The sequence below is a fragment of the Trifolium pratense genome, linkage group LG5 (genome assembly GCF_020283565.1).
Source record: "Trifolium pratense cultivar HEN17-A07 linkage group LG5, ARS_RC_1.1, whole genome shotgun sequence".
In the NCBI taxonomy this organism is placed as follows: Eukaryota; Viridiplantae; Streptophyta; class Magnoliopsida; order Fabales; family Fabaceae; genus Trifolium; species Trifolium pratense.
The window spans coordinates 39,573,415-39,645,503 of record NC_060063.1 but is presented as its reverse complement, the minus strand read 5'-3'; the positions used below and the strand labels follow the sequence as shown (position 1 = coordinate 39,645,503).

The 72,089-nt window shown below is 33.1% G+C and overlaps 3 protein-coding genes across 3 annotated transcripts; all 3 read left to right on the top strand.

The window, feature by feature from the left end:
* Positions 1-29,346: 29,346 nt before the first annotated feature.
* Positions 29,347-31,326, top strand: LOC123885609 (probable transcription factor At4g00390). The gene has a single exon (XM_045934900.1). It carries the CDS (start codon positions 29,977-29,979, stop codon positions 31,141-31,143), a length of 1,167 nt encoding a protein of 388 aa, XP_045790856.1. The 5' UTR covers positions 29,347-29,976; the 3' UTR covers positions 31,144-31,326.
* Positions 31,327-39,353: 8,027 nt separating this feature from the next.
* On the top strand, positions 39,354-49,924 carry LOC123883178 (peroxisomal fatty acid beta-oxidation multifunctional protein MFP2-like). Its single transcript, XM_045931915.1, has 18 exons — positions 39,354-39,700; positions 41,027-41,098; positions 42,722-42,787; positions 42,873-42,926; positions 43,012-43,079; positions 43,161-43,242; positions 44,759-44,814; positions 44,933-45,235; positions 45,320-45,406; positions 46,119-46,293; positions 46,394-46,515; positions 46,614-46,777; positions 47,374-47,628; positions 47,716-47,837; positions 48,020-48,141; positions 48,695-48,843; positions 48,924-49,062; positions 49,593-49,924. The coding sequence occupies exons 1-18, from the start codon at positions 39,598-39,600 to the stop codon at positions 49,626-49,628; spliced, it is 2,175 nt and encodes a 724-aa protein (XP_045787871.1). The 5' UTR covers positions 39,354-39,597; the 3' UTR covers positions 49,629-49,924.
* A 12,081-nt stretch (positions 49,925-62,005) lies between these two features.
* On the top strand, positions 62,006-67,953 carry LOC123887085 (bidirectional sugar transporter SWEET17-like). The gene is made up of 6 exons (XM_045936367.1): positions 62,006-62,183; positions 62,325-62,361; positions 62,459-62,669; positions 63,017-63,178; positions 66,830-66,949; positions 67,582-67,953. Exons 1-6 carry the CDS (start codon positions 62,150-62,152, stop codon positions 67,717-67,719), a joined length of 702 nt encoding a protein of 233 aa, XP_045792323.1. The 5' UTR covers positions 62,006-62,149; the 3' UTR covers positions 67,720-67,953.
* The last annotated feature ends 4,136 nt before the right edge of the window (positions 67,954-72,089 follow it).

Below are 72,089 nucleotides of genomic sequence, written 5' to 3'. Positions count from 1 at the left end.
CATAGTCTAAAATTAAACCCTAAGGCCTGTCTCAGTCTATTATGAGTATTGACAAAGGTCTACTCATTAATTAGATTGGGTGGATATATCTATCCAGGGTACGGCCAGACTCAAAGAAACACGTGGTTTCCCAGGTAGCAAAGATGAAGAAGAAGCAAAATTATGATCGTAAACAACATACTAACGGGATGCGCTTTGTATTCCAATTCCTATTCCAATTCCTATTCCTATTCCTATTCCTATTCCGGGTTGAGCAGTTTAACTATGTATTCTGGGTCGATAATAAGGTATTATGCTAAGAGTAGTGATAATGAGAAAAAGAAAAGTGAGACACCAGCTAAAATTAAGACATCAAAGAATAAATATCGTAAGAATGCTATTACATCTAATAATAATGCTCTTACTATTTATGAGAATCAGAATGCTATTACAGATACTAATACTGAAAAAGATAAGATAACAAGTAGTGATAGTAGTACTGAGAATCTAACAAGTAGTACAGAAAATTCAAAGATAACAAGTAGTGATACTAGTTCCTCTTTAAAAAAAAAAAAAAAAAAGTAGTGAAAGACCTATTAGTACCTCAAGTGATAATAAAAAAAAAAGTAGTGAAAGACCTATTAGTACTTCAAGTGATAAAAAATATAATAAATGTAGTGATACACCACCCATACGTAGCTCCACTGATAATGATAATCAAAATGGTAGTGATACACCTATTTGTACTGATAATGATAATAGTAATAATAACAATAACAATCGTCAGATAATTACTAGTAAGATAGAGCCTGATTTCACCTTTACTAAAAGTCAATTTTATTCAATTTATTTGATACGGAACCTTACTCTTTTTATTATTTATTTATTTTTATTTAAAAATGACATCTGTCCCTACTGCGGTATATGAGATGTCTCAGAGAGTCCCCGTCTTTCGTGTTTAAGATGCCTTAAGTGAACAATAAAGTAAAAGCACCTTGTTTCCCCTATCACAGAGCCGTATCCCAGATAGAAAGATTCAAACGTCGAATGGTCCAGGGTATGATCCTTCTGAATGTTCCCATAGTCTAGTTTGAGCTCCTTTAGCTCATCTCCCCCACCCATTGAAAGCAGGCTGAACCTCTGGCCATCATATACCCCTTTGTCCTTTTAATAAGTTTTCCTAATGAGCCTGGCTTTCACAAAGGATACTTACCAGACAAACATATATAGCAGGACTCCAGTAGATGGTTCAGTATTAACTGATCAGCCAATATTGATGACACCCCAAGGGCAGGAAACCCCCTACTCATTTATCTTAATTCACCAGCCCAACTCTACAAATTGGAAGAGTGGGAAGAGGATTCTTCATAATCTCATAAATAGTAAGAGCATTATTATTAGATGTAATAGCATTCTTACGATATTTATTCTTTGATGTCTTAATTTTAGCTGGTGTCTCACTCTTCTTTTTCTCATTATCACTACTCTTAGCATAATACCTTATTATCGACCCAGAATACATAGTTAAACTGCTCAACCCGGAATAGGAATAGGAATAGGAATTGGAATAGGAATTGGAATACAAAGCGCATCCCGTTAGTATGTTGTTTACGATCATAATTTTGCTTCTTCTTCATCTTTGCTACCTGGGAAACCACGTGTTTCTTTGAGTCTGGCCGTACCCTGGATAGATATATCCACCCAATCTAATTAATGAGTAGACTTTTGTCAATACTCATAATAGACTGAGACAGGCCTTAGGGTTTAATTTTAGACTATGTTCAAAGAAATCGCTTCTTTACCCTACAGTATGTACCTTTTGGGGGGGTTATTTTTAGTAGATCGTTTAACGAATTGTGCGCATTTTATTGCTATTAAGAAAGGTACCTTGGTGCCTAAGTTGGCCGAGATTTATGTGGAGCAAATTGTGAAGTTGCATGGTATTCCGTCGAGTATCGTTTCGGATCGAGATCCGAGGTTTACTTCGAGATTTTGGGAAAGTTTGCAAGAGGCTTTAGGGACTAAGTTGAGGTTGAGTTCGGCTTATCATCCTCAGACGGATGGCCAATCAGAAAGGACAATACAATCTTTGGAAAATTTGTTGAGAGCTTGTGTTTTGGAGCAAGGAGTAAGTTGGGATTCATGTTTACCGTTGATCGAGTTCACGTACAACAATAGTTTTCATTCGAGTATTGGAATGACACCTTTTGAGGCTTTGTATGGAAGGAGGTGTAGAACACCGCTTTGTTGGTTTGAATCCGGAGAGAGTGTGATTCTTGGTCCGGAGATTGTGCAAGAGACTACGGAAAAGATTAGAATGATTCGAGAGAAGATGAAAGTGTCTCAAAGTCGTCAAAAGAGTTATCATGACAAGAGGAGGAAGGACATTGAATTTCAAGAAGGAGATCATGTTTTCTTAAGAGTTACATCGACTACCGGAATTGGACGTGCTTTGAAGTCGAGGAAGTTGACGTCGAAGTTTATTGGTCCTTATCAGATTTTGAAAAGAGTGGGGAAAGTGGCGTATAAGATTGCTTTACCGCCATCATTGGCGAATTTGCACGATGTGTTTCACGTGTCACAATTGAGGAAGTATGTTAGAGACCTGTCACATGTGATTGAGTCAGATGATGTTCAAGTGAGGGATGATTTAACGGTCGAGACTGTGCCTTTGAGAATTGAAGGAAGAGAAGTGAAGAGGTTGAGAAACAAAGATATCGCCTCGGTGAAGGTGGTATGGGGAGGACCCGCTGGTGAGAATGCGACTTGGGAATTGGAGAGCAAAATGATGAGTTCGTATCCAGAGTTATTTCCAGGTAATTTTCGAGGGCGAAAATTCTTTAAGGAGGGTAGAGTTGTAACGACCCAATTTTCAAATTATTAATTTTTATGTGTTAAAATATTTTATTAACGTAGAATTTTAATTAAGTTAATAACTTGAGTTAATTATCGAGTACTTTAGTTATTAAGCGAGTAGAGTGAGTTAACGTGTTATTGGGCCAAGCCAATTGGGCTTGAGGCCCAATGGGCCTTGTGTGAGGTGTGTGGGGCGCCATATGGCCATGAGGGAAGAGAGAATTCATTATTCTCTTTTGTTCTTGTGTTCTTGAGAGAAGAGAGGAGAGCTTGAGGAGCTAGGGCAAGAAGAAAAGCTAGAGATTCGAGATCTTCGTCGTGTTTTCTTCGAATCCAGGTATGAGAGTAGGTTCCTTAATCGTGGGTGACCCGAGGAAGGGGAGAATGTCGATTTCTCCTCACCCGAACTTCCTCCACCCCATTTTCGTTTTAGCTTAGATCAGATTTTCTTGATGGAAATCGTTCCTAAGGTTCTTAATATGTTTAACATGCTTTTAACATGATTAATGAACGAAAATAATGGTATTCTTACATGATTGTTGATGCATGTGTTGGAACAAAATTGATTTAAAAATGTTTGCCCCTAATCTATAAAGGTTTTGATGATAACAAAGTATTAATAAACAATTGGAAGGACTAAAAATTTATTTCAAGTGCGCAGATATAAGCATCATATAAGCTCTGAGTGAAGTTCAGAGGATGTGAATTCAGAAGTTCACAAGCGCTCAGAAGATGTTGGACTTCAGAGGTTACAATGTTCAGAGGATGAAGACTTCAGTACTTCTTGTCTGTCTACGAGCTTCATCAAACTCTGAAGATCTCTTTGTAAGCTGTGAAGATTCTCTTTACTAGTCAACTCTTCTTCCAATGAAGAAAAGGACCTTTCAAGTCTGATCAGCTCAGCTACCTCTGTTTTGTCTGTCCTATCTTGAGAACGTGGGTCTTCAGTTTTGTTAGCTGAATAAGGAAAGTCCACTCTGCAGTAGTCAAAGTAACTGAAACTCTTTCTTAGTTTTGGATACAACCAAACTGCATCAAGACAGACTGCTTGAAGACAAAAGGTTATCAACTCCAACGGCTCCTTTGCAACGACTCTTTTCTAGTGGTATATATACTTGAAGGATCAGCTGCAACAATATAACAATTATCAAGAATTGAACGTGCGCTGAACAAACTCTGAACTCTGTGATATACAAGCTCTGAACCTTTCTCAAGTGTTTTTGCACTTTAGCCAAATACTCTGTACTATTTGTATTTGCTCACTTTAGGTTCATCTAAGAGCATTTGTATATTTTTATATACTTTACCATTACTTGAGGAATCTTAAGCTTGTGTGCTTAAGTGTGTAACTTAAACTTGTGTGTTTAAGTGTGAAGTCTTAAGCTTGTGTGCTTGAGCATAGTTGTGAAGTCTCTTGCTTGTGTGCTTGAGCAGGTGTAATCTTGTGTGATTATAGTGAACTCCCTTGGAAGTGCAAGGGGACTGGACTACTCTCGTTTTGTGAGAGGAACCAGTATAAATTGCTTGTGTGATCTCTCTCTCTATCTCCTTAACTTGTTATTTATTGTGTTACTTTTCCGCTGCTAACGTAGTTGAGTTAAGAACTTGAAAAAGTTTTAACTTAGCTAAAACACAATTCAACCCCCCCCTTCTTGTGTTTTCACACCTTCAATTGGCATCAGAGCACCTGGTCTGTTACTTTCACTTAACAGTGAGACAGTAAAGATCTTGTGAGAACACTATGTCTGGAGGAGATGATAGTAGTACTAGAACTACTGGTGAAGGTGAGGCCAGTGGAGCTGGTGGTGGTCCTAGAAATGCTTTTGGTTATGACTACTTAAGTAATGAATCACATGAACATAGTGGCAATAGAAAAGCCCCTATATTCAATGGTGATGCTTCATTATTTGAGTGGTGGAAAGAGAGACTGTATAGCAATATTACTGCTATTGATCATGAGTTGTGGGATTTGGTTGAGTTGGGAGTAACTTTTGAAAACTTGAATGAACATGGTAGGTTGTCCATGGAGAATAGAAAGTTACTCACACCAGCTAACCTAAAAATCTACACAAAACATCATAGAGTAAAGGACATTGTTGTTGGTGCTATTAGACATGAGGACTATGTCAGAATAGAGAACAAGTCTACTGCTAAATCTATCTTTGATTCTATGTGTGCTACCTATGATGGTAATGAAAAGGTTCAAGAGGCTAAAGCTAGTCTTTTGATAAGACAATATGAACTTTTCACTATGCAACAAGATGAAAACATTGAGACTATGTTTACAAGGTTTCAAATCCTTGTATCTGGTCTTAAAGCTCTTAAGAGAAGTTATTCTACCTATGACCATGTTCAGAAGATTCTGAGAAGTCTTCCTATTGCTTGGAGACCCAAGGTCACTGCAATAGAGGAAGCTCAAAATCTCAAGACTCTGAGTCTTGAAGCTCTGATAAGCAATCTCAGAAGCCATGAGATGGTTCTGGATGCTGACTCAGAAACTAAGAAGAAGTCTAAGTCAGTGGCTTTACAGTCAACTAAGACTACTTCTAAGGCTCTTAAGACTCAGCTTCTTGATATTGAAGAAGAATCTTCTGCTGATGGTCAAGAGGATGAGATGAATGAGGATGAGTTTGCGTTATTCACCAAGTTTCAGCAATGGAACAGATTTAACAAAAGAAATTTCAGAGGAAACAGCTCCAGAAATTTTGTCAGCAAAAAGGATGATCAGAAGAACTGCTTCAACTGTAAGAAGCCAGGACACTTTATTGCTGATTGTCCAGAAATGTCTGCTAAAGACAAAAGCAAAAGATACAGCTCAAAGAAGCAACAATTCAAGAGTAAATTGAGAAAGAGTCTGATGGCTACTTTTGAAGAGCTATCATCTGAGGAAGAAGTTGAGGAAGAAGAAGAAGCAAATCTAGCCCTGATGGCTTCAACTGACTCAGATGTAGACTCAGACGATGAATCAGAATCAGATTCAGAAGTAACTGATGAGGTATTTTCTGACTGTTCTAAATCTCAACTTATAACTGCACTTAACAAGGTCATTGAGAAACATCTCAGAGTGTTAAGTAAACAAAAAGTTTTACAAGAAAACCTTAACACTCTGACTGAACAAGCAGAACATTTTCAAGGTCTATATCAAGAAACTCTGAATAGAGTAAATGATCTTGAAAAGGGTTGTGCTGTGTGTCACAAACCTACTGATGAGCAAGAAATGGCTCTTCAACAGTTTGTGCATCTCAACCTTGGTAAGAGCAAAGCTGCTAATCTTGTTTATAATGTCATGAGACATAGAGGAGAGGGACTTGGCTATGAATATGGTAGAACATATTCAAAGCTAAAGACCTATCCCAAAAAGGTTGGAAAATCTTGGGTTTACTATGTTGTACCTCAGAGTGAAGAAGGAAAGAAATTTGGTACTCTGGAAGATGAGGATAATAATCTGAGAGATTTGGGAAATGACAACTCAGAGGAACCAAGTTCCTCAGGATCTGGGAAGAAAAGCTCAGAAGATAAAAGCTATTCAGAACTTGACAGTATCAGTTCAGATGTTCTGAAAGTTTCAAAATCTGAGGCTTCAACTTCTGGAACCAGAGGAACTCCAGTTCATGAGAAAAGTCAACCTAAAGGCTCAGAAGTTTTTAAAAGAAAGTCAAACCTCAAACCTCAGAGGCAACATAGGACTAAGGTTATTTATGATTCTAGAGTCAGTAAGTATAACCAGTCAAATCAATGGACTGGTGATAAATACAAACTCTGGGAGCATAAACAATCCAAGTCCTGGAATAATAACAGAACTCAAACTAAGAAATATTTTCAAAAGAGTTATTATTCCAAACCAAAATCTTTCTCTCACACTCAACAACACAGTAATCATTTGTGGACTAACAAGCGTGGACCCAGAAGATGGGTACCAAAAGCTGAAATTATGTATCATTCAGATTTACCAACTAGGAAAGGATATGTCCTACCTAGAGTTTGGAAACAAGTTCTATGCAAAGGAAGAAGGGCTTATGTCCTTGACCAATGGCTGACAAGTTCTCAAGTGAACAATCAGAACTTGATCAATGAAGAGGAAGAATATTGGGATGACTTTATCATTAACTGTGATAAAGAGTTCCATTGTAGTGATTAAAGTTGTTTCTCATACAGCCTATCACTCAAAGAAGTATCATGAATCATTCATGGTATCTGGATAGTGGGTGTTCAAGGCACATGACTGGTGACAAACAACTGTTTTCCAAGCTAACCATGAAAGAAGGAGGTTCTGTTGGCTTTGGAGGTAATCAGAAAGGAAAGATAATAGGTACAGGTACAGTAGGTAATTCCTCCCTATCTATTAATGATGTTTGGTTAGTTGATGGACTTAAGCATAATCTATTGAGCATAAGTCAATTTTGCGACAATGGTTATGTAGTTGTCTTTAATAAGGAATCATGTACTGTGTCTAAACAATCTGATAACACCATGATTTTCAAAGGTCTGAGAAAGAACAATGTTTATAAAATTAATCTTTCTGATTTGAATGAACAAAAAGTGATGTGTCTTTTGACCTTGAGTGAAGAAAAATGGATCTGGCATAAGAGGTTAGGCCATGCTAACTGGAGGTTAATCTCTAAGCTTAGTAAGCTTGACCTTGTCAGAGGTTTACCTAAAATTAAATATCACTCAAACACACTTTGTGGTTCATGTCAAAAAGGAAAGATTACAAAGTCATCTTTTAAACCTAAGAACATTGTCTCTACCTCAAGACCATTGGAACTTCTTCACATTGATCTTTTTGGACCAGTTAACACTGCTTCAATCAATGGAAAGAAGTATGGATTAGTGATTGTTGATGATTACAGTAGATGGACTTGGGTAAAATTCCTAAGAACAAAAGATGAAGCTTATGATGAGTTTAGCATCTTCTGCAAACAAATTCAAAATGAAAAAGGCTACACTATTTTAAAAGTTAGAAGTGATCATGGTGGAGAATTTGAAAATGAACCTTTTGAAAACTTTTGTGAAAAATTTGGCATTCTGCATGAATTCTCTTCTCCTAGAACTCCTCAACAAAATGGGGTTGTAGAAAGGAAGAATAGAACTCTGCAAGAAATGGCCAGAACCATGATGCATGAAACAAATGTAGCAAAGTTTTTATGGGCAGAAGCTGTAAACACAGCATGTTATGTTCAAAATAGAATCTATATCAGATCTAAGTTGAACAAAACTGCTTATGAATTGTTCAAAGGAAGAAAACCTGATATTTCTTATTTTCATCAGTTTGGATGTACGTGTTACATCTTAAATAACAAAGTCCATCTAAAGAAATTTGATGCTAGAGGTTATAAGGGTATCTTTATAGGATATTCTGAACGCTCAAAAGCATACAGACTATATATTTCTGAAACACACACTGTGGAAGAAAGTATGCATGTCAAATTTGATGACAAAGAGCCTGACCAAGTGTCAGAGCTTGTGGAAGGTTTATCTAGATTTCAGGTATCAGAGGATCAATATTCAGATATTCCAAACTACTCAGAACATCCATTCTCTGAAGTACCTCTGAACACAATAGTTCCTACAGACTCTGAACAACCAAGAACAGAAGCATCTGCTGAACCTGATGTTGATGAGTCTGAAGATGATGAGCCCCCAAGAAATACTTTCAAATACAAGTCATCACATCCAGAGGAACTGATCTTAGGCAACAAGGATAGTCCAAGAAAGACAAGATCTCAACTGAGAAATGAGGAATCATTAGTTGGTCTTATCTCAATGATGGAACCTTCAAAGATTGATGAAGCTCTGAAGGATGATGCTTGGATTGTAGCAATGCAAGAAGAGCTGAATCAATTCCAAAGGAATGATGTATGGACTCTAGTGCCTAAACCTTCACACAAGAACATTATTGGAACAAAATGGGTATTCAGAAACAAGCTGAATGAACAAGGTGAAGTGGTAAGGAACAAGGCTAGATTGGTTGCACAAGGTTATAGTCAACAAGAGGGGATTGACTATACTGAAACCTTTGCACCAGTTGCTAGACTTGAAGCTATCAGGTTACTTCTATCTTATGCTGTTAATCATGGAATAACCTTATATCAAATGGATGTTAAAAGTGCCTTCTTAAATGGTTTTATTTCTGAAGAAGTGTATGTTAAGCAACCTCCTGGTTTTGAAGATGTCTCAAACCCTGAACATGTTTTTAAACTGAAGAAATCACTGTATGGTCTGAAACAAGCTCCAAGAGCTTGGTATGACAGACTCAGTAATTTCCTTCTTGAAAAAGGTTTTGAGAAAGGAAAGGTTGACTGCACACTCTTTAGAAAGACAACCAAAGAAGACATTTTAATTATTCAAATTTATGTTGATGATATTATTTTTGGTTCAACTAATGCTGCTTTGTGCAAGAATTTTTCTAAGATAATGCAGGATGAATTTGAAATGAGCATGATGGGAGAGTTGAAGTTCTTTCTTGGAATTCAAATCAATCAGAAGAAGGAAGGAACTTATGTTCATCAATCAAAATACACTAAAGAACTTCTGAAGAAATTCAATTTAGATGACTGCAAGATAATGAATACTCCTATGCATCCAACTACCAACATGGGCAAGTCAGATGATGAAGGAAAGGTAGATCAAAAGATCTACAGAGGTATGATTGGTTCTTTACTCTATCTGACAGCCTCTAGACCAGATATTTTATTCAGTGTTTGCTTATGTGCAAGATTCCAGTCAGATCCTAGAGAATCTCATCTTACAGCTGTAAAGAGAATCTTTAGGTATCTGAAAGGAACAACTAATCTTGGACTTCTCTATAAGAAATCCAATGATTATGTGCTAAATGGATTCTGTGATGCTGACTATGCTGGAGATAAAATTGAAAGAAAATCCACAAGTGGCAATTGTCAATTTGTTGGTGAAAACCTTATCTCCTGGGCTAGTAAGAGACAAACTACTATAGCTTTGTCTACAGCAGAAGCAGAATACATTTCAGCAGCTAAGTGTTGCACACAACTACTCTGGCTAAAATACCAGTTAGAAGATTATCAGGTAAGCAGTAACAATATTCCTTTATATTGTGATAATACTGCAGCCATTCATTTATCTAAAAATCCTATCCTACACTCTAGAGCCAAACATATTGAAATTAAACACCATTTTATCAGAGATTATGTTCAGAGAGGCATTATAGATATTCAGTTTGTTGATACTGAAAATCAATGGGCTGATATATTTACTAAAGCCTTATCTGTTGAAAGATTTGATTTTATAAAGAAACATCTGAACATGTTTTCAATCTCTGAATGAAAATTTTTTTTTGGCAATTAAAGTGTAAGAAGTTATGTATATCAGAACTTATGATTCAGAACATCTGAAACACAAGCTCTGAAGTACTTGACTCTGATAGAGAATTTTAAATAACTCAGAGGCTCTGAATTATTTTAGTGGGAAACGTTCAGTATTCACTGCTGAACAGTTGTCCATTAAAATAGCAGTTACCGAATAAATTTTCTGCACGTGGTCTACGTGTGTCAGGTAGTGGGTGGTTAATGATGATTTTTGGTATTCAACTTTTTGTCAATTAGCGTAACTTCCCAAATTTGCTATTTTCGTGTTAACTGTACTCATTTAAATAAACTTACACAATACACTTGCACACTATTCACTCTCACAACCTACACTTTCATATTCTCTCTAAACCTCCAACACAATTTCTTTCTCTCTCGTTAGTCTTCCAAACCTTACCCTAATCTCCAACAATGGCTGGTGCTTCGTCTTCTTCTTCAAAAAGGATTCCACCGTTCATATTCAAGAATCTTCAGATTGTTGGGAATGAGATGGAATTCCCAGAATCTGAACTTACTTTTCTTTCAGAGAAGATGGTTGATTTCGATGGTCTACAAGCGAATGGGTTTGATGTTAAAAAGTACTTTATCGCTCAGGGATGGGATAAGTACTTCGACATGCTTAATGGTCCCATTTATCCAGATTTGTTGAAGAAATTCTGGATGAAAGCAAAGGTGTTTGATAAGCATGAAGCTAAGAAGGAAGAGCTTGCTGCAATAGAAAGAGATCCTAGTCTGAAAGGTAAAACTAGGAAGGAAATGGGTTTGCTGGATTATACAGGTGTACAGATTAGGTCAAATATCTGTGGGATGAACATGGCAATCTCGCCTATTCATTTCAATGCTCTTCTTGGTCTACCTAACTCTGGGATAGAGTTAGATGTGTTTGAAAAGGATACAAGATACAGGGATGATCTTCTGCATCTCATTTGCACAGATTTCTCTTTAAAAGGGAAAGTAAAGGGTCTGACTGATGAATGTAGAGTTCTTTTCAAGATCATCCTAGCAGCTATCAGTCCAAGGGTTGGTGGGACTGATACTATCTCCTGGACTCATCGTCATCTGCTGTATTTTCTTCTGACTGAAAAGAAGGTTAATCTTGGAGATTACTTTTTTGAACGTATTTGTGAAGCCATTTTTGCAAGTAAATCTCAGAGGAAAACTACTATAGTTTATCCTAGGCTGTTGTCTGACCTTCTGCATCAAGGTCATGTTGTTCAGAACTTGAGGAAATTCCACCCTGAATTGGTTGAGAAGAGGTTCTATCCAGAAATTCTGAACGCTAACTTTCTGTCCAAGATGCGTTTGATTGCATCTAAGCCTGTTGCTCCCCCACAAGAGTTCACTGTTAGGCTTGAGGATCGTCTGTATGTCGCAGGCTATCCACTTATATCTGAAGCTGATGCTGAGCACATTATTCAGGACTATTTGGAGGTGCTCAGACAAGAAGGATTTGTTGTTGATAGAAGTATGGTTCCTCCTGCTCCTGTAAGTCAGTATAATCCTAAGAGGAAACCAAAAAGAAAGGCTGAAGCTCAAGATGATCTACCAAAGCCAGATCTTCTGGCTCAGAAGAAAGTTAAAGTTGAGCAATCTATGGCTGAGCAAAGAACTAAGAGGAAGCATGAAGAAACTACAAACAAGGCTGCTGAAGGAGCTTCCAAAAAGCCTATTGTTGTTGAGGATGACAGTTCATCTGAAGGATCTACGTCAGAAGATGAGACTGAATCTGATGAAGAGACTCTGGCTGCACGTTTGAGGAAAAGACCTGCTCCTATTTCAAAAGATAAAGGTAAGTCTACTAAGTATGTCTTTAATGAAAATGAGATTGGGATAGGTTACACCAAACCTCTCAGAACTATTTTACCAACCTCTGATATTCCAACCTCTGATAACCCCCTATCTGAACTAGAAAAACATCTTAGCCCTGACCCTCTAAATAACCAAACCTTCACCCAGAAACCTTCATCTCCACCTAAACCTAAATCACCTCAACCTCCACCACAAAAAGAATCACCTATCACATCACCATCTGAACCTCAACCAGATATTCCTGTCACTAAACCAACCTCTCCCACAAAACAACCTTCTCCACAAAAATCCCCTAACCCAACTCCTGAACAAATTGCTCCTGAACCAACACCTGACCATAAATCTCCTGAACCATCTCCTGAGCATATTTACCCTGAATCCACTTCTGACATCTCATCATCTGAACCAACCCCTGAACCCCATCCTAACCCAAGTGCTGAACATGCTTCTCCTGAGCGTATTCACACTTGTGCTCCCAAGCCTTCAGAGGTAGAAGTTGTGATTATTGACAACCCTACTCCTGAAATACCTACTCTCTCTACCATTCCCAATCCTTCACCATCATCATCCAACACTTTTAGAAATCTATCCACTCAATTTCATGAAGACTTGCTTAGATTATCTACAATAAAGGACAGGTTCTTAGTTTGTCCTTCTGATGTGGACCTCGAAGTATCAAGCATTAAGGCAAGGATTTGCAATGCTTTGGATGTTGCTGCTGCAAAGGTTAAGGCTGTTATTGGTAAGCGGGATCTGGAAGGTATAAGCTTCATGAGGGACAGTCTGGCTAGGGCTGAGTTGAAAAGGTTAACGCCATTCAATCATGAAGAGCATGAGCGTGCTAAGCTTGTTGCTATAGCTGCTGCTGTGAGGCGTATGTCTGAATTCAAAGATTGCTGGGTTGATTCTACTCTTCTGCAACGTCTTGAGGATCAAAGGATTGAGACTGCACGTCTGGAAGAAGCTGCTGCTAGAGTTGCTGAGTTAGCAAATGAGCTACATAATGAAGATACCACAGAAGAGGATGTACTGGATGTGCTTGCCTCTCAGGATCAAGAGGATGTGCTGATGATAGACTATCCAGAGGAAGGTGAACCCTCTGATAACGGCAAGGCACCTTTGATTGAAGAACCAGAACCTGTGATTGAAGATCAAGCTCCTGCTATGGCAGATCAGTTGCAGATGTTTCAAGAAGCCCTGAGGGAACAGCAAGAAGGTCTAGAACGTCAAAGAGCTGCTCAAGAGACATTGGAAACCAAGGTGGATGGTTTAGTTTCCAATGTGGGATCTTTGAATGATAAATTTGACCAACTCTTAGCCTTTCTTAAGAAACCCTAGGATTCTATGCACATTTTCTTCATATTTTTATGTTTTGCTTGCTTATTTTGTCATGTTTATTTCCTTGTTTACCTTCTGAACACTTTTTCTGGTTTATCTATTTCAAGATTTTGTTTATGTTTTGATTGATTACTTATTTTAAGTCCACTTGATATCTATATTTTCTTGATAAATAAGAACACAAGAACACAAGATGTTTTTAAAAACGAAAATTTTTATTAATGATCTGATAATGTAGAGTACATTGGTAAAAAGAAAAAGAAAAAGACAACCTAATCCTAATCAGATGGATAAAACTCAGAAGAAATCTCTGATTTCTCCTCAGCATCCTCTGATGATATTTCAATGGGATCTGGGTTTTGCTCTTGTTCTTCTTCTTCTTGTTCCTCTTCTGGAACATAGCTAGCCAAGAACTCCACATAGTCAGCATCATCTTCATTCTCTTCAGCTTCAGAGTCTGATGAGATGATTATTATCTCAGCATCTTGTGGTTTCTTGTTATCTTTTTTCTTCTTCTCATCGTCTTCGCGTTTTTCGTCTTCTTTCCTTCTCTTAAAATCTGCGATGCGTAAACTGAATCTTTTCATTATTCCAACCTTCTCTTGCTTCACTTGTTTCTTCTTGTTTTTACGTGAAGCAGGCATGTTAACTTGTTCCTTTTTATAAACCCTTGAGCGCGTTGGTTTTTGTTTTTGAAATTAATTCACCTTTGTAACAACCACTCTTTCTTCTTTGACTGTCTTGGTTTTATAACTTTGTTTTACTTTTTGATAATGACAAAAGGGGGAGTAGTTACGCATTAATTGATATGTTCCAAAACTGAAACCACGCCTTTTATCTCGCTTTTATCTGTTAAATTAAAAGTTGTTTCTTTTAAGTTATCTTACGTATTTCAATGCGGAGACTAAGTTAGTTGAAACTGAAATAAATTTCATAAGTAAGGATAAGTTAAGAGTGCAATTTTAACTTAGCCTTATGAGACTTAGGGGGAGAGCTTGCAAACCTCTCACTCTGAAGAAAGATATGAAATTTGTTTTATTTCAAAACATCTTAATCTTATACTAAATTAAAATATCATGGATAAAACATAAAGTTCAGACTTTATGGAGTATCAATCTTAGGGGGAGCTTGCAAACCTCATAAACCTAAGAGAAACATGATAAGTTAATTTAACAACAATTGTCAATTAATACTTATGTTTGTCATCATCAAAAAGGGGGAGATTGTTGGAACAAAATTGATTTAAAAATGTTTGCCCCTAATCTATAAAGGTTTTGATGATAACAAAGTATTAATAAACAATTGGAAGGACTAAAAATTTATTTCAAGTGCGCAGATATAAGCATCATATAAGCTCTGAGTGAAGTTCAGAGGATGTGAATTCAGAAGTTCACAAGCGCTCAGAAGATGTTGGACTTCAGAGGTTACAATGTTCAGAGGATGAAGACTTCAGTACTTCTTGTCTGTCTACGAGCTTCATCAAACTCTGAAGATCTCTTTGTAAGCTGTGAAGATTCTCTTTACTAGTCAACTCTTCTTCCAATGAAGAAAAGGACCTTTCAAGTCTGATCAGCTCAGCTACCTCTGTTTTGTCTGTCCTATCTTGAGAACGTGGGTCTTCAGTTTTGTTAGCTGAATAAGGAAAGTCCACTCTGCAGTAGTCAAAGTAACTGAAACTCTTTCTTAGTTTTGGATACAACCAAACTGCATCAAGACAGACTGCTTGAAGACAAAAGGTTATCAACTCCAACGGCTCCTTTGCAACGACTCTTTTCTAGTGGTATATATACTTGAAGGATCAGCTGCAACAATATAACAATTATCAAGAATTGAACGTGCGCTGAACAAACTCTGAACTCTGTGATATACAAGCTCTGAACCTTTCTCAAGTGTTTTTGCACTTTAGCCAAATACTCTGTACTATTTGTATTTGCTCACTTTAGGTTCATCTAAGAGCATTTGTATATTTTTATATACTTTACCATTACTTGAGGAATCTTAAGCTTGTGTGCTTAAGTGTGTAACTTAAACTTGTGTGTTTAAGTGTGAAGTCTTAAGCTTGTGTGCTTGAGCATAGTTGTGAAGTCTCTTGCTTGTGTGCTTGAGCAGGTGTAATCTTGTGTGATTATAGTGAACTCCCTTGGAAGTGCAAGGGGACTGGACTACTCTCGTTTTGTGAGAGGAACCAGTATAAATTGCTTGTGTGATCTCTCTCTCTATCTCCTTAACTTGTTATTTATTGTGTTACTTTTCCGCTGCTAACGTAGTTGAGTTAAGAACTTGAAAAAGTTTTAACTTAGCTAAAACACAATTCAACCCCCCCCTTCTTGTGTTTTCACACCTTCAGCATGTTGATGCTTATAATGCTCATTGCTAATCGTTAATTGATTGTTAATCATGTATGAAGTATAAACGAAGAATATTAAGGTTTTGTTAACTCTTAATGATGAAGTATGTTGGATAGTGTTCCACATAGTAAATGAAGAGCTTTATGATATATAATTGTGAGTGAATTCATGAAAAACATATACATGCATCCATGAATTAAATAGGATATTGGATATTCCAATTAAGAAGTATATCGGATTATATTTATCCGATAAAGAAGAATATTAGAGGTGAGATACTCTAATAAAGAAGATGGTACCACATGCATTAGAAATGTCTAGGGTGACATTCATGAAGTTGAAGCATTAGAGTCGCATTAGGCTATGTGTGCATTTTATGATAAATGATATGTGACACATGTTTGGCTAATTGTGGTATTTGATAATTGATAATTGATTGTGTGAGTATTCGATTATATGTGTTTATGTACTTATAATGGAATGATAGATGTTGATGAACATGTATAGATGTATGATATATGCATGAATATTGAGAAGTGTTTAAGTACCGTTTTACTTACACTTATATTTTGATTTTGTGATCTAACTCTCATGCTTTGTGTTATGTGCTGGACCGTTGGGGGTTCAGATTCTCAGGTTGAGGATCCCGATCAGAGTTAAAGGGCTGCTCGTGCTCGTGGTAGTGCGCTTTTTGGTGAGGAGTTTAGCTTAGACTACTCCTTAGATATATTTTGTATATCTTTTGATGGGTTGTATAGAATTGCTCTGATTAGGTTTTACCGTGTCGGGTTATTCGAATTGAATTGTATTAAGCCCGTGATGGCATATTTAACTTTGCTAATCCTATCTTTTGTTGTAAACATAATATCCTTTGTTGATATGGCCTAGAGCCTAGGGATATTGTGTGAACAATTATGGTTATTGTATGACATGCACTATGTTAATTATTTGTTTTTAATTTCCGCTGTGCTAGCATGATTTTAATTATGCCGTGATTTTGTATTATAACATGTGACGCCTGAATTTTCTTAAGTGTTTTATTTATTTATATTTAATAAATTCGGGTTAAGGGGTTCGGGTGTTACAGGTTTCGTTTCAATGTGGTCATGTTCACTCTCTACCTTTGTTATATTTTGAAAAGAAAAATGAGATAATAAGGGGAATTCCATTTTATTAACAAATGTACAATACCATATATAATACTAATATTGTAGCTAATATTGGCTTAAATATGAAAAAGGTCCTTGTAATTACGGCTTGTTTTGATTTTAGCCCCTGCCAAATAAAAAGTTTGATTTTAGTCTCTGTAAAATACCAAAACTTTTAAAAAGATCATTGAGGTGAATTTTTGGCTCACATACCAAGTAATTGATGATTTGACAAATGCTGATTAAGATTTTTGACAACGTGGAATTAACATGTTATTTTCATTTAAAAATAGAAAAACATAAAATAACATGTCAGATTTTTAAAAAATAAATAAAATAGAAATAGAAACTTAATATACTTACAGAAAAAAAATATAATATATTAGATTTTAAAAAAAAAATTATCAAACAGAAGAAAGAAATCATGCAGAGAAGAAAAACGCAAAGAAGAAAGGGGCAAAAATTAGGGTTCCTGAATCAAAGTTGCAATTGAAGACCAGAGTAAATCGCACGAACTCAAGAAACAATCTCAGCCGTCCATTCCTACACGAAACTGTACGCGAAGAACAGATTCAATCGCAGTCGTTGATTCCTACACGAAACAGCAAACGAAATTACGATAACGAAATTGAGATGAACATAAACAAACCGTACGAAGAACTCACGATGAAGAACTCCGCGATTTCAAGAAGATGAACAAGTTTTTCTTCTTTGCGTGTTTTTTGTTTCTTTCTATAATATTTGATAATTTTTTTTATATCTAATATATTTTTAAATCTAATATATTAATTTTTTTTTGTAAGTATATTAACTATTAAGTTTCTATTTCTATTTTTCATTTTTTTTTAAATATGACATGTTTTTTTTTAACTATTAAGTATATTAAATATGACATTTTTTTTTTTTCAATTTTTATATCAATTTTTTTTTTAAGTACAATAGCGTCTTAATAATTTCCCAGTTTGATGAAATGTATTAGCTCGCAGAAATAATACATTTAAGAAAAAGAAAAAATAAACACAAAGCAGCTAGACTGGGCTGCATGTATTAAGAAAAAGAAAAAATAAACACACAATTAGTAAACAAATTAAAATAAACATAGTAACAAAAAATGAATATAGAATTAATTTATATATATATTCATACTAGTGTAAAACATATTTACAAGTGCATCTAATTAAATCACATTATAATGTCACTTTTATATCTTAACTAGTATAACTTACCAGTGCATTCGCACGGGTTAATGCTCAATGAAAAATATAAGATCATTTTTTTGACGCATTAAAAATATGAATTATTAAAATTTTAATATTTTTTGATTTTTTTAATTATTTGTACAATTAATTTTATATTTAATGTAATAATTTATTTAAATATGATAAATGATACAAATTTTGAATATTTAAGAGAGGAATGATGGAATAGAGAGTGATAGTGATACTCGACTCTCCGTTCCCAACTCACATGTTATAACATCATAAAAAAAATTAAATAATTAAATTCTATATTATTTTGTAGATGAAGGTCAACATACTTTCTTTTTTTGTTAATATATTATTGTACATTTTATGTTTTATGTAAATCAAGATGTATTTATTATTTTGATAAATTCAATTTCTTTTGGCACATTTTACACTTATTTTGCTATACGAAAAATATAATGAACAAATATACAGATAAACACGATGAAATGTTCGAATATACAGAAAAAGATATTTTTTGCTTAATACTTCCATGTAGGTTATTTTTTTTATCAATAACCCCCACATAATAATATTTTATTTGGTACAAATCACCATGTATATTTGAATTTGAGTTATTTCCTTTTTAATTTATTTTTAATAGGTGTATTAAATACGATTTATAAATAATTGAGAAATGATTGAATTTTCAAATTAGCCAAAGGTCAAGTAAAATGTAGGAAATAAATATTGATTTGGGAAATAATAATTACAATAGATTAAGAGGATAAGATCAAAATCAACCAAAATTATGAACATCTTCTCAAATCAACATTTACTTCCTATATTTTACTTGACCATAAAATTTAACAACTCAGTCCCTGTTAATTTTATACTACAATTTCTCAAAATTTAACATTTTCCTACATTTTACTTGACCATAATAACTGAGTTGTTAATTTTATGGATAGGTGTCCCTGTGAAACTCAGTCCGATATAATTCATGGTTTGGATTTAAGGAATAAAATAATTGAAATACTCTAATACTCTCTGTGATTGAATTTTAAGGAACAAATCCATGCTTTTCCCTAATTGACGGCAAAATCCTATTTTTTTTCTCGTTGAAATAAATTAGAGAGCTTTTTTTTTATAGAATTAATGAATAAGAGAATTACTCTTGCCTCTACGTGTCCTCAATATATTATTAAATTGTACTCAAAATAGTGAATATTATCTTTAGGTTCAGTTTATATTAGGATTTTCCTCAATATATTATCTTTCGCTTAAAAATAGCGAATACTTATGCAGAACTAATGATCTAGTGAACTTCTTAATAGATAGCATAATAAGGAATATTATGAACCTTTTACATGATTCTGAAACCAACAAATTAAATGACTAACTCACTACAATAACAATTAAAAATAATATGAAGCAAATTACAAATTATAACGAAACTGTTCTTAATATTGATAACTTTGCAACAACTTTAGAAACGCACTATCAACAAAATGGCAACGACCCAAAGAGAAAAAAAAATAGAATTTAAAGAAAACTTTTGAAAAACTCAACCGTGATTCAAAATTAGTGTGAGATGTGTGAGAATCAAGAACACTATTTATAGCTAAAAATATAAGAGATCAAAATAATTACCCCCAAAATAATTACCCCCTTATTTTATGCATGTTGTAAACCTAAAAAAGTAATTGTGGATTAATACTCATCAATTTAAACAATTGAATTTGAAATTAGAAACAAAATCATACAAATTGAAAGCCACAAATGAACAATAATGTACCATTCAATCACATTAATTATTTTCGTTTTTTCTTATCTCCAAAGGATTATGCCTTATTAATACTAATGGCCAAACGGGCACGTTCCGTGCCAACGTGCCCGTTTGTGTGATACACATTTCTATTATTTTCATTTATGTCGAAGATTATTCTAAATTTTCATACATCTATATTTTTAATTTTTTTTATGAATGGTTGGCTTTTGGAAAATAAAATATTAAATCACATAAAAATCTTGAATTAAATGTAAAAGATTATTCACAATTTTTCATATACATCAATTTTACAAAATAAATCAATTGTCAAAATTCATAAATGCAGAACATCAATCCAATTATCTGTTCATTAGGATGAATAGTTGTAATACATGTATAAATTTTATTCATCTTCTAACCAATTTCAAATGAACACAAAAAAAGATGAAAAAACAAAATAGTGAAGATTATACTAAAAGTTAACAATGACAAAATAGTGAACATCATATTAAAATGTGTTCTTTCACATAAAATGTGTGAATATGTGATATCTATTCAATTAATTTGAAGAGTCTGCAACGCATTCCTAATTGCACTTTTAAGGGTACCTGATCACCAAAATTTAGATGCATTTATGTAACGACCCGATTTTTAGTAAATCGATATTTTATATATGTGCTTATATTTTGGGTTAGTGTTAAATATTTATTTACGCGACCTATAATTATTTATCGCGAACATAAGTTTGTGAGCGAAACCTTTGTCGTGTTAGTGGGCTTGGGCGTGTGATAGAGCTTAATGGGCTTAGGCTATTGGGCTTGGTTCATGACCATTGGAGAGTAGTATAAGTACCAAGTCAAACCAATGAATAGTCTCACAATTCATTTTGTTCATGAGAAGTTAGAATTTGTGAGCTTAGAAGCAAGAGCAAGAACAAGCTAAGCTAGGGTTTGGCTAGAAGAACACGAGCAAGGAGAAGAGATTTAGAGGCCAAGAATCATCATTCAATCTAAGGTGAGAGTGGTTAAGCATAAGCTTGGGTGATCCAAGAGAGGGGAGGTGTCTAGCCTCCATTCCTAAACTCTCTCATCCAATTTCTTTGGGGTTTGGGTGAAGTTTCTTTATCATAAACATGTCTTTTCATCTTAGTATGCTTAATGAACATCTAGGAGGGAATATGTATATGTTTGATGATGGTTTTGCATGTTTATGCAACTTTGCTTATTTTGCAAGAAATTGACATGATTTTGTATGTGTGATGTGTTTTGGTGTTTTTGAATGTTAATACATGTATATATGTATGGTATATACATGATTGATCACTTGTTATGCATTTATAACATGTTATAATGTATTTTGGATGGATTTGAATGTTAAACCGCCTTAGAAACTCAAGAACAGATATTTTCTGGTGTGGTTCGCTACCTGTTCGCTCAGCGAATAGTTCGCTACGAGTTCGCTACCTGTTCGCTATGTACCTGTCACCCTCTGATGTTGTTCGCTACGGGTTCGCTACGGCTTCGCTCAGCGAACAGCTCTGTGACAGCAATTTTTGTTAATGTTTGTGAAGTGTGTGTATCCGTGTATTTGGTTTCGTTTTGGTTTGGAATTATTATATGTTTAATAATTGTGTTGTGTGATGGCATTTATATAAAATGTCAAAGAAGTATATGTATGTTTGTATATCGGGTCGTCCGATAAAGAAGAATATCAGTTTGTCTGATAAAGAAGTTTAATGGATTATGTTATCCATGTAGTGAGCAGTAGCTTCGTGCTAAGTGATTATCATATGTTTGGTAAATGCATGGCATTCATAAATTCATGCATTATTTAGGGATATCAGACTTGTCTGATAAAGAAGGATATTGGACTTGTCCAATAAAGAAGGATATCAATGGTAAGTTCCTTGATAAAGAAGATGGTACCACATGCATTAGTCGTGTCTAGGTTGGCATGACATTGAATGTTTGGCATTAGTCGCATTTGAGTAAATGTGCAATTATGTGTTATGTGTTATGTGAGTTCTTGTGTTGTCCGAAACGACGTGAAACTATCTGGTTGTGTATTTGTGAGTATGTGTTATCTGGTGTATTGCTTATTGAGGCATGTGTGTGAGTTAGTAATACGTGATAGGTTGAATATAGGTGCGTTTCTATATTCGTATGTATGTGATTATGTTTACTAACTCTCTACCTATTTGTTATGTGCTGGACCTTTGGGGGTTCAGGTATTCAGGTCGAGGTTTCGATCGAGCTTTAGCTGTAGATCGTTTTGGTGTGGAGCACTTTTGGTGAGGAGCTAGTGTAGGCTACCTTTGTATAGCTTTGTTAAGTTTAGTTTGGTTGTGATGTATATTAGTGCTCTGGTATGTTGTAACATCGAGTCGGGGATCGTTTGTATTCCGTCGTATATCGATGTGAACATCTTAACTTATGTTTTATGTTAATGAATTATCTTTTGAACTATTATGTTCATTGTTTTGAAAATCCTTTATGTTATGTTTTCCGCTGCGACGTTTCGTGTCATGTGCACGATCGTTTTTAAAAATGTTTTTTTTCCGTAGCGCTCCGGCTACTTATCTTTAAAAAGTTTTTAAGATCACGTTTTTAAGGGTAGCTAGCTGAGGGTGTTACAATAGTGGTATCAGAGCAGGTCGGTTCATGTGAGCCATTAGGATTTTCTTTCTCTTGTATGAAGCATGTGTTGGGTACACTGTTAATACATTCTAACGTCGAGTTGTGATTCGTTCAGGAATCATGGCTGCTGCTAGGACCAACGCTCAGATTGCACAAGCTTTGACTGCTTTGACTACATTGGTGGTAAGGGATAATGACCCGGGAAGGGATAGTGAGAAAAGATTGGAAAGGTTTATGTCGCATAAACCGACTCTGTTTATCGGGGGCTATAACCCGGAGGGGGCTATCAAGTGGTTAGATGAGGTGGAGATCATCTTTGAAGCAATGTGTTGTTCTGAGGAGAACAAGACTACTTTGGGAACTTATGCCCTTAGAGAGGAGGCAATCGTTTGGTGGAGGAATGTGAGACTCAGGATAGGAGTGGACGGTGTTGCTATCGTTTGGGAAACTTTCAAAAGGGAATTTTTAAGGAAGTACTTTCCGGCTGATGTGAAGAATAAGAAAGTGATCGAGTTCATGGAGCTCAAGCAAGGAAATTTATCAGTCGCCGAGTATTCGGCTAAGTTTGAAGCTTTGTGTGTGTTTAGTCCACACTACAACACGGTGGAAGCCGAAGAGGATAAGTGTGTCAAGTTCGAGAGTGGACTTCGTCCGGATATCAAGCTTTTGATTGGATTTTCTGAAATCAGGGATTTTCCGACCCTTATGACCAAGGCAAGGATTTGTGATGAAGATAGCAAAGCTAAGACCAACTACTATAAGGTTCTGAATGATAGGAAAGGAAAAGGTTTGGATCGTGGTAAGCTGTATGAGAACAAGGGCAATGGAAGTGGAAAGAAGAAGCAAGGAAGTGGAAGTTGTTACAAATGTGGAGAGCGGGGTCATATGTCATATGATTGCCCGAGGAAAAGCGACAAGTGTTTCAATTGTGGGCAGTTTGGGCACAAGGCCGATGCTTGTCGGGTGAAAGTGTTTTGTTTCAATTGTGGCGAGGAAGGTCACAAAAGTCCGGTATGCAAGAAACCGAAGATGCCGCGTTGAGGGTTCGTTCTCTGTTTTATCTCTTAGGTAATTTCGAGGGCGAAATTCTTTTAAGGGGGGTAGAGTTGTAACGACCCGATTTTTAGTAAATCGATATTTTATATATGTGCTTATATTTTGGGTTAGTGTTAAATATTTATTTACGCGACCTATAATTATTTATCGCGAACATAAGTTTGTGAGCGAAACCTTTGTCGTGTTAGTGGGCTTGGGCGTGTGATAGAGCTTAATGGGCTTAGGCTATTGGGCTTGGTTCATGACCATTGGAGAGTAGTATAAGTACCAAGTCAAACCAATGAATAGTCTCACAATTCATTTTGTTCATGAGAAGTTAGAATTTGTGAGCTTAGAAGCAAGAGCAAGAACAAGCTAAGCTAGGGTTTGGCTAGAAGAACACGAGCAAGGAGAAGAGATTTAGAGGCCAAGAATCATCATTCAATCTAAGGTGAGAGTGGTTAAGCATAAGCTTGGGTGATCCAAGAGAGGGGAGGTGTCTAGCCTCCATTCCTAAACTCTCTCATCCAATTTCTTTGGGGTTTGGGTGAAGTTTCTTTATCATAAACATGTCTTTTCATCTTAGTATGCTTAATGAACATCTAGGAGGGAATATGTATATGTTTGATGATGGTTTTGCATGTTTATGCAACTTTGCTTATTTTGCAAGAAATTGACATGATTTTGTATGTGTGATGTGTTTTGGTGTTTTTGAATGTTAATACATGTATATATGTATGGTATATACATGATTGATCACTTGTTATGCATTTATAACATGTTATAATGTATTTTGGATGGATTTGAATGTTAAACCGCCTTAGAAACTCAAGAACAGATATTTTCTGGTGTGGTTCGCTACCTGTTCGCTCAGCGAATAGTTCGCTACGAGTTCGCTACCTGTTCGCTATGTACCTGTCACCCTCTGATGTTGTTCGCTACGGGTTCGCTACGGCTTCGCTCAGCGAACAGCTCTGTGACAGCAATTTTTGTTAATGTTTGTGAAGTGTGTGTATCCGTGTATTTGGTTTCGTTTTGGTTTGGAATTATTATATGTTTAATAATTGTGTTGTGTGATGGCATTTATATAAAATGTCAAAGAAGTATATGTATGTTTGTATATCGGGTCGTCCGATAAAGAAGAATATCAGTTTGTCTGATAAAGAAGTTTAATGGATTATGTTATCCATGTAGTGAGCAGTAGCTTCGTGCTAAGTGATTATCATATGTTTGGTAAATGCATGGCATTCATAAATTCATGCATTATTTAGGGATATCAGACTTGTCTGATAAAGAAGGATATTGGACTTGTCCAATAAAGAAGGATATCAATGGTAAGTTCCTTGATAAAGAAGATGGTACCACATGCATTAGTCGTGTCTAGGTTGGCATGACATTGAATGTTTGGCATTAGTCGCATTTGAGTAAATGTGCAATTATGTGTTATGTGTTATGTGAGTTCTTGTGTTGTCCGAAACGACGTGAAACTATCTGGTTGTGTATTTGTGAGTATGTGTTATCTGGTGTATTGCTTATTGAGGCATGTGTGTGAGTTAGTAATACGTGATAGGTTGAATATAGGTGCGTTTCTATATTCGTATGTATGTGATTATGTTTACTAACTCTCTACCTATTTGTTATGTGCTGGACCTTTGGGGGTTCAGGTATTCAGGTCGAGGTTTCGATCGAGCTTTAGCTGTAGATCGTTTTGGTGTGGAGCACTTTTGGTGAGGAGCTAGTGTAGGCTACCTTTGTATAGCTTTGTTAAGTTTAGTTTGGTTGTGATGTATATTAGTGCTCTGGTATGTTGTAACATCGAGTCGGGGATCGTTTGTATTCCGTCGTATATCGATGTGAACATCTTAACTTATGTTTTATGTTAATGAATTATCTTTTGAACTATTATGTTCATTGTTTTGAAAATCCTTTATGTTATGTTTTCCGCTGCGACGTTTCGTGTCATGTGCACGATCGTTTTTAAAAATGTTTTTTTTCCGTAGCGCTCCGGCTACTTATCTTTAAAAAGTTTTTAAGATCACGTTTTTAAGGGTAGCTAGCTGAGGGTGTTACAATTTACTTCATCAATTGATCAATATTACTCTTCGTCCTTTCATCAATATTCATCAACCACACGAATCAAGTTAAATCTAAAAACAAAAACCAAACAAAAGTACATAAGTTAAAATCTCTAGACATGTTTTCTGTTTGTATATAATGTCATTATGATTAATGTTAAGAATATGATGTGAGTATTCAAAAAAAAAAATATGTGAGTTTCTCAATTATTGTTTTTACATGTGTGTTGTGGATTGACAATAAATAAGTATGAAATTAATATTATGAATAGAGAGACATTAAAATTAAGCAAAAATAAGGGCATAAAATTAAAAAAAATTAATTCTAGTTTTGATGAAGAGACATAAAATTGTATTTTTCTAATAAAGACATAAAACCTCAATTCCACCCTTGACAAATAAATAATATAACCTGTGATCATGGAATTGAAAACGCACAAAAACAATTAAGAAAATGCAACCATTTTATTTTTAAAGTAAAATGAAATCAAAATAGAAAAAAATAAAATAAAATCAAGAACACAATTTGTAGAAGAAAAATATAATAGAGAGAGGATGAGAAAAATCAAGAGATAATTGGTAAGTTTTTAGTCAAAGCCAAACATTCCAGTACCGACATACTATTTTACTTACAGTTCTGCTTAAAATGGTCATATTTCTCATTCACAATTTCTTCCTCTTTTTTCTATATACAAAAATGTGGTTGCCATGCTCCATCATTCCCCATTTCTTCCGCTTTTTTCTATCTATTTTAAGTTCTTAGATTTTCCTTTCTTTTGTTTTTGTGTTTTAATTTCAAAGAGTAGTTATATTTTGTTTTTGAAATGATATAACCGACTTCAACTTCCACCCTTTAAATATATTTTTATTTTTTTTAGATTTTTGCAATAAATGAAGTGTAAAATTGGAAAGAAAATAGGCTACACCAAAAGAGAAGTTTTCCCTTTATTATTGGTATAGATTCACAATTTCTTCCTCTTTTTTCTATATACAAAAATGTGGTTGCCATGCTCCATCATTCTCCATTTCTTCCTCTTTTTTCCATCTATTTTAAGTTCTTAGATTTTCATTTCTTTTGTTTTTGTGTTTTAATTTCAAAGAGTAGTTATATTTTGTTTTTGAAATGATATAACCGACTTCAACTTCCACCCTTTAAATATATATTTTTTTTTTGAAATTTTTGCAATAAATAAAGGGTAAAATTGGAAAGAAAATAGGCTACACCAAAAGAGAAGTTTTCCCTTTATTATTGGTATAGATTAATATTATAATTAATATTATACTATTATAATATTATGATATTATAATATTATAATATTATATTAATTATATTAATTTATTTTATTTTATTTGTTTGAAATGGATATAACCGACTTCAACTTCCACCCTTTAAATATATATTTTTTTTTGAAATTTTTGCAATAAATGAAGGGTAAAATTGGAAAGAAAATAGGCTACACCAAAAGAGAAGTTTTCCGTTTATTATTGGTATAGATTAATATTATAATTAATATTATAATATTATAATATTATGATATTATAATATTATAATATTATATTAATTATATTAATTTATTTTATTTTATTTGTTTGAAATGGATACGTTTTATGTTATTTACAACATCATTTAAATATTTTTGAAAAATACGTTTTTTTTTATTTAAAAGTAAATTTCGAATTTTAATTTTTATGAAAAAAATCAAATGTGAATAAAAAGATTATAAAAATGGATTGGTCAAAAAAAAAAATATAATAAGAATAATTCATAATGATTGTAAAGAGAAATTAAAGAGAATTGGTAATGTTATTAAAAAAAAATTAAAATGTATTCAATTGTTTCCTTTTGAATAATTATTTTTGAATTAGCATTAAATTTTGATTGAGAATGACACCAAAGAAAAGAATATTCCTTATATGAGTACCACACATAATTTTTATTGAAGATCTTCTCAAAGGTTGCCACATAGGCAAAGATGTTCTTACAAGTTGTCACATGGATTATGATAAATGCGAGGTGGCACTCTTTTTGGCGCTAAAATTTAATTTCAAAAGTATCTGCCAGAATTAGAAGTCAACTATTTATGGTGTCATTGATTGAATATTTGATTTAATATGGTGCAGGTAATCACAATCGAAAATCATGGGAAATATTAATGAGGTCAACCATGAAGATTGAAGTGAATGGAAATAGAATGTCCATCAATATAGGGCTTATTTGAAGTTCAATGTGTGATGGCAGAAATCAATCATCAAAAAAACGTGTATCAATCTGCACCTTGACATATGATGGCAGAATTCATCATAGAATGTCCATCAATTTACTATTAAATTAAATTAATATTATTCCACTGACAAATTATTATTAGTATCAGAAGAAAAAAAAACGTGTATATAAAATTATTATTATTATTATTATGATTACTATTTTTTTTTGCTACAGAAAGTATTATTATGACTATTAATTACCAAAAAAATTATATGTTTATTGTTTCTTTCAGTGCAATAATAGTATACAATTATTCAAAATAGAAATATTATTTTTTATTATATACAATTATTTAGAATAAAATTAGAGTTTAATTGATATGCACCGACGGTGTAAAATAGTTTTACACAATCGTCCAATAAAAAACCATTATTTTGCCATGCAATATCAATAAAGTGGGGTGAAGTGGGGTGATATGGCGGAAAACATGGTTTGTATTGGTTGACAGTGTAAAATTATTTTATAACGTCAGTGCATATCAATTAAATCCATAAAATTATGACCTTTATAATGTGTCTTTCATCCGAAAAACATGTATTAATTATTATGCAATTGACAACTAATTCAAAATATCATATACAATTTGTACCAAAAAAAATTCAAAATATCATACAATTAAATATTACTATACATTTAATTTTTTTTTGACAATAATACTATACAATTATTCATAAAAAGAAATTTATTTTTTACTGTATACAATTATTTAGAATTATTTAGAATAAAAATCCGACATGAATGTTATATATTTATAGGTAATAGAACATTCTAATTCAAATTCTAAGTGCATTAAATGCTAATTTGTCTTGTGGAAGAATTAAATGCTAATTTGTCTTGTGAAAGAATTCATAAGAAAGAATTCTTAAGCATTTGCCACATAGGAAATGTCCAACCATAAGAGTGTCACCTATTACATAGATTAAGGAGAGGTTACCATTTAGGAGAAAGAACATGAAAGATAAACTTATAAACAAACTACACAATTTTCTTGTGGCTAGTTTTATATGAGTTACGAGAATGTTATAAGAACTGGTTGTAGATATGTTTGTTTGTTCCACTACTAGTTTGAAGGATTCATTGTGTAGTTTTAGTCAAGTAATGAAAATCTGATAAGAACTGGACCGTGTTTGTTTGTTTGCTTGTTTGTTACCTTAGCCATATAGATTTCCAATCATGTAAGCATTGTCTGATGTTAGGAAACCCAAATTAAAGATTATGAATGAATGTAACACCAGGTGATTCCCATCCTGAAACGTGATATCTGCAAGCTTGTATTTGATATATTGATCGAAAATAGTGTCTTGTATGATTTATTTACACTAAACCAATTATATCTTAAATAATAATTAAGGTAAATCCAAAATATTCAACGATGAATCCACACGATGTTCCAATTGCTCTTGTGGAGCAAACATTGAAAGGTCTATATTGGTCCGTGATATTAATTTGGAGGAGGAAGTACATCTCAATGCAATGAAAATTAAGTACATGACATATTATATTGAATCCGATATGAATTAAATTATGTAAGTTTATGTTATTTATTATTTTGTGCATTTTGTTTTTTTTTGGGTTTAAAATAATTAGTGTTGTTGCTAATAATCTTTTGTCTAAACTTGATAGGGAGAATTACGATTCGATCCCCGCAATTACGATAAGGAGGAGATTGAAATCACTTGATCTTAAAACTGACCCGGAACCAGATAAAAAAAATAAAAGGTGTATTTTTAGTTTTTTTTTTTGTAAAGGTATTTTTAGTTACTTGTGTACTCCCTCCGACTTTATTTATAAGTAAAAGTTGTTTGTTAGATTCATTGAAAAACCAATGTATCTATCTAGCCTATATTTAAGTTAGATACATTAATTTTTCAATGAATCTAAAAAACAATTTTTGCTTATAAATAACGTCAGTAGGAGCAGTTGGGTTAAAAAGAAGAAGCCAAAAGGTTCACTTTAGGCGGGATTATGGCTAACATTGGCGCTTATAGTAAATAATAAAAAATTAAAAATACAGTAAAAATATATTAAAAATAATTGACAATTAATGAAGTATCCTCTACGCGTCTTTTTCTTATATATATACATTGAGAACCTTGATAGAGTTTCGCTTACCAAAAAAAGTAACTTAGTAGGGTTTTTCGCTTAACTCACTCACTCACTAAACTCTCAAACCCTAATCCCAAATTCTCAAATGGCACCAAAGAAACGCCCCACTTCTCCTCTCGAGGATGATCAGAAACCTTCAACCCAAAAGCAACCAGAAGACAAAGTAGCTCACGAAGAAGAAGATGAAGATGATTCATCCGAAGAAGAAGAAGAAGAAGAAGGTTCATCATCTGAAGAAGAAGAAGAAGAAGAAGAAAAAGATCAATCTCAAACCGCTTCCAAAAACCCTCCACCTTCTACTCCTATCTCAAACCCTAAACCGGCTTCTGAATCTGAATCCGAATCTGGATCAGAATCCGAAACTGATTCCCAACCAGAACCAACTCCACCTCTTAACCCCAAAGTTGTTAAACCAGACGCTTCCAAGCCAATGAAGGCCCAACCAAAGGCCCAAACCCAGGCCCAAACATATTCTATACTAGCCAGATCTGGAACTAAACGTGCCGCTGAAAACGAAAATGACTCAAACCGTTCAAAGAAGAAAACAACCGCCGTTGCCGTCACCACCGGTGGTGATTCCAACGACGAGAATGAGAATGAGACTGAGAAAGACGTGAAATTGACTGGTGAAGACTCAAAGAAGAGTACTCAGAGACTTTTCAGCGAACAAGATGAGCTTACTATTCTCAAAGGACTCGCTGATTTCATTTCCAAAACTAAAAAGGATCCGTTGAAGGATGCATTGGCATTTCATAGTTTTGTGAAGAAATCGCTTAGCGCTGAAGCTAGCAGCGCACAATTGAAGAGGAAGGTTCGTACATTGAAGAAGAAGTTTGAAACTAGTGACAGTTTCACTAAACCACATGATAAGAAAGCGTTCAAGCTTTTCAAGAAGGTTTGGGGTAATACTAGTGCAAATGAAGCTGAAGAAAATGGAAAAATTACAAAGGGTGCTAAGAAAGAATTAGTTATATCTAATAAGAAGGAAGCTGCAAAAGTGAAAACTGTTGTTGATAATAGTTTGATTGTGAGTGAACTGTTTCGTTTTGGTGTTTTTGCTGGTTCGTCTGTTTTGAATAAGGATGCTATGGAAAGGTTGTTGGAATTGATCGAGGAATCGAAGAGGGTTGAATTCGTGGAAAAGTGGAAGCAGGTTCAAATTGCTGAAATGGAGTTGCTTGTGAGACGTTCACAGCTGGCTAAGGAACAATCTAACTTGTTATTGCAGGCACTCAAGAAATCAAGCAAGTAGGAGTTTCTTTGTTAGGTATAGTTTTGTGGTTAATGTGGTCTTGTTTTGGAACTGTTATCCGTTTATTAATGTAGCAATTTTGAATCTATCTTATGGTCTTTTAGGTTGACATTTGATAACAACTGTGAATCTGTGATGTTTTGATTATCGGCTACATGAAATGAAATTATTATGGTTTAGGAATTTGGCTGAACATACACATTTACGCATTGTGTTGTTTTGATTGATGATTATAATATTGTTCTAGATATTTTTGAATATGTGGTTAGAGATAGCTTATGCACTGGCTTGAATTGATTATGAGACCTTTGAAATGGTTTTCAATGCATGCCTTTGGTTGTTTAACTTTTGTTGTTTATTATGCATCAATGAAGTTTAGTATGAAGGGCTCACTGTATAGTTTTATATGAGTTACGAGAATGTGATAAGAACTGGTTGTAGATATGTTTGTTTGTTCCACTACTAGTTTGAAGGATTCATTGTGTAATTTTAATCAAGTAATGAAAATGTGATATAAGAAATGGTAGAAGGATATGTTTGTTTGTTACCTTAGCCATAAATTTCCAATCTTGTAAGCGTTGTCGAGTGTTAGGAACCCAAATTAAAGATACCTATTACCGGGTTAAACTTTATCTGGTGACTGAGGAAATTGCCTTCATGGTGAGAATCCATTTTGTCATGGCACCTCAACTTGGCTATTTCATATGTTCAGTTCAATTATAGATTATAGTTGGTCATGTACAGTGGTATGAGGTCACTGTTGTTGTGGAAACTTCCCCTTTCTATTCCTTAACGTAACCATTTACTAAGTACATTATTTTTATACATTAAGGAATGAGGATATTTCTTAATGGCACAAAAAACACTTCGTTGAATTTGTTATTTGTGTAATACTAAGTGCCCATGACATCAAAGGACAATGGCACCAACGGTCCTTGCATTCTACTATTTCTTTGTTAGCATTCCCTGTATAGGTAGAAACTGTGAGTACATCCAATGATGCAATCGATCATGTGTGGTTTATGTTAGATCTTCAATGTCACATAGTTTTGAAGCAATATTTTTAATTAAAAATTTGAACTGCCCATGATTTTAATTCAAGAATTATTAAAAATGTTCTTGGAATGAATGTAACACCAGGTGATTCCCATCCTGAAATGTGATATCTGCAAGCTTGTATTATTTTGATATATAGAACGATTAATGAGCAATAGTGATTGCTACTATTACTTCATGTAACAACTAGTTTGAAGGGCTCACTGTATAGTTTTATTTAAGTTATGAGAATGTGATAAGAACTGGTTGTAGATATGTTTGTTTGTTCCACTACTAGTTTGAAGGATTCATTGTGTAGTTTTAGTCAAGTAATGAAAATTTGATAAGAACTGGACCGTGTTTGTTTGTTTGCTTGTTTGTTACCTTAGCCATATAGATTTCCAATCATGTAAGCATTGTCTGATGTTAGGAAACCCAAATTAAAGATTATGAATGAATGTAACACCAGGTGATTCCCATCCTGAAACGTGATATCTGCAAGCTTGTATTTGATATATTGATCAAAAATAGTGTCTTGTATGATTTATTTACACTAAACCAATGTGCTTGAAAATAGTTTGAAACTCGCCAAATTGGAAGTAGAGTTTTATAGTATTACTTGTTCACATGACAAAGACAATACTTTAACTATAGTCGATTAGACAAAAAAAAAAAGTATTAATGCCTTAAACATCAACTTATAATTGTTTTCTCTTCTTTATGTGGAATCAACATTATGTTGCTTTGAGTGATTTTCAAGTATTAATGTCTTATACTCTATGACAGTTGTCTCGATTCCTATCATGGTTCTTTCCAAACTGTCTGAATCTCTTTTTCCATATTGAGGAGTCCAATTATTTCTTCTCTTTCAAATACATAGAATTTAGTGCTAATTTTACTATATGATATGATTTTTAAGATATTATCTAAATTTCTTATTACTAGACCAAATCTATTGGTTTAATGCTAAATTTTTTATTTGGATAGTTGATCGGGTGCCCTTATAGCATGATACTCAAGCACTATAGTATATACACATATGAGTTATGTGTGCCGGAATACATAAATAAAAAATTGTATTGAAAATAATATTTCCTCTGTCACAAAATATAAGAGCTGATTTGACTAATGCATGAATGTCAACGCACAATTTTGATCACTAATATCTTTAATTCTCTATTAGTAAAAATTATAAAAACTTGATATTTTGAAAATACGCATCAAAACAAATCAAACAAGATCTTATATGCTAATATTTATATCTATATATTATTAAAAAAATATGGTCAAAGCAAGATAAATGAATAGTGTCATTTAGTCAAAGTAGCTCAATTTCCTTAATAACATTTTTGTTGGTATTTAAACAAGGATAAATAAATAGTGTCATTTAGTCAAAGTAGCTCAATTTCCTTATATCCTTATTTAAATACCAACAAAAATGTTATTAAGGAAATTGAGAATATTAAAACTAAAATTTTGAAAGAGAGGAATAAGCAAAATCCTAACTACAAAGACGATTCGAAGATTATGGGAGGAACATTTTGGTCTCTCCTCTTTTCGAATCATCCTCAACTTGTTGATAGGTTCACTATGTTTGATGAAGAAGTATTCAATGAATATATTTAATTTCATTTGAGATCAAATTTGACAAAGCTTCGAAACATTCACTGTGTTTCAGATTTGACGAAAATCCTGAATTTCACCAATAATGTTCTTACAAAGAGTTATAGTGTAGATAATGATGGATATGCGAAATCTTTTTTACGTCACCAAACAGTGAAGTGGAAACGTGGAAACATTCCCATCGAAGTTACTAAATAAAATGAAAGGGACGTTGCCGCTTATTTTGATATCAGTTTCTTTCGGTGGTTTTGTACACCTTCGAAAGAAGATGTTTTAATTGAAGATTTGGAGTTTGCAGCAATTCTGAAGGATATCTGGTCAAACCCATTTACTTTTTTACCACAATTCTGAAGGTTAGCACCCTTTTTGAGTTACTTGTAATTAGCAGCTTGATACCTCACATAGATACTATAGAAATGAAGGATTCCTTGATAGATAACAAAAAATAACAACTTTAGATATAAATTAGGCTATTATCCTATTCATTGTTGTCAATTCAAACTTTTTCCATCATCCTCATCATCCTCTTTGAGGATCTTATCTAGGTCTATATCTGGTTAAGGAAGATTGTTTTCAAAATAAACATTTGTCTTCCTGGTATAGGCAATGTGGACCAATCGATGGGCTGCCCTATTGGCGGATTTCGGTACATATTCAAATGTGAGCTCATGTATCTTTCCTTGAAAAACTCTGATTTCTTCATACCTTTCCTGATACTTCACTTCTTTTCTTTCCCTTATTTCCCTAATAACATTCATGGAATCACTCTGAAGTTGAATTTTGTTCAACCCCAAAAGTTTTGTCTTCTCAAGGCTAAAAGCAATGGCTGCCAACTCCATTGTAATAGAAGTCTCACCTGTAGCTTTGTGAACATATTCATGGAAGCCCATTATAATCGCACCATCATGGTCGCGTAATATCCCACCTATTGCGGTGGTATTAGCCATGCCCCTAAATCCTCCGCCGACATGTGTAATAACCAAATGGCGGTTGTTTATACCGCTCACCGCTGTTGCGAGCCTTGCTACTGAATGCCTGCAATTGTTGAAATCCAACTAGCCGTGTAGAGAGCTGATGAATAAAACGTTCAGGGTTACTTCTAAACGTTTGTCGAGATGAAATTTTCAAAATGGACCGGAACATTGTAGCCTCGGTGGTTGGTTGAGATTGCCGTGGTTGTGTTTCTATGCAACCCCCCTGTGCTATACAACCTACAAGTTCACAAAATCGGCTTTTAAGGTGAGGATTGTCACTTGCTTATAAACACTTGTCAAAGCCATCTCACAACCGATGTGGGACTTCTTAACAGGTTCACTATGTTCGATGAAGAAGTATTCATTGAATATATTTAATTTCATTCGAGATGAAATTTGACAAATTTTCCAAACATTCATTCTGTTTCAGATTTGACAAAAGTCTTCATTTCACCAATAATATTCTTACAAAGAGTTATAGTGTAGATAATGATGGAAATGCGAAATTCTTTTTACGTCACGGAAGAGTGAAGTGGAAACGTGGAAACATTCCCATCGAAGTTACTAAATAAAATGAAAGGGACGCCACCGCTTATTTTGATATCAGTTTCTTTCGGTAGTTTTGTACACCTTCGAAAGAAAATATTGTTGTAATTGAAGATTTGAAGTTTGCAACAATTCTGAAGGAAATCTGGTCAAACTCATTTACTTTTTTACCACAATTGCGTGACAATGAAGAGAGAACTGTTGGAAGCTTTGAACAAGCTGTTGCGACGACAACAGGAGAAGCTTCATATGTTCATATCATAGATGAAGATTGATTTGAGGCTGATTACCTTGTTTTATCTATCGAATTTGTTTTGGGTTTATTTTACACTGGTGAATTTATTTTTACTTTGAGACTTGTTTAATGTTGGATTTATAATGTTGGATTTATTTTTAGATGTGTTTAATGTTGGGTTTATAATTACGTTGAATTCGTTAATATTTATAGTAATGTGGGTCTTCAAACAAACTCACTCAAAACAATTCAACAATACTCCTTTTGCTCTTTAGTTTTGCTAGACTCAATGCTTCCGGAAAGATATCAGGGTATGTCTTCAAGGAATTTTTATTAGCTTTTATTTGGACTATTTGGAAAGAAAGAAACAACAGCGTTTTTGGCCACAAGAAATCATCGCCTGACAAGTTAATTTACAATATTAAATTACTTGTGTGGTAGTTGAGAACTAAGAAAAAATATTGTTGTTTCGATTTAAATTTTTGGTTGCTAAATCTTTCCGCTTGTATAGGTTTTTTGACTTGATGTTGTTATGTTTCTTTTGAGTTTTATCTTTGTAAACATTTCTTCCCATTTTTAAGCACATCTTATGCTTAAAATATTTAAATATATTATTTCGCTTCTTCAAATGAAAGAAAGTGCTATATATCTACCGAAAAAAAGAAGTTTATAATTCTATAGTCCAAAAGAGAGTCAAATCAATACTACATTCTAGTTATTGTGGTTTATATTTTTTAAATTACATTTCTCTCCAATGAATATTTAAATAGTATTTTTTTTATTAAAAACTCTTAACTTAAAACTTCATCAAAACAATATTTAAATAGTATTCAATTAAATTAAAATTGGACTTTTGAGTTTTGATAAAACAACTAAAAAACCTAGAGAGGAAAAAAAAACTAATTTACTCTTTCTATCTCCTATTAATAATTGTCACTTTGTATAAAAAGTTAGATGATCAACCAAATTAGCCTAAAATTGATAAAAACAATAAACATTTAATTTTAGGTTAATAAAAGGGCAAATGCATGTGTTTTTTTTATTCTTATTTATAAAAACAACTCACAATTTTATCAGAGCCTGGTTTCGATCCAGGGACCTGTGGGTTATGGGCCCACCACGCTTCCGCTGCGCCACTCTGATTATTGTTTGCTTTTTATTCTTTAAGTGTTAATTTGTTTATCATATAAAACATATAATCTAATGTTATTGTTTATCATTCTTAATAATTTTTTATGAAATGATTAAAGATATAAAAATTATATTTCTATTTAATTACTTCATAAATAAATTATACTTAGAGTGAACATCTAAAACGACCCCTTCCAAAATTATCCGTGATCATAATATTGATTTCATCCCTTTTTGCTTGAAACTCGTATCACAATGGACTGATAGCATGATTTTATACGTAGTTACTAGTTCATAAATATAAACCTAAGAAGCACAACAATCAAAAGGTAAATGTCTCAACCACTAACGGGGAGTGTCGTGCCTCCAGTTGTCAGAGTTGCAAGAAGGAAACTGATTGTGGTGAAAGAATGGATGCTTAACCAACTTTTTTCTCTCCTTTCTTGTATACTAGATTAGGGTTTAAAGACTCTTTAAATAAACATATTATTGGATCATGGGTTAACCCGAACTTGGATAAAGATAGCCTAAAAGAATAAAGCATATTCTCCCTTTTGAAACGGTACTCTATCCTTTCCAAATCTTTAGTCCTTTTAACTTTTTAGTTTTGTCCCAAAACTTTGGTTCTTTTAGGATACCAAGACACAATTAACGTTGTTTTACCATTTGTACCCTTACAAAAGCTAGAACATTTATTAAATGAATTTTCTCTTTCTAAATAAAGTAAGGGTGAAAAAGACTTAACTTATCAATCTTTATGATTTCCTAATCCATGTGCAAAATTCTAAAAGGACTAAAGTTTTGGGACGGATGGAGTACTAGGTTAGAACAATTTGTAGCACATAGGAGGCTACAGTTGTCATGTCATTCAGTGGCAGTTTGTTCTTATATTCCTGTCATCGTAGCACTTTTGACTTGCATTCTGACTAACCACAATTTTCGGTTGTACAGAATCATGTGTCGTGACTATTATTATCAAATGGAAGCATTGAACCCTTATATTTTTAGCTCATGCAGAACCATCAAGGCACTAGATATAACTAGGTTAAACTCTGTACATCAAAACAACGTGAAATATACAAAACATAGCACAAAACGTTCGTGACTCAAAAAACATAAATATGACTCAAAACATGAAGTGATCACCATATCAGCGGGTAATAATCAAAGTATCAAAGGCTTAAATATATCACACAAAGTGAATTATCAACAATTAACATAACGCTCTGCATAAACAGTAGCACGTTAGAAATCCTCGCATACCTCAATTAAGCACACAGTAAGCGCATTGTACCCGAACATAACATATATGTTTCAAACATACTTTAACTTCTTCGTTCTGTACTTCTTTTTGTCCTAAAATGAAACATAATATGCTATGAATATAACATGTTAGTAATCCAAATCAACAAAGAAGAAGGTATCATGAGAGCATGCTATGAACTCTCTCCATAACTGATAGAAGTAAACTATAACTCTCTCAGGGGTAAAATGGTAGTGGAACTTGAATGACGTTGGTTCAAGACTTTTTCAAAAGTCAATTTGGGCTCATTAGTGAGAGGATGTTGATTTCAGGGTTTAATTTTTATGGGATTTGGAGGTAGTCTTCAATTAAGTGGTATTATCTTAAAGGTCCATTTGGTGCATATGATAAGAGACAGGATAGGATAACTGTATCATATCCTGTCGCAATCCAGTGTTTGATGACACAACAAGATATGATAAGTTAATCCTGAAGATTATCCTATCATGTCTCTCTAGTTATAATTCTTATCCTGAATTTGAGCTAGGTTACTAGCAGGATAGGATAAGAAGAAAAACATTACTGATTTATTCTATAAAATATATTTTAAAATAAATAAAATAAAATATAAATAATTAAATAATTAATTTTTAAATATATATGTGATTTTCTCACAGGGTTAATTTTGCAATTAATATATTCTAAAAAATCAAAATTTTACTAAAATTACAATATTTTAAAGTAAAATAATTATTAAAAAATTGAAAAATATGGATATTAATTTAAATTTGATAAAAAATTAAATATAATTCTTTTGCAATAGTAGTTTTATTATTTACGTATGAGATATATCATATATTTATTTGGCTTATCTAACATGTATATTTTATTGAGTTATTTATTTGATCATGATTCATATAAAAAATTAAACTTGATTATTTTCTTATGATTTTTATTTGAAATTATAAAGTTATTTGATTACTTATTTATATTTTTTATTTATAAAATTCAAAGTATTACAAAATAATTTTAAAAAAATAACAATTGTTTTACAAGAGTAACTTTATCATTTAAATTGTTACATATCTTATCATATTATTATGAGCAAATATGTATTAAAAACAAGATATAATAATTATCATGTTTGTTATCCTGTGTGCACTAAACACAAGATATGATAACTGAGGATAACTGTTATACTGCTGATATCCTATCCTTATCCTGTTTTATATCATATTCTGTCACTATCCTATACTGCGCACCAAACGGGCCCTAAGTTTATTAACTCATAATAAAGAAACAATAAATAAATTTTATTACTCATAAATGAAAATAAGACATAAGTTAAAATAAAATAAAACCATAATAATGAAGACATTTCACCAAAATACAAAAATAGAAATGAAGAGAGTATATATTTACCAAAAAAAAAAAAACAGTTGATTTTTACACGTGGAGCATGAATATCTCAAAGAAGCAACACTTGATATTGACATTAACCGTCATTTATATCCATTCTTATACTTTGGTATATGCATTCAATTTCCAACCAAATTTTTGACTCCAAATCTGGCCAATATACAATTCTTTGATTAATATATAAGTTGAAAAAAAAGAACAATAAAATCAAATCAGAAGAACGAAAAGTTGAATCCATTACTGAATCAATGGATAACGGAGCGAAAGGACGTACTGTTTTGGAAGTTGGAGCTGACGGTGTTGCTATCATCACCATCGTTAATCCTCCTGTCAATTCCCTTTCTTTTGATGGTACTATTCCCTTTTTAACCTTTTTGATAGATCTGATTATTGAAATTTAATCTTTTATCTGTTTATTTACTACTATTTGTTATTTTGAATTATGTGATTGATGTATGATTGGTTTTACGGTGACAAAAATTGATTTTGAATGAATTTGTTTCGAATAAACCGTCAATTTAATCTCTGAACTATCAATAATAGTTTTACCAGGGACTGAATTGATGGATTAATAATAGTTTTTGGGATTATTTTAGTGTATTTCTATAGTTTAAGGACTAAATTGAAAGGAGATTGTTGAGGGTTTATTCAATAAGTTTCTATTGATTTTGTTTAAAGTGGGTTGAATATATTTACGTAAAAGCGGAATTGAACAATAGATTTCATACAAAATCATTTAGGAAGGTAAAAACTTCAAATTCTAGCTAGAAGTTAGAATCAGTTATAGAGGGAAAATCAATTCTATTTGAGAATACTAATGCATGTTTGGATTACGGTGAGATTGGTAAAGTTACGGTGGGCTAGTGTGATTTTTGCGAATGCTACACTTTGGAGCTTCAAACTCACCGCTCATCCAAACATACACTAAAATTATGTTTCATTCCACTTTTGGAGAAGGTAAAATTGATTTCAGAGGTGTAGAATTGACTTTGGATGTTCTCAAATTGAATTTGCCTCTAGAATTGATTCGAAGTTTCTAACTTAAAACATATAAGAATCAACTTTTGACTCTAGAATTGTTTCTATCTTGAAACATATTAGAATCAATTTTATGATTCTAGAATCACATTTTTCTTTTAAAATTGAATCAAACAAGCACTATGTTTAGATTAAATTATTTTAGATAAATAGTTAATTTTATAACAAGTTAGAATTTTTAAACAAAATTGATTATTTCTACTGAAATATTCTAAAACAAACTGCAAATTATCTGTCATACAAGTTCTAATGAACAAATTATGCCCAGCATCCACGGAATTATTTTGTATGGGTTAAGTTAATTAATTCTGATTATGTATTTCATGGCGCAAATTAGTCTAAAATGTCAGCCAATTTGATTAATAATACAGTTCACATTCTGAATGCCACACACATGAAAGCTGTGAAGCATTGATTGACAAAGACAGTAGACAGTAGACAGTAGACAATAGACATCAGAGTTTAAAAATATGGAAGTGATTGAATGTAATCTCATGTATCATTGTCGTGTCCGGTCATATCGATGTCAGACACCAGATACACTTTTAATTTAAAATCATTTAAGTTCAAGTAAATATTTAGGAAACTAACTCATACTACATTACTACATCATGTTTGTTTATTTGTCTGTCCTTCCAGTGTTTCGCAGTTTAAAAGAGAGTTTTGATGAGGCTGACAACAGAGAAGATGTCAAGGCAATTGTTGTTACAGGTATGCAAAGTGCTTCTGAAATCAACAGTTGATTATGAATGGATTGTTCTAAATTTGAACTTGATTTATTTTGTTCGGGTTAAAAATATGGGTTTGGTAACTGAGTAGAAATGTAGAAAGTGGCTACAAGGTTTTTAAGTAGAAAATGGAAATGAATTATCGTTTGGTCCTGTAAAATCTCAGCAGGGGAAAAAATAGACATTACAATATCAACCAAAATCAGGGGAGAAAATAGACATTACAATATCAACCAAAAGCTTTATCTAGGCGAGGTTGAGTATATGGATCGATCAATGATCAATGATGCCTTGTTTAAGGGGTAGAAGATGCATAGCCAATTTGAATAATTTTAAATAAGAAAAGGAAATGTAATTGAGGCAACATGTTAAACAACAGTCAGAAACCTCTTAGATTTTATCTAATTAAATATTCAGGGCCTGTTTAGTTTCCAATAACAATTTCAATTACCATTTTCAGTTTTTATTTTGTATTTGAGTGGCTGGAGTGACATTTGGCTATGAATTATCCTTTTCAACCGTGATAGAGAGAAGATGAAAGCCTAGAGAGAATGCATTTCCAAAACAGTGAAAAAATGTTTTCAAAAATTTCAATCTTTTTTTAAAAAAATGCATTTTCAAAGACTTTCATTGATAGGACACGATCTCGATTACGACTGAACATTGATCAAGTAGTAAACTATAGAGCAGTATAGAAACCGTTATATTGAAATATCTCATAGAACCAAGGTGATTCTATGGTGGAATTACAGAGTTTGGAAAGGAAATTACAATGCAGAAAGTGTAAAATAAGCTAGGTAGTTCGAGACACCTAGAATCTCCCAAGTAGAGTGACTACTAAAATAAATGCCTAACCATACTGAACCTTCATTCGTCCTTGTAACCATCAGATCCTATTTCTCTCTCTTCTATGCCACCTGTCACTATTCATGCTTTTCCCACTAAGTTAGTTACAACACTAGTGTCAATGCTTCTCTGTTGCACCTACATGTCCCTCCTTACACACACCTTACCAATTCTATCATTCATAATACCTTCTCCAATGTTTATTTTAAACCATAAGTAAACGGACCCTAAATTATTTGTTCTCAGCTTAATCGAAGATGGACACATGTAGTCTATATTAGAATAAAACAATTATTGGCCAAAAAGAAAGCAATTATTTGGCCCAGTCGAAACATTCACCGGTAAGAAAGATAGACCATATAACAATATAAGCCAAAATCCTCATGTGAGATTTTGATTCCATGGTGCATCGCGAGATATGAATTATGCTAGGACATTGTTGCATCATTTAATCTATGTAGTTGACTCCACGTAGTGGAAAAAACTTTTATTTTTTTACAGGGAAGTGGGAAAAATCTTACAACTTGGTCGCCTTTGTGGTTACTTGTTAGTTACCCTTAAATTTCAGAGTAGTTTTGAACCTAGTATGTTTTAAACCTGCAAGGATAGATTGTTAAAACTAGAGTGATATTTATTGTACTATTGTAACATTTTGAGTAAATTGAAGTATCTCTGTAAAGTGCTAAAGATAAGTGGAAAATGTGATCAAACAGTTCTCAAGTCGAAGTCCTCATAAGTGAATCTTTTGTTATTGTATCAGGTGAAAAGGGCAAATTTTCTGGTGGTTTTGATATTAATGCATTTGGTATAATGCAAAAGGGAATGGGTAATTTCTTCTCTTCTTTTGGTGGTTTTTCTATTTTAGTAAATGTATTTGCACTCATTTTCTAATTCTTTATGGCCATATGTAGATCATACAAATCCTGGTTTGATATCAGTAGAACTTCTCACCGACACTATAGAAGGTACAATTTCTTTTACAGTTTTCTTTGCAACTCATTTGTCATTGTGTTCGATTTTTATTTTGAATCTTTTCATTTCGTCTTTCAGCGGCAAGGAAACCTTCAGTTGCTGCCATTGATGGCCTTGCCCTGGGTGGGGGACTAGAGCTTGCAATGGTATATGTTGTCCAGTGCTTAGAATAAGAAACCTTTTATTTTATTTTTTCTACAAAATATTATCTGTTCTTCCTCTTACAGGCATGCAATGCACGGATATCAACCCCAGTTGCTCAACTAGGTTTGCCTGAACTTCAACTTGGAGTAATTCCTGGAGGTGGAGGTATGGATCCTTTTTTGAACTAAATCCTCTGTTTATGGCATATTTATTTATTATGACTTATTATTCCTTTCTTTTGACTCCATCAATATATTTTTCTAGTTTATTTAAGGGTGTGTTTGGTTCAAATAGAGGGGAGGGGAGGGGAGGGAAGGGTTTTTAATAGAGGGAAGGGAAGGGGAGGGGATGGGAGGTAATGAATTTTATTTATTATGTGTTTGGTTCAAAGGGGGGAAGGGGAGGGGAGGGAAGACATTTTAACTAAATTTGTGTTTGGTTCACGAGGGGAGGGGAGGGATTTTATAATTAATTTACAAATATATCCTTATAATAAATTGTACTGTTAAAAAATATAGGTACATTATTGTGTGTATTAATGTGTGCATTATTAAAAAAATAATAAGAATTATATGTAACAAAAGTTTCAGTGTAAAAAATAATGATAACTTGTAAAGAAAAAAGAAAAAAAAAAGAATTGTATTGTAAAAGAATAAAGTTAAAACACAATAACAGAATACATAACTTGTTCTAAAATAATAACAAATTGAAATACAAAATAGCAAGGTAATAGATTTAAAATTAGGATTTGGAAAAGAAAAAAAAAATAAGGATGATTAGGATTGGCGAAGAGATTATAAAAAATAAAAAAATTGGCAAATTGATACTGTGATTGATGATGATCATGAGGATAATTTTGGAATTAAAATGAATAAATGAGGATAATTATGACATTTTAATTAAGTATTAAATAGCTTACCTCCCCTCCCTTCCAAATCCCTCCAATTTGGGGGGAAGCAAAAAGTGGGTTTAGGAGGGATTTTGCTCCCCTCCCCTCCTCTCCCCTCATAAATATTGAACCAAACACATAAAATTTAAAATATTACCTCACCTCCCCTCCCCTCCCCTCCAAAACCCCCGGACCAAACACACCCTAAGAATCCAAATTTGGTATGTTGAGATTAAAATGACGAAAAAGTTGAAATACATTATTATCATTCAACCCTAGTTTATGCATTTTGACATGACTGTAGTCGTAACGAGGAACGTTTTTCTGGTTCACTGCACCCATAAGAGTTTTTTCTTTGACATTTTGACAAATGCACCCTAAGGAATTAAGGACAAGGTAAAGATGGAAAGTACCATGAATTTGATGGCCTTAAGAACCATGCTAAGTTTAATGAACTTAGATTTATTTATTGTCTAAGCTTTTCATGTTGTAAATAGTTGTTTCATTATCTTAGTTTTTGTTGTTGTTATAGACCTGTATGTGGTTGCGTGGACTAATGAAGTTTTTTACCAGAGATCATGTGGTGTAAAATCTACTTATGTTAGTTAGGCTATGCATATTCAAGTATTCAACAATATTAAAATATGGTTAGGCCATGAGTAACAACGCAAAGGCTTGTGAGTCGTGGGCTTGTGGCAATGCTCTTGAGTTAAATAATAGAATAAAATTGATCTGAGGTACTTTTTTTTAGTAAACTTGCATTTTAACTCTTGGCATTTTAAATTGTCTTAGGAACGCAGCGACTTCCTCGTCTTGTTGGCCTGGCAAAGGCACTTGAGATGATGCTGGTATGCTACAATTTATGCTTCCTTTTCCATAGAAAATATTTAAGAGATGTAATATAAACATGCTTATCCAGTGCTTGAGATTTAACTTTTTACCACTTCTCAATTTTTACAATTCAAGACCTCAAAGGCAATTAAAGGGGAGGAAGCTTATAGTTTGGGGCTTGTAGATGCTTTAGTGTCACGTGATAAGTTGGTGAGCACTGCACGCCAATGGGCTCTAGATATTGTGGACCGTCGACGACCATGGGTTAGAAGTCTTTACAAGACCGACAAAATAGAATCCCTTGGGGAAGCAAGAGAGATATTGAAGTTTGCAAGAACTCAAGCACAAAAACGGGCTCCTAATCTTAAGCACCCTTTGGTTTGCATTGACGTTATTGAAGACGGAATAGTCGCTGGTCCCCGTACAGGACTCTGGAAGGTTGTCATATGTCTGCAGTTTTTCTTTTTACTATTCAAATTGCTGTTACAGAAATATTTCTGACAATGTATCTAACCTTTGCAGGAGCTTGAAGCCTTTGAAGCACTGGTGGCCTCGGATACTTGCAAGAGCTTGATTCACATTTTTTTCTCTCAACGAGGAACATCCAAGGTTTGTAGACATTATTACACAAATTTTACCCGTTTATCTCCCATTTTGAGGGGGAGACCTCAAGGCTATACTAGTTGGTAGGGGGGGGATGTTCATGTACCAACTTATATAACTGGTTTACATAGAATTGAAACTAGTCAATTTTTTGTTGAAATTTATAGAACTTCTGAGGCGAGAAAAACTGTTTCTAAGTCTTCATTTTTTCTTCTAACTTAGCTGTGGCCAGTCAAAAGGTACAACATATATTGTAAATTAAGGGTTATAAACATGAGAGAGCAAGAGAGCAATAGGGAGCTAATCATATTCAAAGGGAGTACCTGTAGTTCAACAAGATATTTCATGTGGTTGTTACTTTGTAGTTTAGGTGGTTTTATTAGTATTTAGTTCATAGTTATTCATTTGATGCTTAAATTTCTAGTATTGATGTTTTCGAATTTATATTTCATTCCAATGGTTTCAATTTTGTCCTGTTTTCAGTTTTTTTTCTTTAATTGAAATTGAAATTTGTGTATTCTGACCATCTCAAATTGTGCCTATAATATATATATATATATATATATATATATATGTATATATATATATATATATATATATATATATATATATATATATATATATATATATATATATATATATATATATATTTGGTTGCCTAGTACTTTTCATAATATCTGTATTTATGATTTTTTTTAACATCTGTTGGCATGAACAGGTACCTGGGGTTACCGATCGTGGATTGGTTCCTAGACAAGTGAAAAAGGTTGCCATCCTTGGTGGAGGACTAATGGGCTCCGGAATAGCAACAGCTTTAATTCTTAGTAACTATCCTGTAATCTTGAAAGAAGTAAATGAAAAATTCCTGGAAGCAGGTCTTAATAGGGTTAAAGGTGAGAAAAGATTTTTGTAAACTAGTTCTTGGTGCTTAAATTTCAGCTTTAATTAAAAATACATAAGATATGTTCTCATGTAGCATATTTATTTATGCAGCAAATTTACAAAGCCGTGTCAAGAAAGGGCAGATGACTAAGGAAAAATTTGAAAAGACCATATCTCTTCTCAAAGGTACCATTGACTATGATAGTTTCAAAGATGTGGACTTGGTGATAGAGGTACTTTATGAAAAATCCTAATATTAATTTGTTCATTGAATGTTGCAATTGCACTTTATTCAGAACCTCATTATAAACTGTTGGTTATGTTTGGACAGGCTGTAATTGAGAATGTTTCCTTAAAGCAACAGATCTTTGCTGACCTTGAAAAGTATTGTCCTCCTCATTGTATACTTGCAAGTAACACTTCCACAATTGATCTGAACCTGATTGGACAGAAAACTAAATCTGAAGACCGGATTGTTGGAGCCCATTTCTTCAGGTATTGCTTGCTCATGTTCACTCTTCAGAAACTATAATATTTTGTATTGAATTGAATTGGTATGCACCGTCAGTATAAGGAATTTTACACCATCATTAAATTATAATCGTTGAATCACTAAATATGTTTGACTTTAGTATAACTATTTTAAAATTCACATATACAGCTTTTTTTTTTTTTTTTTAATAAACATATATGATTTGTTGTAATTGATTGAAAGTGTAAATTTTTCTACATGGACGGTGCATCAAAATGAAACTCTTGGGGCACGTTTACTTTGTGAAAACTTTTTTTTTTTCATTTTCTAGAAGATGGGAGACTTTTGAAGTGAGTCATTGTAATGCAGAGAAGATAAAATGCTATATCTAGGAATGATGCATTTCAGGAAATAATGAAAATAACTCTTGACTTTTTTTTCACTGTTACCAGAAATGCAAGACAAATTTGCACTTCAAGAGTCTATTTTCTCCTTATTACCAAGTAAAACTAACAAGTTTTAGAAGATGAAAATAGAAAATGTTTTCATAATGTTAACGGACCTTTATATTTTTCTATGGTATATTTTTGACTGATATATTTGATGTATGCCTCTACAGCCCGGCACATGTTATGCCACTTCTGGAGATTGTACGTACTAAGAAGACATCTCCACAAATAGTAGTTGACTTACTAGATATTGGAAGGAAGATAAGGAAAACTCCAGTGGTGGTTGGAAATTGTACCGGATTTGCGGTCAATAGGATGTTCTTCCCGTATACACAAGCAGCCATCTTTCTTGTTGAACATGGTACAGATGTTTATCAAATTGATAAGGCAATTACCAAATTTGGAATGCCGATGGGACCTTTCAGGTATTAATGCTTTGAAAAATTCTCGATATTCATAATCACTTCTTGAAGGGTCTATCTAATCAAATGTATGATATACTTCCAATGAAGATTGATTGACCTCGTTGGTTTTGGCGTGGGGGTCGCAACTGCCATGCAATTTATTGAGAATTTTCCTGAGCGAACTTACAAATCGATGCTTCTTCCACTTATGCAAGAGGATAAGAGAGTAGGTAAAGATAAATCTCTCATGCACTAATTACTTGTATCAATTGAAAATCTGAGATGTTCTTGTGAAATATATTTAATTAACAGTAACATGAATATATTTAATTAACAGTAACATGCTCAGGTGTTTTACCACTAAAAAGACATTGACATTCTGTGTGAAACTATAAAATTGCGCTTCTAACAGGTGAAGCATCTCGCAAAGGATTTTATTTGTACGATGACAGACGTAAAGCTAATCCTGATCCAGAGTTGAAGAATTATATTGAGAAGTCTAGGAACATTTCTGGTGTCACTGTGGATCCTAAGGTATTTCACCCAGTCTAACTAATTTATACCATTGACTTGACAGGTATCTGAAGCATAATTTGTCTTCATTATCATGCTTATCAAACCCAGATTCAAATTTTGAATTGGAAGACCTTTTTTCAAATTGTGAATCAAATCTTATTATAAATCATAAGATACATTGGCAATAAAAATGTCATTTTTATGTAAGAAAAAGTGACAAAATTATAAGCTGATACAATCATATATATGTGAACCTCAAAATAATTCAAAATTCCACTCATATCAAATGACAAAAGAAAAATGGTTGGTTATACAAAGTTGACAAAAAAAGTAATCGGCTACACTAAGTTTAGGTAGTGATTTATTAGAATGAATCGGGTTTCACATAGTGAAGCAGGATTCATCATAATGAACTGAGGCTTGAGATGAGATTAATTTCCAATACACACTAGAGATGTGCCTCAATTGGGTTCATTAAGTATCGAATCGAGATACGACTCATGCATCGTAAGATACTGATAACCACGTTCATTATAAATTCCACTGGATCTGATTTTGTTGGTTTGGGCAGCTTGTAAAATTATCAGAAAAGGACATCATAGAGATGATCTTCTTTCCTGTGGTGAATGAGGCTTGCCGGGTCCTTGATGAAGGCATTGCAGTTAAATCAGCAGATCTTGATATTTCAGCTGTCATGGGAATGGGCTTTCCACCTTACAGGTTTGTCTCATCCATTTACTTTCTTTACACATTCAAAAGTTTGTGCATCTGGTTCTGACTTTTGGCATTAATTTAATTAGGGGAGGTATCATATTCTGGGCTGATTCTCTTGGATCCAAATACATATACTCAAGATTGGCGGAATGGTCAAAACTATATGGAGAATTCTTCAAGCCCTCTGCTTACTTGGCTGCAAGAGCTGCCAAGGGAATTCCATTGGTAAGAAATCTAAGATCATGTGTTCTTAGTTTTAGTTATGGATCATATACTTGCCTCCTTAGGCTGCATTCTATTTCTGTTTACCCAACTTCATTATCAGTTTGGTCATTGCCACTGGAGTAGGATATTTTTTTCGATTATTCTATTGATTCTTTAACTCAAGATACAAGATATATACAATTCAGAAAGGTCATTGTTATATTGTCAAAAAAAAAAAAAGGTCATTGTTATATCTAAGCATCATTTCAACAATGCATTGCACCTACAATTATAATCCCTTGTATGTATGAGGGATCTACGTCTACCCCCTTTCTAATTTAAAATTACAACCCCTTTTTAAACGGAGACCTTGCGTTAAGCAGCTATATGAACCGAAAAAATGAGAGGTTTGGGGGACAATGGTGGCAATGACATCAACATGGAAGTAATTGCATGATTTTTGAACTCCAAAAAGCTTTCATTTGTAGAACAATTATCTTTAGACCATATATATTATAGCTTCTAATGGTATCTTTACTGTCATGTTGCAGGGTGCCTCGGTGGAGCAAACCCAGTCGCGGTTATAAGTTTCAAAAGCACATTACAAGTTTTTTTATTAGATTTTCATACCTCCTTTCTTTCTCCTTTCAAAAGATAGGAACATAATTCAAAAAGTGCCAAATAATATATGATGGGGGAACAAGAATAAATATTCAGTTCTGCTAAAATCTCTTCCTAGAGATTAATCTGTGTTAGTTTGTTGTCACTAGCAGAAGAGCTTAGTCTGTTTAAGTTTCTTGTTACTAGAACTGATAATGAAAATGAAGGGTTAGATTTAATGATTTCTTGTTGGAGGTTTATGGAATTGGTAGTTTGAGTATCATTTCTTCTCTAAGTTTACTGTTGCTGAGAATTGTTAATGCATTATTGATAATAATCAAAATCGTAACACATTTTTTACTCCTTTATCAAACCTGAAATATTCATAACTACTGATATTAATTATGAATGAATTTGGCTGTTTGCAAGTGAAACTATAACTGGGTTGAAAACATTTAAAAAATGATAAATAGAAATGAAGATATCTATTCTGATTCACAAATGAAGATATCTATTAATATAATTTAAGGTGTTTGAACTATGAAGACACATTTTTTAGAATTGGTGATATAATTAGACTTGGGTTAATAGCTCTTTACCCATGCAATGTTGGTGATTTTTGCTTTATCCCTTGTAAAATAATTTTTTGCTTTTATCCCCTTGCAATTCAAAGATTTTTTGTTTTTAGACCCTCACTGCACATGTAAGCATCTGACTAGACATTTAGATGACATGGCTTGCCTAAATGTCAAATTATTTTATTTTATTTTATTTTTTATGCTAGTTGGATATTTCTTTTTTTATTAAAATAAAAAATATTAAATTTCCTTTTTTTAAAAAAAAAAAACTGAAATACAAAATAAAAAATTGATATGTTCATCTTTCTCCTTATTCCATAGAAACCCAGAACAACTTGTTCCTTCATCTAACAACATTCCTCCTTAAGTAAAAACCCATAAAATGAAAATTTATTCTTCATATAACAACAAAAAACATTAAAACGACAACCACGAGGAGCAAAGATAGTTGCAGCAAGAGGAACAATTGAATTATTCCTTTGAGGCAAATCCAAACACCATATGAAACATTTCTCTCCAAAATCCTTAACGAACAGATTTGCAAAACTGAAAATCATAAAACACATACATTAATCAAACCCTAAAACACCAAAAACAACACAAATCAAAATTAATGAGCAGATTTTGATGAAGAAGAGCCGTCAATTTCGTTTTCGCCGTCGTCACTGTCGATTTCATGGTATGGGTTTGGGTTAGTGGTATGGGTATCTATTTTGACGTTGAAAGGAACATCACAAATTGAAATTAAACCCAGATAATGGTGGTGGTGCGAACACTTGCGAGAAACAGAGGGAATGCGTGCGCGAGAGAGAAGAAGGTTTTGGAGATGATGAAAATGCAGATCAAATAAGATGGAGAAAATGTAGGTTCAAGGAATGTTGTTGTTAGAAGAAGGAACAAGTTGTTTCAATTTTAAACAGAGGGAATGTTCTGGGTTTCTATGGAACAAGGAGAAAGATATGAATGTAGACAAGCCATGTCATCCAAATGTCCGGTCAAATGCTTACATGGTGGTAAAAGCAAAAAAAAAAATTACAGGTCATAAAGCAAAAATCACCAACATTGCTGGGGTAAAAAGCTATTAACCCATTAGACTTTTATATACTCAAAACTGATATAACTTAAGGTGTATGAAGACACATTTTTTAGAATCGGTGATATAATTAGACTTTTTAGAAAGTGAGAATTGATTTTAGCAACAAAAATAAAAAATAAAAAATCAGTCAAAATACAACTTTTGAAGTTCCTTAAATTTATTCTTTTGTAAGTAGTTGGTCATTTAATTTAAGTTATACTATCTCCGTTCCTTTTTAAGTGTCGTTTTAGATCACTGTACACATGTCAAAGTACAATTTTGATCACTAATATATTTAAGGGTTAAATATCTTTTTGGTCCCTATAATTTCCCAGAATTTTCATTTTAGTCCCTGATGATTTTTTTCCGTCAATGTTTTTAGTCTCTACTTTTCATTCAACTCGTGTATACTTTCACAATTTTGAATGATTTTTTGTATTCATGTTTATAATATTATAAGAGCATCGCCGATAAAAATTTAGAATTTTTTAACATCAGATTAATTATTTATGAATTTTTATGTGAAAAAACTAAAAAATTCATATTAAATTTATCTTTTGTTAAAAGAATTTAAATTTTTATAACAGAGATTCATATATTGTACTAAACATGACCGCAGAAAAAAAAAATAAAATTTAAAATGATATGCACGAGTTGAATGAAAAGTAGGGACTAAAATGAAAATTCTGGGAAACTTCAAGAACTAAAAAGTGTGAAAGAAATCTTCAGGAACTAAAATGAAAATTCTGTGAAACTATAGGGACAAAAACCATATTTTACCCTATATTTAATTATCTATTATAACAAATTATGAAAATTATATATTTTGAAAATACTCGTCGAGACAAATTGAACATCTTATATGCTAATATTTATTTTTATATATTAATAAAAAAAATTACGATTAAAGTAGATTATATGAATAGTGTACACGATTCTCAAATGACACTTAAAAGAAACGGAGTGAGTAATAAAACATTTGCACAATTATCATTTTTCATCAAACTCTATTACTAATATGATTGATGTTAGCTTAATACAAATTATATTTTTTTGCTGAGGAGGCTGATTTCAGTTAAGATATATCTCATTTTAGCTTCTTTAAAATAAAAAATACGAATTATATATTTTTTATTTTTTGTTATTTTAATATTGATTCAGTATCAATTAAATCATTATTTTAATTGTAAAAATCATTATAGTTATTCTACTCAATAAGATATATATATCTATATAAAAAACAATAATATATATTCATTTCTTTATAAAAATTTGTGGAGTTGATCTACTCAATAAGATCTTTAAATTCAATGATTGGTTTGAAAAAATATAATGCCGATATCGAGTTATTAAGCAGAGTAAGTCAATGAAACGGATCCCTCCATATATATATATATATATATTCATTATAATTTTAAATTTATTTTAAATGTTGATCCACGGTCGACCACTTTGTCAAAAAAATTCACGATAAACCACTTATAAATGAGGTATATATTTTCCTTATTTACTCTTTAATTTTTGGAATTTTATTATAGGTGGTATCATTTTATTGATGTCGTGCTTATTTACTCTTAATTGAAGGTTCTATTTAAAGATAATATAGAAACAAAAGTAGACAGCGGATCATTCATACCATCATTTTTTGGACTAAACATAGTATGAGTTCTACCATCACTTCTTGTAATTTTAAACTTTTTTTTTTTTTTGACAAATGGGTGCTTATAGCATTTCATTAATTAAAATGTGTTCAATACAACTCGGAACATCAACCAAGATCTGGAAACTAGCTGATAAAGTGGCCGCCTTAGCTAGACAATGGGCAACCTCATTTGCTTGTCTCCGCACAAACTCTACACTAGAGTTGCTATAATAATTATTAAAAACAAGATTACAATGATCCATAATAACACCAAATTCAGAGTAATCTTTAACTGAAGAATGGAAGCTATCAACCACTCTCTTTGAATCCAATTCAAAATCAACAGGACCTAGCTGGAGCGCATGTACCCAATTTAGCGCTGACAGAAGACCGAGTGCTTCACCAATGTGTACCTCGCATCTTGGTGTGAACCATTCTGTTTTAGCTAAAACGAAAGCACCATGTTCGTCTCTGATACAAATCCCAATACCAACTCTGTCAGAGCTCGGCGGGAAGGAAGCATCTATGTTGCATTTCACTCGGCCCGTCGTCGGTCTACGCCAAGATCTTACCACGGAGTCCTGAACAGTCGGGCCTGACTTGGAAGCGACAGTACGGACTGCTTTCCAATCCTGCAACATATTAACAGCACGGGAAAAAACAAAATGTTGAGCATCAATTACATTATTCCAAATCTGATTATTACGTTGCTTCCAAACACTCCACAAAACACAAGCAAATACTGCTGAATCATCTTTTGACAGCTGCTGCAGAATTTGAAAGATAATGGCCGGAGCGTCGTTATTATTAGCTAAAGCATTTGAGACAACTTGGGAGAACCCAGCCATATTCCACACATTCTGACTACTTGGACATTTAAATAAAAGATGTTCACTATCCTCATTATCACCACCACACAAGGCACATAGCTGCGTACAATCAACTCCTTTATCTCGCAACCGGACACGAGTCGGAAAACACTTTCGACAAACGCGCCAAACCAGATTTTTAACTTTTGGCGGTGCTTCAATGTTCCACACCAAATTCCAACTACCATTAACACGCAAATGAGAGGTATCAAGGAGCTCACGTACACAAATTCTATAAGCACTTCTGACAGAATATTCACCTTTGCTTTCACCACGCCAAAGCCGTATATCATCCGAAACTGATGGGTAGAGGGGGGTAGCAAGAATTCTAGCTACCGAAGTTTGATCAAACATGGATGATATACGGCGTACATTCCAAGCCTTTGAGTCATTCTCCATAAGGTCAGAGACCGTAAAACCAGAATACATTAGATTGTTATGATTAATTGGTTCAAGAGGGAGAGCATCATCAAGCCAATTTTCATTCCAAAGTGGAATATTATTACCATCACCAATCCTCCATCTACAACCTGCTCTAATTAAGAATTTGGAGTTGCAAATACTTCTCCAAACAAAACTAGGATTATGACCAAGACTAGAATCAAGAAAGCTACAATTTGGGAAATATTTAGCTTTGTATAACTTAGCAATCAGAATATTGGGACTAGTAAGAATACGCCAACTTTGCTTACCTATCATAGCTAGATTAAAAGCTGAGAGATCTTTAAATCTCATTCCGCCATCAACCTTATGCATAGATAATTTATCCCATGACAACCAATTAATACCTCTGTTCTGAGCTCCAGAATGACCCCACTAGAAGGAATTCATCAATTTTTCAATCTCATCACATAGTGAAGAAGGCAGGATAAATATACTCATGAAATAATTCGGTATAGCCTGAAGAACCGATTTAATGAGCACTTCACGCCCCGCTTTTGATAAACATTTACTACTCCACGAATTAATCTTCTTCCACACCCTGTCTTTTATAAAATTGAAAGTTGCTTTTTTACTTCTCCCAATCAAGGAAGGGAGCCCCAGATATTTCCCTGTACCAAGAACAGTTTGAACGCCAAGGATATTAGAGATATTGTTCTGAACTGCTGAATCTACATTACGGCTACAGAAAATCTCAGATTTTTGAAAATTAATGGTCTGTCCAGAAGCCTGTTCATAAGTATTGAGAATATTCTTTATAGTATCTGCTTCATTAGTATTGGCTCGGAAAAATAAAAAACAGTCGTCAGCAAAAAGAAGATGAGAAACAATGGGAGCGTTTCTACAAATCTTGACACCATGCAAATCACCTCTTGCCTCTGCACTGCGGATGAGGGCTGAAAGGCCTTCTGCACATATGATGAAAAGATAAGGCGATAAAGGGTCTCCTTGCCTAAGACCACGACTTGGCTTAATAGACTCAGTCACACTACCGTTAACCAACACTAAGTAATCCACTGTCTCAACACATAACATGATCCAACTAATCCACTGATTGGAGAAACTCATCTTTGACATAGTGCCTCGGAGATAATTCCAGTCAATTCTGTCATAAGCTTTACTAATATCGAGCTTGAGGGCCACATCTCCTAACTTGCCCTTGGTCTTGGTTTTCATATGGTGGATGACTTCAAAAGCAACCATAACATTATCCAGGATAGATCTTCCTGGAACGAAGGCAGATTGGCTAATCGAAATGCATTTATCAAGAACGTTCTTCAGTCTATTAGATAGTACTTTGGCCACTAATTTGTAAATCACATTACACAGAGAGATAGGACGCCAATCTTTCATCGAAACTTGGCTATCACCTTTGGGAATGAGTGAAATGTTGGTTGAATTCAAGTTAGCTGGAAAAGTACTAGTTGTTAGCCAATTACAACACTGTTGGAAGATCTCTTGCCCACAAGTAGGCCAAAAATGCTGGAAAAAACCTGAATTGAAGCCATCTGGCCCCGGACACTTGTCTGATTTCATAGAAAAGATAGCCTCTTTGAACTCGTCAATCACAAAAGGGGATGTTAACAAATTGTTATCATCCATAGAGATAGAACAGTCAATCAAATCAATAACAAGTTCAATCACACTATTCTGTATTTGGAAAATGTCAACAAAATAGTCACGAGCAACTTCACATAATTCAATATTATCGGTGATCAAGTTATCAGAAGCATCCAATAAAGATGTCATTTTGTTGACCTTTCGCCTAGAAGATGCTGAAGCATGATAGAATTTAGTATTTAAATCACCATCACGTAACCAGAAAGTTTTGGCACGTTGCCGCCAAAAAGTATCCTCCTGTACCAAAAGAAAAGACATACGCTTCCGAAGAGCGTTAAAGAGATTGATATTATTAGAGTCAACATGAAATCTGATCCGATCAAGCTTCTTTCTACATTTATCCACTTCGCGTCTGATATTATGAAAATGTGTTTTACTCCATTGAGATAAATCTTTAGCACAACAATTCAGTTTTTGTGTTATGCCTTGGGACCCGTAAGTGCTCCATTGTTGTTTGACAAAAATACTACAATCAGGATCAACAAGCCAAGCATTTTCAAATTTGAATCTAGACTGACCACGTTGGCGTCTTGAATCAGGTTCACGAACTAACAATATAGGATAATGATCAGATGCAGGTGCAGGCAGATTTTCCACTATAGCATTTGGAAAAAGGATATGCCAATTTTCAGTCGCAAGAGCACGATCAAGTCTCTCCTCCACAGCTCTAACCGTACCCAAACTCTTGAACCATGTAAAAGGATATCCCTCCATATGAACATCAGATAACCCAGAATCCAACACAGATGAACGAAAACCATTGATTAGCGAGGAAGCTCTTTCATTCCTACCTTTCTTCTCATTAGCTGAGAGAATATCATTGAAATCGCCCACTATGCACCAAGGAAGATTGGACGCATAAGACAACTGTCTAAGAAAATTCCAAGATGTTCTTCTTTGTCCACTACCCGGGAATCCGTAATAGCATGTTAATCTCCAATTACCACTACCACCATCCACAACTTCAACATCAATATGGTTCTGAGAATAATTCAAAATAGTACAATTAAAAGAAGAATTCCAGAACAAAACTAAGCCACCTCCTCTACATTCTCGATTAACAGTGAAGCAATAATCAAAACCCAAAACATAACGAAACTCCTCTGTTTTATTAGAATTAGATAATGTTTCACAAAGGAATAATACATCCGGTTTATAAACACGGACGAGGTATTTTAAATTAGGAACTGCAAGAGGACCACCTAAACCCCTACAGTTCCAACTAATTATATTCATTTTGCCTGGCGGTTCTGGAGACCAGAACTCGCCATTACAATTTTGTCAACAAATAAAGGATTAGTCTGCATCGGGACATCACAACCAGCAGCGTTAAAACCTTCATTATGTTCTTTAGACAGCACCACTTCAACATTTGCCTCTTCAGCTTCCTCAGAAACATCCATATTAGTCCTTAAACGTTTCTTAGGAATAGACCCAGTTTTGGTACCAGTGACCTTTTGTACTGTTTCAGCAGAGGGGGTAAGAGTCACAGCAGAACTTAGTGTTAACTGCGCAGCAGCAGAGCCATTAGTTAAACTTCTCACCATGAGAGCAGAATTGTTTGATGTACTACCTGTAACAGCTGGCAGAACATTAGTGTTATTCCTGCGTTCATGGATAATTCTTTGCCCCATAGCAGAATTGACAAATGGGTTGGCCAAAGCCTCATGATTAATCACAAACGGAACCCACTGAACAGCTTCATCATATGCAGCAACCTGATTCATTGGATTAGTTGTAGCTGTTTGAAAGATAAAACCTCTACCTCGCACATCACGGATAACCTTCACCCTACCAAAACAAGCATGTTGAATTGGTTGACCCACATTGATGCCGATAGCTTCTGATCCCCCCATAGTGCTCCCATTTGGTGTACCATTAGTTGCATTGTTGCTGCCACTCTGACCACCACGAGTCTGGCCTCTGCCATTACGTAACCATTTATTAATAGATGCTTCTCCGCCAATTGAGCTATTACTAGTTTTCAGAAAATTTCCCCATTCCTTCTCTCCATCCACAAAACCAGGTTCGACCCTTTTAGGGCAATAACTCTCAGTATGACCAAGCACGCCACAGAGAAAACAAAAGACCCCCAGCCGTTCATATTTGAAATAAACATTGACAATACCACCATCCTCCTTTTCGAAGGTTAGACTTTTCTTCAACGGTTCATCAACTTTGACAGCCACACGAACACGCATATACAGTCTCCACGCACCAGAATCATTATAGTCATCATACTTGATGTAACGGCCAAGATGACTACCGATCAGAAACCCAATCGACTCATTGACATAGCCAAAGGGTAAATTAAAAATTCGTACCCACATCTCCATCTCATCTAGTTTCACAGCCAATGGTTCATCACCTATTGCCAACTTTTTCAGCACCAGCATATGGTTATCAAAAGTCCAAGGACCTGCTTGAAATATTCTTTCCATATCCCACCAATGAAAGAACTGGAACAAAAATCTATTCCCTGCAATAGCTGCAATCTCAACTTGCTGGCTAGGTCGCCATAGGCTGGCGAAACACTCCTGCATAGCTTTGAATCAGACAGATTTGTCAGTCAGCACAGTTCCATTAAGACATAATTCGAGTTTTTCATCAGGAGACAACGAAGCAGAATCAGCATGATTTCTACCACCTGATGAAGTATCATTGATGTTGAGGTTTTCCATGGTAACTAGAGAATAAATGAACAAAATTGATAGAGCAAGGAAACTGATTTTAACTAGAAGCATAGGTTGGTGAATTGTGTTGGAGAGTGTCAAAGGTCTCTGAATATATAGTAGTAAGAGAATAGAATAGCATCCCTTCAAATCAGCAGATATAATCAAGTTCCAATTCAAAGACGTGGAAGTAACTGAATTGGCTATTAATTTTTTATTTCCACTATCCCTGGTAGAACTCAGAATTATCTTCTTCATGACTTTTCCACGTAAAAAGATATTGATATCCTTCTTCACATTTAAAATACAGCCCTGTAGTACACATATATGGAGACAACAAGACCTTGATCTTCTCTTGAACAAGTTTGATTCTTGACTTAAAATGGAAACAAAAGAATCTCCAATCCCTTCACTTAACTCACGGATTAAAGAAACAATCTGTACCCATAAAACCAAGAATATCCCTTTTAATTGACTATGGAAATTAGTGATCTGATGACAAAGAAAATTGACCTGAAGGAATGTCATTATATAAGAAGGATACAAAGCATCAATAAAAGATATAAAATCTACCAGATTACATGGCCCAACCCAATGAAGAGCATGAGCCAAATTGGGGATTTTACAGGCATGTATCAAGGATCTTAATTACTTCTCCCAAATTCGTATACGACAACATCAAAGGAACAATCCCAAATCTGATTACAATTTGAGAAAAACTAGGAAAACAGATCGTATCATATCTCAGATTCTAAGGAAGAGGTTTCACAGATTGGGGAAAAATAAACACCAATACCTGAAATTAGATCATGACCCAACGATTAGAATGGAGACCCAAACAATCGAAAACAAAACTCTCACTACAATTGAGCCTGGAGAAGTCAATCTTTAGGAGAGACGAAACTAGCAGCGCACGCATGAGAGATGAAAACACATTACCAACCACGATTTGTTTTGCAATAATCTATTTATTCTGTGTATACAGAATCACACAAGCATGGAGAGAAGATTAAGTCATCGGTCAGGATGATGATGATATCATAAGTTTTAATTAGATGCTGTGATGATAATAATCTTGTTCACTTCAATCGATCAATCGATTTCAGAAAAAGATGAAAGACAAACATGGGTGAGTTAACTCGGAGGAGATCGAACGAGTCAGAAAGCGGCGGAGCGTTTTTGGTGGTTCTTGTAATTTTAAACTTGTTTGTGTTGTTTTCTAAAATAAAAAAATGTAAGGTTCCATTTTATAGAAAACAACACATAATTTTAAACTTGTTTGTGTTGTTTTCTATAAAATGGAACCTTACATTTTTTTATTTTAGAAATAAAAAGGATTATTATAACCTTATTTATGGTTAAAACAAGATGGGTCATGTTAACTTGTGCCCTAAGAGCACATGTTAAACTACCTAAAAATAGAAATATAGCATTTAATGATACAAAAAATTTAATGCTTAAACAATTGAATACATCACAATTTCAATAAATTTTTTCCATATTTATCTTCTTAACATGTGCCCTTAAACAAGATTATGATAAATTGATAATCACTTGTTGCACGCATAACACGTGATAGATGTCAGCCAACAATAAAGGAAATTGATTGACGTTGAATTAACAACAAATCTTTTGTCTTTTTCGTTTTAATATTATTAAAATTATAAAATAATGTATAAAAAAAAAAGGATAAAATCATTTTTATTTTATTGTTGTAATGAATAATATAATTCTTTTAAAATGAGATCTACATTACCTCCTTATAATTTATAAATAAATATTTAAAAATCAATGAATACAAGTCACATAAGGAGATTTGCATAGAATAGATGTCAAAATGGACTAACCCGCAAGATCTGAATAAATGTAGGGTTTGGACCTTAAAATATTAGCTCGAATTTTTAGAATACCCGAAAAAGCCCGAATTTAAATATGGATTTTTTTGCCCGGTATGATAAAACCCGAAGCTCATTCGGGGGGCCGTTTAGGGGAATAAATGTAGGGCTTGGGCCATAAAATATTAGCCGATTTTTTTTATGGCTTTTTAGCCAAACCTTAGAAAGCCCGGATTTTAATATGGGTTTTGTGGCCCAGGCCGATAAAACCTGAAGCCCATCTTAACCGGCCTGTTAAGTGCTAGGTAGCCCTTTTTTGATAGTTCTCTATATACATATAGTTTATTCTCATTGATTGTTGAATAAATATCCTCAAATGATTAAAGGGGTAGTGTAAAAAGAACCTTCTTTTAATAATTAATTCTTTACTAGATAGTATTCCAATTTTTTTTAAGAAGCAAGAAAATATATTATTACAATAACAAATTAAACATAAGACATGCCTAAAAGAAAAAATGATCTTTTAGGTACATTGAAAACAACCTTATATACTCCCTCCAGTCCTTAATATAAGAAAAAATTAATTTTTTAGGTACATTGAAAAATTAATGTATCTAAACCATATCATAAGACTAGAAAATAAATTTTTTCTTATATTAAGGACTGAAAACAGTATATATTAATTTATTGAGCCAAGTAATTTTTTGGCTACCTTGTGTGCCCCGCTAAGCCTTCGGTACTTTTTAAGTTGGTGAAATAATTTTATGGCATGTTGTTGTTCCAATAGTAACACTCCAAGTGAATATATAAGTTATAAATTCATAACATCTAATTAAATGGAAAGAGACTCAAATATATCACTTGATATTGGATCTTGGTGCTTTGATTCTCCTTTACAATAATTTCTAAATAAATAATATAAACTTCAATAATTCAATACTTAAAAAAACGCATTCTATTGCCACTTGCTACTAAGTATATTCTAATGCTGAGTCAAAAGTGCTAATGTCATTAATTAAAAAATAAAGGATAAAAAAAATGAGAGATAAGAGTATAAATTATATAAATATATACTCCCTCCGTCCCAAAATATAAGGGAAAATTGGTCAACCATAGTTGATGTATCTAGTCCAAACTTTTAACCAAATACATCAACTTTCTTTGACCAATTTTCCCTTATATTTTGGGACAGAGTAGTACTGAATTAACAAAAGAGACTAAACTTTCACAATGTGGCAAATTAATTTTTAAATTTTTATACGCCTAAAATTATGAGTATTGTGTTTAGTTGTTTACCAAAAAAAATAATTATGAGTATTGTAGGAGAAATCTATTAAAAATTTAAATAAATAAAATAAGGATTTTGCTAACGAGTGTTCCCGAAACATTATTTAAGCATTTAATTTAAAGAAATTTTTTATTAAAAAAAATATTTCAATTTTCAATGTGTTGATTTCATACATTTCTATAAAATTTCTATAAAAACTGACTATATTATTTAAGATACAAGAGTGTCACATAAATACTCATTAGCATTTCTCATAAAATAAAACGAAAGAAACAAACAAAGAGACTACAAAAATATCATTGCATTATTAATTCCTATCCAGACAATAAAACTTTTTTTATTTAATTTTATTACAACAAGAAAACTTCTCTTTCCAACTCATCATTAGTTCTCACTGTTCTCCCTTCCCTAGCCATAAATAAGCACAACAAAAGAAGAAATTGAAACTATACCATTAATTCATAATCTTTGCTTCTTGGTGTTTCCTGATGGCAGATCCAAGTTTCTTTGTTGGAGTCATAGGTAACACATGCATATGCATCTTTCACTCTTTTTGCACTTTACATTAATCTTATATCTTATAGTAGTAACAATCTTTTATTGATCCATGCCCAAAAATAGAATTTTTTTATATCTACTTTTTTCTTAATTTTTTTGATATAGGTAACATCATCTCAATTCTCATGTTTCTTTCTCCAGTGTAAGCTCTTTATTAAACTCAAATTAATTAAATAATTATTAATTATTATTGTCTCAAATTTGTTAATTGATGTATATATGTAAATTCAAAAATGCAGACCAACATTTTGGAGAATAATAAAGCATAGATCTACAGAAGATTTTTCATGTTTTCCTTACATATGCACATTGCTTAACTCTTCATTGTGGACTTACTATGGAATAATAAAGGATGGAGAATACCTTGTGGCCACTGTTAATGGCTTTGGCATTGTGGTGGAGATAATCTACATTCTTCTATTTCTCATATATGCACCCCCAAAAATAAGGGTATGAATATCATCTTCTTTTTTTTTTAAATAAAAAAAATAATTGACAAAAAATAATCAATTTAATTTTTTTTAATAATACATAAAAGTAACAATAGTGAATTTTTAAAAAATATTTTTCCGATTCATTTTTTGAGAGATCCATATTAAATAGAACCTTTTTATGTTTCTAATTTTCGTTGTTAATTCAAGTTTTTTTTTTCTTTCTTATTATTATTCATAAAAAATTATAATCCATCTTATAAATTAATTTTATTTTGATCAATTGGTTAGGTAATTAATAAACTGAATTTATGTAACAAAAATGAAATAAACTGAATTTTGTTTTTTTTAATAAAAAAAATGAAGGTTAAGACTGCAATTATAGGTGGAATTTTGGATGTGGTAATCTTGGCAGCAGCAGTGGTTACTACTCAATTAGCATTGGAAGGAGATGCTCGTAGTGGTGCTGTTGGTATCATGGGTGCTGCCTTGAATATTCTCATGTATGCTTCACCTCTCGCCGTCATGGTAAGTTTTTTATCGTGTCTTCTGGTTTCGTATATAAGCAATAAAAATTTTAGAATTGTTAATCTCAAATATAATATAAGTAATAAAATTCAACGCCAATAAAAAAAAATAATTTTTTTTTATCATTTTTATAGTTAGTGCAATTATTTTCATTTTGTCTTTGGGATAAGTTTTTATTTATCCATGAAATTAGTATATACAAATTTTGAATTCATATGATCGACTATAAATCTCAGGCTCCCTAAATCTTGCAATAGCTAGAGATGCTTGAAAGGCCACGTATACCACTAATATTATATACTAGTTAACTTTAATATCAACTAAATAAAACAATAGTAGTAGGTGATGAAACGAACAAATAAAAAAACAGAACAATATTTGTGTTGATCTGAACATGTGGATTTTTGTCAACATATATGGTTCACACCTTGGCATTATATTTTAGGCTTAATTAGTAAAATGATCCTTAAAGATATTTTTGGTTTTAGATTGGTCCCTTAAAGAAAAAAAGATCTGAATATGTCCCTTAAAGAAAAAAAAGATCTGAATATGTCCCTTAAAGACATATTCGTTAATCAGTTTGGTTCATAAAAAAATGTTTGAATAGGACCAAACTGATTAACGGATATGTCTTTAAGGGACCTATTCGGACCTTTTTTTTAAAGGACTTATTCCGACCTTTTTTTCTTTAAGGGACCAATATGAAACAAAAAATATCTTTAAGAGACCATTTTACTAATTAAGCCTATTTTTTAATAGGAAATTTCAATAATTGATGACAATGACGTTAGACCTTATTTATTTCTCCCAAATAAGTGGTCATTTTTTTTTAACAAGCAAAAATCCAAATATATTAACACTAATAAAATACAGTAATAATCTCTTTAGCATAAGGTGTGTCAGAAATGATATGATTTTTTGTATTTTTGTATTGCGGAATTTGGTGAGATATAAATTTAGGGAGAAAACTCTCCTCAAATATAGGGTTATATGAAGAATACTAAAGTTCTTGTTTTATTCATTATGCTTATGGCTCTATATATAGAGCTACATAGAAACAAATCATATATTTTTAAAACAAAACTAATCCTATAATAAATTCTAAACAAATCTTAAATATTCTAAATAGAAATATAAATCATAAAACCTAATATTATCATATTTTAAATATAAATCTAAATAATATTTAAATCTAAGATCTTCCAAAAAAGATATTTAGGCATTATTCCCAACAAGAAAGACCACTAAACAATACAAAATATCATCTGAGGAAAGACAAAGAAAACCCAAATTTGTCGATGTCCAAATAAATAAAAAGACTCGACCATCAACTATAGTAACTAAGGGGCCGTTTGAATTGACTTATTTTTGAATTTATGCGAAATAACTTATGCAAATAAATAAGTTTTTATGCATTATTATAAGCTTTTTAAGATAGTTTATGAAAAAATAAATTATAAAGATACAATTTTTATTAGCAAAAACTTATGAATTACTATAAAACTTTATTTATTTGCATAAATTACTTTCATAAGCATCCCTAAATACATAATTGACATTTTTCATTTTTTTTTTTTTTTGATAACTGACATTTTTCACCTTTATCCACCAAAAAAACAATTTAACTTTTTCCAACCGAGCAATAAGTTTGCCTTCATCCACCAACTATGGTTATTCTCATTCTTATTTTGAACTTCATATGAAACTTCATGATGGATCTATCATATTTAATATTTAAAGACATAAAATATATATTATTATAAAAAAATGAATGAATATTGTTTAATAAGTCACAAAATTATTGAGTCTTATTTATATATGATCTAGATAAGCTATCTTTTGAAGTCAACTTAAGTTGATACGGTTTGGTTTGGTTAATCAAAACTCCAAACGTAAGCGATAAGCGAATAAATGGTAGGTGTACTTTCCACTAGTAGTGTCCCACGTGACAGTTTTTTTTTTTTTTTATTGTTTTATGGTGACAATTGCACATGCCATCACACCTTTGCAGAGTTTAATCCAACACTTGTGTACTAAAAAATTAAATCACGGTACAGTCACAATATGGGTTTTTTTTTTTACACAGCTGATGATCGAATTTAGGAGTTCTAATATATTATTTAAACTTGACATTATTGGACCAAACTTAATGATTTAGAGATAAAAATGTTAACAATAAATCCTCATTATACGGATTGAGATCCTCTCATGTAAGATGAGAATATGTTTTTTTTGTCAACAAGTCAAAATGAGATATATTAACAAATAAGTCTCCTTAGCATAAGATGTGCTAAGATAGACTACCAGAGTTTACAAATAGTCACAGAAAGAAATGAACAATCATACAAGGCTCAAACATAATAAAGGACTAGACCACCAACTATGGTAGTTTGAGATTAAAGTAACACTCGTCGTTTTTAACCACTTATAGGAGAAAAGCTTGATCTTGTCCAACAACTGATAAATAGTACTAACTGAGCCTCTGAATACCCTGTGATTTCTTTCCGCACAACTCATACGCTAGCAAGCCAAATGAGTTGTAAAAAAGACCGATGTGCTATAGATTCAACAGCTGATAAAGTAAACTGAACAAAATGATCCCGGATAGAAGTAGAAGCCACCGAAGAAATGTCAATCCAAGTCCGAACTAAATCCCAAAGAGAACCAAAAGTGCTGCAGGAGATGAATAAGTGATGAGCCGACTCTACCACCCCACAACCAGATACACACAAATGAGTTGCAGAAGATAATATGCTTCTAGTAACCAGGTTTGACTTAGTAGGCAACCTGTCACGCAGTAAACGCCATGCAAGAATGGAGACCTTCAAGGGAACCTGAGGGTGCCAAATGAGATGCCCAGACTCATCCATAGTAACCGAGTCAAGAGTAGTCAAGAGATGATATGCTCCACGGACAGTGAAACCTGTATCAGGGTTTGGCTGCCACTGTCACCTATCTGAAGATTGTGCCTGTAAAGAAATGTTAGAAAGTAAAGATTGACACTCCCCTAACATCTCCTCCTCTCATGCCCTCAACTGCCGACGCCACACCCAGGCCGCCCCATCCGTCCCCCACCCACGATAGAACATCTCAGCCACCGTAAACAATTTGGTCTCAGCCAACTCAAACAAACGCCCAAACCGCTTACTCAAAGGGACCTCATCTAACCAGGGATCGGTCCAGAAAAAAGTATCGACACCGTCCCCCACCCTCCTAACAACATGATCCCCAAACCATCTACCCTCTGACACACCAACACCCTCCCTAATACTTGACTTTAATCATAACAAGATGAGAATATGTTAGGCTGGACTTACTTTATCAAACCTAAGTTTGATCCGTCAAAAAGTTGAAAAGTTAAGTCTAATTTGTAGTCTATTATAAACTATTTTTTTTTAGTTTTGAGCATGGTTTTTTGAAAGTTTCATTTGATATGTTAGTTTGTTATATGAGTATATTTAAATAAGTATTTATTTTTTATTTTATTTTGTCAAGTTAAATATGTATTTATATCTATATTTAAATAGATTAATGACTTAATAGATCAAAAAAATTAACTTACCATTTGATTTTTTTTTTTACACAACTTACCATTTAATGTTTAAAATATACATTTTAGACAATTTATCTATATATGACATCATATTTCAGAAAACGGTGGTGAAGACAAAAAGTGTGGAATATTTGCCATTCCTCCTTTCGTTTTTCTTCTTCATAAATGGTGGCGTTTGGTTGTTGTACGCCTTTCTTGTTCGTGATTTAATTCTTGGGGTAAGTTGTTTGCACTTTGTGCTCTAAGTATATGCATCACATGAAACCATTAATATATGTTTTCTTATCATATTTATATTTGAAGATTCATTTTGATTTCTCATATGACCTAATTCAGTACTAGTACATGATAAAAATAAAATTTAAATTAGCTTTATATATTTTTATACTCAGGATAAATTAGTTTATAATTTTTTGTAATAAAGAGACAAATTTGTCTACAGTATAAAAATATCAAAAATTAATTTGAATTTTATTATTGTCGATGACTGAATTGGATCATCAAAAAATTGTGAAGACCAAATAATTCTTCACTCATAAATTTTCCTCTAGATGAAAAAAAGAAGGAAAAATGCCAAAGATTATTTGCAAAAATAGTATTTTTTTTTTAAAAAAAAAAATTAATAAAGAAAATGGACACTGTTAGAAAAAATTAAACTACCCTAAATTTTTATTAAAAAATATATAAAATTTTTCAAAATTCATTTCAAAGAATTTATTATCTTTTTATTATTGAGTAAAACAAAACAAAAAAATCTACAAAGCAAACAAGCTGTCATGTTTTTTATTTTTTATTTTTCCCTCAAAAAGACCTAATTAATATAATCAATATTATTATAACAAAAAAACAGGTCCCAAACGGTACAGGATTTGTACTTGGAGCTATGCAGTTAGTGTTGTATGCAGTGTACAGAAATGGAAAACAATCAAAGAATATTTCAGACAAATTGGAAGAAGGATGGCAACATGAGCCTCTCATCCTCAAGTGAAGAGTTGAATTAATGATAGGGATATTAAACAAGTCTATTTAGTAATTTTGCTATTAAGTTTCAAAGTTATGCTAGTTAGCTAGTGAATGAATTTTAAATTTTTTTAGAAGATAAAACTATAGGGAATAATAAAATGTTTCAAAATATTCGTGATTGATTGATGTTTTTGCTCTTCAAATTTGTAAAAAAGAAACAATATGGTTATTAATTTAATGAACCTTTTATATGCCCAAATTCTACGAGCCTGTATATATTGGTTTATTGATTTTATGTACCTTTTATTTTTATAAGTTAAACAATTTAGCACTTTTTCATTATCACCATAATAAGAGGTTAGGGACTCCGACGGTCCAAATATAAAGAAGATCTAATTAAATTGTATAACTGCTTTACATTTAGATCATCTGATTTTAGTTGGACGGTCAAATCTTACCTCATTGAGTTTTGACTACATGCAATCCAAATACAAAAGACTAGATTTACACACTATATGAACATTTTTCTATCTTGTACTCACTTGCTAGTTACTTTCCCCCCAAGTTACTATGATCACTAACACTATGTGATCTATGCAAGCTTAGATAGTTAGCTATAAATATCTCCAGTATATTAGTTTCATTTTGATGACAATTTCTAATGGATCTTAGCCATCACATCGGTGACTGGCTTTCATAAAAACACCTTTGGGCTATAGCCATCACAGCTATGATCTTGTTTTAGAGTTTTTTTTTTCTCCATCAAGTTTAATAGCTTATGGAATCTAACAAACTCAACTTAGTATATATGATATCAATTGTCTTTTTTATTTCCTTAATTAGTGCTCAAAAGTTAGTATGATCTATGCTATATTTTCAATAATTTAGATAAATTTATTAAAAAATACTGAACCTGACATCAAAGCGACAAACTTTACCCACCTTCTATGAAGGGCTATAGAGGCCACAAAAAAGCTAGCAAGTTGATTGATCACACATACAATATCAAGAGAACACCAATTAGCAACCAATTTGCAACAACTGAGAAAAAAGGAAGCCACACCAAAAAAGGAAGCCACACCCAAGATGAAGATAAGATACTTACCCAGACTCCACACCAAAGAAATGAAAAAGAGTAAATCTAGACAAAATAACTCCAAGAAACACAAATCTAGCTAGGCATGTCACCAATATAACTCCTATAAGAACCAAGTTGAACTTCCATGATAAATCGATCGGGATTTTGTGCAGTTGAAATTCAATGCAGTCAGTAAGTTTTAGGTTATCCGATCTTGATTAGACGGTCTAGAGATGTCATATGAGAATTTTATATTAAACAAAAATAAAAAATTGTCTTAAAATCTGAACCGTTTAATCTTTAATCAGATGTCTCAAAACCATTGACTGCATATAGTCCAACTGAATGTAATTCAATTCCATGATAAACAATCCAAATCTTGCAGAAGCACATGCCACAACCAGGATTAAAAACACCATCTTAGACTTGAGAGTTGACTTTAACTCAACTCTATAGAACCGACTTATAAGGTGATGAATACCCTCACTTATAAACACATTTTAGGCCAACTCATATTTGATGTGAAGTTTGGTGCGTGGATATAAATTGTGGGTGGTCCGATAGCTGGTAGCCCAACAAATCTTAGAGGGACATTCGGGTCACCGCTGTCCCTCACGCCGCTGTCCTCGATTCACGACGGTGTCATCTATTATGTTGCTTGCAGAGAAGAAGATCTGAAGAAGCAAGCAAATATAATTTTCCTTTTGGCCGTATCACTCGGTTTTAAATAGTGTGCCAAAAAAGCAAAAAAACTGTTCCCTAAGACAATAGGTAACGCTCGCTTACAAAACAGTTGGAAATTGTCGCCTAAAGAGATAGGCAACATTTTTCGTAGTTTAGGCTACAAAATTTCAACTGTTGCTGAAAAGGAAAAATGTTATAGTGTCTTAAGGTCGGCGGCTTTGATTTCTTTTTACCTTCCGTTGTCCAAGAAAATCTCGCCGTTGAGGTAATTTTCGCTCATTGTTCTTATTCATTCATTGATCTTATTCATGTACAATTCCTTCTTTTTATCTTTTTTTTTTTTTACCTTTATTTTTTTTCCAATAGTATCAGTTATCGTCGTCTCAGTTGTCGCCATCTTCATCGTTGTCGTTGCCTCGACTCTGTTTCATTCTTCACCGGTCCACCGTCTTCAATGGCACCGGCCACAATCTTCGTCCCCGCCATCATCATCAATGGCAACGACCACAATGTCTAACGCCTCCACCATCGTTGAGTTTCTATTGATAATCTCTTTTTCTTCTTATCTTTATATATACCGTACCGTATAATTTTTATTTACTATAAATAGACTACCTCCTAAAATAACGACTTCAGACTTGAATTCTTTTTCAAGAAAAAGTCACGTTTCCAACACTCCATATAGGGACACAATATTGGTAACATTGGTCTGGTTTTTTTTTTTTTTGAAACACAACATTGGTCTGGTTTTAGAAAACAAAAAATCACAATTAATTAGAGTCTACAATAATTATTAAAACAATTCAAATGGAGATTGTATAACTTCTCAGTGAGCTTATTGTTGTGGCAAGTGTAAGGTCAGTTAAAAGTTTCACATTGCTTGAAAAAATGGAGATTTAATACTTTATTAGTAAGATGATCCATAAATTATTGTCTTAAGGTTTTGAATAAAAATGTAGTGTTCAACACTCCAACTCACTTGTATTATATATTGTTCTTAGTCTGATATAGATGATTCCCGACTGCCCCTCGTGACCCAACATTTATTTCAGTTGATATGAATGTTGCATTTTATATAAAAAATCTCGGATTTAAATCTTAGTATTCTAGCTTATTTACTTTAAGGTAGAATTTTAGTTAATAGACTACCTACCTAACAAAAAAAATCAATAACTTCAAAAGATTTCTATAATAAATTGCTCTACAAAGTGCAATCATGACCACAGCTCCTTCTAAAAATCAAAACACTACCTCAAAAAAAAAAAAAAATAGTTGAAGAAAACAACAAAATTGAGCATGAGATTGAGATAGATTTTGATCACAAATTCATAACTTTCCTAGTGACAACTTTACACATGACCCATCTGAAACAAACAACAAAGAATTATTTGATGACCCACAGGCCACAACATCATTTGATCTTGAACATGTATTAGATTGATGTCAATGGTTAAACCATTATGGGCTCTACTTAAGAATTAACACAGACCACATCTGTCTCTACCATGCTTTCATTAGGAGAGGACCACTTTGCACTCTGATATTAGACATTTTTAGACAAAAAAAATAAGAAAATAACCCTTATATATTGTTTCAATCCTTTTTAAAGTATAATTTAATGTCACATTCACATTGATTTCTTAATAAATTAAAATTGCAAACATTTTGTTTTTATTAAGTAGCCTGTTTCACCTTAAAGGTGAATAAGTGGAGTGTTCAAGGTCGAACCTCAGCTCTTACGTGTATAACGCGATGTTCCTACCAACTGAGCTTCTTTGTAGTAGTTTTATGAGTCAAATAGACTGGTAAAAATTACATTTGAGAACTAAATTGACTGCCTAAAAATATATTTGAAGACTAATGTAACCGATGAATGAGACACTTATAAATGTATTTTGTAATTTTGATATATTCGAAAATCAATTTAACAGGGAGTTACAAGGTACAAAATGGTTGTTTGCCCTTGAGCAAAACTTGCACCCCCCCTCTTTTCTAAACTACGGCTAATTGGAGATTTTAGATTGTCAGAATTTTTTCTTTGGGCTTCTATTGATCGGTATAATTTTGTTAGAGTTCTTCTTTTTTGCGCCTCCCGAGAGCTTCTTACGCACCCCCTGAATGTATAGCTAATGCATATCAAACAATGGCTTGATTTCCTTGATGCTTGCTCATGACTATGATGGTCCAATAATCCAGTGATGCCAAAGTGAAAACCTGAGTGAGATGAGGATAACAAAACAACCCATAAGCAAATATTGAGCGAACCAATTGCAACCGTGCGACGCCAACTAGACTACTGCCCTCGGAAAGGGGCTAGAGGTGATGCAGCTTTAAATGGTGTCACATTAATATATAATGTACACACAAACATAAAAAATTCATGAGCATCATGACATTGGGAGAATCTCGGATTCAAACCTTTGTTGTAGATTTTTGGAAGTAAAGTTGATACTCCTGGTTCATGGCATTTAAAAGCATGAACTAGAGTTTTTTTTTATTTTTTATAAGCAAGCATGAACTAGAGTGAAAATTTGTATCTACTTTTTTCTTTATAGAGAATTTGTATATACTTTAAAGAATACTTATTGTTTTTATATGATTTTTTTAAAAAAAAATTATTGGATGTAATTTGG

Bases quoted from the DNA above. Each gene is read 5' to 3' on its own strand.
- LOC123885609 (XM_045934900.1), top strand. From the start codon at position 29,977: ATGGCACCAAAGAAACGCCCCACTTCTCCTCTCGAGGATGATCAGAAA.
- LOC123883178 (XM_045931915.1), top strand. From the start codon at position 39,598: ATGGATAACGGAGCGAAAGGACGTACTGTTTTGGAAGTTGGAGCTGAC. The intron at 44,815-44,932 runs GTATGCTACAAT...TTACAATTCAAG, and splicing joins AGGCACTTGAGATGATGCTG to ACCTCAAAGGCAATTAAAGG. The intron at 49,063-49,592 runs GTAAGAAATCTA...GTCATGTTGCAG, and splicing joins CTGCCAAGGGAATTCCATTG to GGTGCCTCGGTGGAGCAAAC.
- LOC123887085 (XM_045936367.1), top strand. From the start codon at position 62,150: ATGGCAGATCCAAGTTTCTTTGTTGGAGTCATAG. The intron at 62,184-62,324 runs GTAACACATGCA...TTTTTGATATAG, and splicing joins TTTCTTTGTTGGAGTCATAG to GTAACATCATCTCAATTCTC. The intron at 62,670-63,016 runs GTATGAATATCA...AAAAAAATGAAG, and splicing joins ATGCACCCCCAAAAATAAGG to GTTAAGACTGCAATTATAGG.